The sequence below is a fragment of the Acomys russatus genome, chromosome 1, assembly GCF_903995435.1.
Source record: "Acomys russatus chromosome 1, mAcoRus1.1, whole genome shotgun sequence".
NCBI lineage: Eukaryota > Metazoa > Chordata > Mammalia > Rodentia > Muridae > Acomys > Acomys russatus.
Window position 1 is genome coordinate 17,539,821 of NC_067137.1, and position 72,089 is coordinate 17,611,909.

A 72,089-nucleotide genomic window follows, 5' to 3' on the forward strand; every position below is an offset into this window, starting at 1 on the left:
TCCCCCCAGTTCCTGCTCTCACACCATTCCCTCTATTCTCCCCGATCTTTCTCTTCAGAGAAGGAGAAGGGTCTCCATAGGTACTAACCTGCTCAAACCACCCTTTGCATGTTAAGTCTCTGCAGGACTAGGCACACAATTTAGAGGAATGGGATTCAGTGACAAGTATCAGGGCCAGAGAGTCCCCATTCCAGTTGTTGGGGGACCCACATGATGACCAAGCTGTGCATCTGTGACATATATGCAGGCCAGAGCTAGTCCATGTGTACTCTTTTATTGGTAATCCAGTCTCTATGATGCCCCATGGGCCTAGGTTAGTTGACTGTGTAGGCATTCTTATGGAGACCTTGACCCCTGTGGCTCCCCCAATTATTCCTCCCATTCTTCCATAAGACTCCCAGATCTCTATATAATGTTTTGCTTTGTGTCTCTGCATGTATTTCTATCAGCTGGTGGGTGGAGCCTCTCAGAGGAGTTATGCTAGGCTTTGCCTACAAGCAAATCAGAGTAACATTAATATAGTGTCATGGATTGGTTCTCTCCCATAGGTTGGGTTTCAAATAGGGCCAGTGTTTGGTTAGCCATTCCTTCTATCTTTGCTGCATCTTTGACCCTGCACCTCTTATAGGCACTGCCTGCTGATTTTCTTTAAATTTATTCTTGTTACATCTCAATGGTTATTCCTTCCCTTGTATCCTCCCTTTCTTCCCGCCCTCCCATTTTCTCCTTATTCCCCTCCCCTATGACTGTTCCTGAGGGGGATTACCTCCCCCTGTATCTGCTCATAGGGTATCAAGTCTCTTCTTGGCAACCTGCTGTCCTTCCTCTGAGTGCCACCAGGTCTCCCCCTCCAGGGGACATGGTCAAATGTGAGGCACCAGAGTATGTGAGAAAGTCATATCCCACTCTCCACTCAAGTGTGGAGAATGTTCTGACCATTGGCTAGATCTGGGTAGGGGTTTAAAGTTTCCCACCTGTATTATCCTTGGCTGGTGCCTTAGTTTGAGCGGGACCCCTGGGCCCAAATCTGCCTATCATAATGTTCTACTTGTAGGTTTCTAGGACCCTCTGGATCCTTCTACTTTGCTATTCCTACCCAACAAAAACAAAGACGGCAAGATGCCTGCTGATATTTAAGCCAATCCTTTCTAATACATACAAATAAGGAGCCTTCTCTACTCCTTCACCAGTGACATTATAAATGTATCATAGTATAAATATTTGCAATTAAATATAATTCTTAAGAATGTTCTATTGGTATAAACATAAAGCTCTTTACCTCCCTTATCCAGTAGAAATATTTTAGCTTTTGCTGTTCGATATTGCAATTGCATTTTAGTGACCATCGAATCAATTCTTTTAAAGCTTTAGCTTAATGGAAACTTTCAAACTATTCAATGCATTCTTGTTCATCATCAAACAGATAATTAAATAAGACGTGATTTGAAAGCATAAACTTTCTCCACCTGGAATGTCTACAAAATGTATTTAAGATTTCTTCAACATTATATCAATGAATTCCAATATTTTGTTAGCTTCATGCATTCATTTGTATATATCCCTCAGAGCATATTTATTTTAAAAACCTCTTTAGGTGATGGGGAGAAATGACTGATGAACATCAGTGAAAATGTATTCTTCTTATGGAGTTAATATCCTAATTTGGGACATGAAATTATACACAAGCAAACAAATAATACTCCGAGAAGCATGACTACAACGAAAATAAAGCAGAGTGATAGAGCAAAACATCTCTGTTGAGACCCAGGCAAAGCTTCTTCAAACATGATAGAAAAGCATAGCTCCACAACCTAAACAAAACCTGTGTATGTTCACCCAGATTTGCGAAGCGCTGCTAAAACAGGAATCCTGTCTCAACTCTCTACGTCTCTGTGTCAATGTCACTGCAATTTGGTGGCCTTTGGTCTAAACATTCCTATGGGCTCTCCTCTTTCAAAGTACATGGCTTCTTCCCTGTTGAAAATATTGGCTCTCTGCACAGAACTTGTCAAGCAAAGAACACTCCTTGGCAAATCCATCATACTAATATCTGAGAAAAGCAAATCTCCAGTCAGGCCAAGGTTCAGCAGCAAACTGCTTTTATCCCCACTTTAGAATGTCATTCACACTGTAACTTTGTCTTCTCTGAGCTTAGTTACCATCCTATATCATTGATCTCTGAAAAAGTCCCTGAAATCACTTATTCCACAACTTAATTATGCATCAATAAGCAGGTTACAAGTTCCTTTTCCTTCCATTTGACTTAATCAAAACTTACTCCCTCAATGCAGATCCCTAGTGCTACAATAAACAGGTTTATGAATCAGAGAAGAGCTAAGGTTGTGAATCTGAGCAATAGGATTTGATGAGAAAAGGACATTGTCAATAGTGCCAAGCTAATAGAATTGCTTTAAGTCTTGGATAAATTAAGGTAAGACCGTGTAATTTCAGATACACCTAGTAATCCCCTACTGGGATGAAAGCTTTTGTAGACAAGACCAGAGATCAATGGCAACCAGCTACTTTAAGCACACTGAGTCCCTCTCCAGTTAAAGGTTCCTACAAAGCCTTCTCAGTAATGGGATGAATTAGCTTTCACTAGAAACTCATTCTGCATGTAAGTGGATAGCACCTTGACAGCTAATTGTTGGAATATAGGACAGCTCTATATTCCTGAGAGGAAATGTAAGCTTTCGGGGTTTTAAGTAGCATGAGCAACAGCTGGGCTTAAAAAAATACTTTTTGAAACAGACTACAGCTTTTTGTGCAGTCAGTAAGAGGAAAGTGCCAATTTCACATGCAGGGGAAATATGTAATTATCACACATTATCAGCAGATTGAGCTGTAATTTGTCGCAAACATGACTTTTTCCCCATGTGATAGGACACTTTTGTTCCCATTAGCTCGATAGAAAGAAGACCGGGAACTGCACCTGAAACATTATTTTTTTTTTAAATCAATAAAGAAAATGTCTTCTATGTTTAGAAAAGAAAATAAACTTCAAAATGAAATTGAATAAGTGCAGTAGATAAATCAGTGGAGGAAACAAACTTCCGGTCCTACATGTGTAGTTTGAATAGATAGGGGCCTCATAGATTCATGCTTGAGCGGCGCAACCAGGAAGTGTGGCCTTATTGAAGAAGGAGTAGCCTTGTTGGAGGCAGTGTGTCACTGTGGAGGTGGGTGTTGAGGTCTTATATGCCCAGTGTGCAACAATCCAGTATCCTCCTTGCTGCCTGTAGATCAAGATGAGGAGCTCATAGCTCTCCCAGAACCATGCCTGGTTGCATGTTGCCATGCTTCCTGCCATGATAATAGTGGTAGACTGAACCTTTGAAATTGTAAGCCAGCCCCAGTTAAATGTTTGGCTTTTGTAAGAGATGCCTTGGTCATGATGTCTCTTCACAGCAATAGAACCCTAACTAAGACAATTTGAATGTCTTGTTTATCCAAGACAATATCCAATATTGTCTCAAGATTCTTCTCTTTTTTTTAAAGATTTATTTATTATGTATACAGTATTCTGCCCACACATGTACCTGCCCACCACAAGAAGGCACTGGATCTCATTACAAGTGGTTGTGAGCCACCATGTGGGTGCTAGGAATTGAACTCGGGACCTTCAGAAGAGCAGCCAGTGCTCTTAACCTCTGAGCCATTTCTCCAGCCCATGTCTCAAGATTCTTAACTTCATTTCACCAGCAATAATCACAGTTCCAAAGAAGGTAATATTCACAAGTTCTAGATTGTAACTAGAAATAATGGGGGATGACCATCACTCAACCCAGTGTAAGACCTAAAACACACACACTTAATGTTAAATATACAGTATTATTTTAATTACAGTTTTAAGTGTGTGTGGGATTGTGTGTGTAAGAATGTTAGTGCTTATGGAGGTCAAAGGTATTCAGTCTTACTGGAGCTGGAGACACAGGTAGTTGTGAGCTTCTTGATGTGCATGCTACGAATTGAACTCGAGTCCTCTAAAAAGGCCAGAAATAGTTTTAACTGTTGAGCTATCTCTTCATTCCAATTAATGATATTTCTAATAGGATATATGATATATAAATTTATAGAATGCTTAAGAAGGCAGAGGATGCACAGTGAAGAAAACACTTATAATAAAGTTTGTTCTAACATGACAAAACTAACTGTTTTACCCAAAATGAAGGGTTTTCATTACAAATATGATTTTGTTATAGTCACATAAATTCCCTAATTTATCAGAATAATTCTAGAAGACAGAGGCTGATATTTACAGAGTCTCTCACTGAGCCTATCACTCATGTATTTAGCTAAGTTGTTTGTGCAATGATCTTTAAGGACTTACCTATCACTGCCATAACCCCTGGGCTGAAGTTGATGGTATTAAATACATGGATGAATGGAACAAAACAAGGGCACATAAGAAGGTTTCCAGCTTGTCCTAGGCAGATATAGAGTATGACATATGCTATTCCTGTGACTGCAACTGTCACTGGGTAACTATTTTCTTCTTGTTAATTTATGTTTATTGCAAGCAAACAGTGCCACATATTAGTGCTTGCAGGAGGGTACCCAAAGGGCAACATCTCACTGTCTGAGTTGAAAACACCAAGTAGCCAACTGGTCATTCATATTCTAAGTGCTCAGAAAGCCACATGGTTCCAATTAGTGACAGTGAGTAGATCAAAGGAATTCTTTACAAGATAATGTTCATATTCAAAATGGATCACATCTCCACAGCCAGGATTATTGAAGAAAAAGGAGTCCATGTGATGAGACTTGGAGAGCACCAGGCAAAATTCCTGCCAGAATGTCTCATCATCTGCCTTCTAAAAATTTCACTGCAGATTAGTCCTTTAGATTGTAAAGAAAAAAAAATTTTACATCTCACACTAAAATAAAAATACTCTTTAGGAGGGCATCATATTTTTGAGTTCTCTATCAGGCAACTAAAATACATCTAATACATCTTGTGATTGACATTGAAACAGAAATTATAAAGTCTATGAAATGAATAGGATATTAGTTGGGGTCTTGGGACATTTGTGGTTCACTGGGCTTGATAACATATGTACAAATAAATCCAATTCAAATAAAATGTCTTAATGGCTATGGGTAATTCTCAGTTAGTAAAGTGTTTACTGTAAAAATATCTAAATCTCAGTCTAGATCCCAAACAACCATATACCCTTAACTCCAGTCCAAGGGGTGTGGCAGAGTAGGTAAATCCCTAAAGATTATTGTGCAAACAATCTAGCTAAATTAGTAAGCATCTGGTTCAGTGAGAGACTCTGTCTCAAAAAAGTAAGTTAAGTGTGTGTATGTGTCTATACATATACATATATGAATGCGATAACAGTTCATGGTAAAAAGAGGCCATGAATTGGAAGGAGAATGGGGAAATTTATAATAGGAAAGTTTGGGGAAAGAAAGGGAAGGATGAAATTATATCACTATATAATTTCGAAAAGAAAAACATTTGATGTAGAGAAATAAAGGACCAAAACCACTCAACTTTAAACTTTTTATTCCCTATGTATTAGGAAACACATGTGCAGTGGATATAAACTTTGTTTTTATTTTAATCCTAAATGTGGAATGTGAAACAGACTTGTGTGAGAGTTTGTGGTGTTTTTCTGCTGGAAACAGACTTATGAGAAAAGTGATATTTGTCTACTAGAGGAGAAACTGCCTCTTGCCAGGGCATGATCTTTGCCAACTGATAAACATCCTAGTACAGACTCTGAGAGGATATGTGTACATACATACATACATACATACATACATACATACATACATACACACACACACACGTGTGTGTGTGTGTGTGTGTGTGTGTGTGTGTGTGTGTATCCCAAACAAGAAGGTGGGTTTTTGGTCTTGGCATTATTTCCTATTGTTTGGCTGTTCATTACTCCCCTTTGAGATGCTCCTAGAAAGAATCATGCCAGAGAATGCATCGAGGTTCCAGCTGCTGTTCTGGGTTTTGGCTGCTGCTCTGGGTTCTGGCAGTGGCTGAAGTTGCAGTCACTTTTACTGAATTGCTGGTTTGCTATCTAATAGGTCTGCTGAAATCCTGCTGACTATGCCGGTGGAATTTCTCTAAGGAGCTGAGTCTAAAAAGTTCTATTTCTCCTGTTCCTACTGACCTCTTTTCTCACCTCTCTAAGGTTGGTAGGTTTGAAGGGAGGTATAAGCATAAAAACAAAACAAAACAGAAAAACAAATAAAGTAGGTTTGAAAAACATCAAAACCTACAACAGGAACACACTCATCTGAATATGAATATACACATACACCAAAAATACCATTCTCTCTCTCATACACACATACACAAAGTAGAAAAGTCTTATAAATAAATAGCCCAATCATTAGAGCAACACAGAGAAAGGAGTTACTGGTTCTAATTAAAAAGTGATACAGACATGTTCGATCTTGAAAAACAGGTTGATATCTGATAAAGAAAATAATGAAATGAGAATTAGAGGCAGGGAGGCTAGGCAAAAGAAAAGTGGATAATTCTTTCAATAACCAGGAAAAATAAATAGTCCAATAAAGGTGTAGGAAAGAACTTCCAACTGTTTTTGAGTCATTCCTACTAAAAGTATTTACCATGCATGTAGTGGAGGGACATACTAGCACTGAGATACTGAACTTGGAGGATGCAGGGTACTACGAGATGGTCAGAGCCTGACCAGAGGCCACTACTCCATAATATCACATTCAAAACTAAGGATGAAGACTGGAAAGAAATGTGAACTCATTACTATAATTTAGTACAGGGCTTATAGAATAAGCCAACCAGCCAATAATAGGCAACTGTATACTTCTTCAACAACACAATTGTCTACTTACTTCCTACCTACTGGCCTTTCTCAGTCACTCATCTAGACACCCAACAACTCTGACTTCTCATGGTTTCCTACCCTTGTCATAGCGATCTCTAAACTATATTTCAGTTCCAATCTCCTCTCTTGTAGGCTTAGATTTTTAAAAATAAAAATCTACCCACAGACCAGAGGTAAGAGAGAATGAAAGTTAATAGGGGCAGGGATGTGGACCTTTTTAGATGTAATTCCTTAGGACAATTTCACTCTCTGTTGTCAGGATTCCAGCAGACCAGCCAAATAGCAAACACCAAACAGCAACACAATCCAGTAGCATCAGCATGATCCAAATAGGCAGGAGTCACTGGAAGTAGCAAGACTCAGGGTGTCACAAGAAATTCTCTCAAGTGTTTCTGTCTGAGAAGTGAATTGCAGAAAAATGAAGACAATTGAAGTAGTGTGAACTGTTGCAAAGTGTAGTGAGGCGAAAGTGTTGTCTCACTATCTGTGGGCTTCTATATATCCCTTCTCAGAGTCCACACAAGGATGTTTTGCAGCTGGCAAAAACCACCCCCCTCATGAGACAGCTTCCAGCAAAAGATCAGGTGCCCTCTCACGTGTTTGTTTTCAGCTATGGAAAGAACACTACCACATCTCACATATGGGATCAAACAAAAAACACATTCACATGGCACAGCTGAGTCTCCAAAGAAACCAGAAACTTCCACTTCATCCCTATTTATTTTTCTTATTTCTCTTTATAGCCTGATCCCAGCTCCCTCCCTCTTCTCCTCCCAGTCCCACCCTCATTCTCTCCTCTTGCCATTACCTCCTCCTCCTCCTCTTGTTCTTCTCAGAGAAGGGAAGGCTCCCACGGGATATCAACCCACCCTGGCACCTCCCTTTGCAGCAGAACTAAGCACACCCTCTTCTACTGGTGCCTAACAGGCTGCCCAGCTAGGGGAAAGGGATCCAGTGGCAGACAACACAGTCAGAGACAGTCCCTACTCCCATTGTTAGGGAACTCACATGTGGACCATGCTGCACATCTGTTACATATGTGTAAGGGGTCTGGCCAAGTCCATGCATGTTCTTTGGTTGGTAGTTCAGTGTCTGTGAGGCCCCATGGGCCCAAGGTAGATGAGTCTGTAAGTCTTCTTGTGGTGTACTTCCTCTTACTCTTCCACAGAACTCCACAAATGGGGCCTACACTTTGCTTGTAGGTCTCTTAATCTGTTTCCGTCTGCTACTGGATTAAGCCTCTCAGAAGACAGTTATGCTAGGCTCCTGTCTGCAAGCCTAGTAAGAGTATCATTAGTAGTGACAAGGTGTGGCTCTCTCCCATGGAGTGGGTCTTAAGTCATTGGTTTGCCATTTCCTCAATTTTTTTCCTCATGCAATTGCTTCAATTTTTCCATCTTTATTTTTCTTAATATTTCTGTGCTAAATTAGTCTATTTTCAGGTAGTTCTAGAAGAAATAAGACAGTGTTACCATCTTTAATAAATGGCTAGCTTATAACCCCAAGAATTTATATAGGAACAACTGTCTATTTAATTGACTTGGAGAAAGGGGAAAAAACACATTTGTTTAACTGGGAAATTGCTTCTTTAGTGCAATGCTTTTCCATGGCCTCATAAAGGATTAACAGCTCACCTAGGGAGAAGCTCCTCTTTAAAAACCCTAGCTATGCCTGTGAGTTTGAAATTGCTGTTTTCAAGTGCCTACTTCCTGGTGAGCTGCTTTTGTTCACCTCAGAAGAGAAACTTTGCTGATTTATTATGGGTGGTGTGTGCTTCTAATTTTCTTAAACATGCAAGTCATTTCTATAGGGATGACCTGGTTTTTAAGGTTGTCTTTTCCATTGTCACACAAGCTAAAAATGGAAATTAGTGATTTGTTCCTTTTTCACTGGGAGAGTATTTAGAGGTAGGCAGACACTAGACTACTACAATAACAGATGTCAGTCGAGCCATCTGAACAATTAGTATAACCATGAGTTTCTTAACTTTTTCTTGTTCATGAAAATTTAAAATGGTAGTATGTGGAAGATGATAATTTTCTTAATTTTTTTTTTAAAGCTAATTTTTTTCTCTTCTTTTGGAAGAGGTTTTAGATGGGGGGAAAAAGCTGTCTCATCCTCCTTTAGAATCTTTGTTCCCTAAGAATTTTCTTTCATTAACAAAATGAAAATTATTTTAATCTTTACCATTGTTCTATATCAATAAAAATTGGAATGAATAGCTCTTATGCTATATTTTCTTTTGTTTCAAAGGTACAGTAGCTATTAACAGAAACAAAGACATGCCTAGTGCTACCACTAGAGTGTTCTTTGTTAAAAGAAGGAGGGGCAGTTAAGTTTTTCTTGAAAGAGATTTGCACTGTGACAATGTCATCTAATATAGACTTTGTGCGGGATTCAATGAAAAGATCATTTTTCTTTCCTCTATTTCACTAAATTTCATTCTTTAAAAAACAAAATCTCAAGATGATTCACAAATGAAAATTATTTCCCCCTGTAAAGTTTACTTTAAGCTTTTCCACATTAGTATCAGTTTAAGGCAGTATGAAGGGGAACAGCCCTCGCTGATCCCCATGATTACTATCACTTCACAAGTCCAGTGGCTTGCTCCCCTCATGAGTGAATGAGTCCTGCCTTGTCTACCGTTTTAACTGAAATAGGCCAAGAAGGATAAAAAGATTTATGCAGGACAACCATTTTGCACCAGTGAGAGGTTACAGCTGACTCTCTGAGATTTTTGAGGATTTCTAAGTTAATACATAGAGACAAAGATTCTGTACAATAATAAGAAAGTCACTGAAGCAGTCATCAATGGCCCAGGTCAAATATAGGGCAAATATTTATTCATTATTATTCTCACAGAAAATGTGTCCTGAAGCCTGAATTCTCTGATCCATGTTCTTCCACCAGATCCCAGTACTTAACCTGATTATACTTTCAGACTATTTTTTTTTTAATGTAGTTATGGAAAAGGCTTTTGGAGAACTTGGACCATTTTTTGGCCCCAGACTGCAGAAGAGGTGTATTGGCAAAGCTAGAAAGAGAATGCAATAGTTCTAAAATGTTTTTGCCACATGGTAAGCCTGTGAGTTAGAGAAACACAAGTTCAAAGTTCCTGTAATGTGGTCAGTTATTTGGTGATATCTATATATTCCTAAGATCCCCAGCTTTTGGTGCTGGAATGTGGTTCATTTGGTGTGTTTGCACAGGCCTTGAATGTAATCCCCAGAATCTCATATACTCACTATAGTAAGCCAAGATTGTAACCCTAGCACTCTGAGGCAGGAGAGTGATGAGTTCAGATCACTCTCAACTATACAGCATGTTTGAAGTTAACTTGGGCTGTTGAAGCTCTGTGTAAAACAAACAAATAAGACTCTCAATGGTTGGAATCCCACTTGAGTCGTTAACTTAGCCAGTGTACACAAAATAACAATACAAAGAATGACTGTGAGAACCCAATAGAAAATCATATATGAGAAAAAGACTGAAAAATGCACAACCGTTCCAACGGCTTGGTGCATGGCGTATAGAGACAATTAACAAGCAAAAAATTCACATGGAGAGCAGTTTCATCTATCTCAAATTTTTATTGTTTATAACTTAATGGAAATGAAATTTGGCTTTGGGAACCCGGTAGCAAACTGTTTTAAAAGGAAATCATTCTGTTACTGAATAAAATTGATCCCTATCACTTAGGCGATTAAACTGAACACACTTACTACATATGTATATACATATTCTACTCCTAACTATATGAACCTGTGACTGTGGAGTAAGATGATGTATAGCCCCTGGCCTAGGTGATTTGGGATTTAGCTATGATTATTGCTTTAGCCATGAAATGGGAGAGGGCACCAAGGAATGTGATACTTAAATATGCACTAATGTTTGGCCTGCCCTCCTAGCATTAGTCATATAAAGAAGTACCCTACGTCTCCAGAAACAGAAAGAATAAAAGGACACACACAACAGAAAAAGACCTGAAGCACAGCTTGAAATAGAAGGTCTACAGTTGTCCCAAGACCTGGGACGGAAACGATGTTTAATATAAGATTCAAATATTGTCTATTTATAATACAACAAACTGACAAGTAAAAGCAGCATACTAAAAATGAAAAATAGGGTGCCAGGCAGCAGATATGATATGAAGAAATTTTTTTGTAGAAGCATGGGGAGAGAAGGAAAGTGAGCAGAGGGACTGAAAGAAACAGACAAAGAAAGAGAGGAGAAGAGAAAGAAAGAGGAAGAGGAATAGAGAGAAATAGAGAGGAAGAGAGGGGGAGAGAGCAGAAGAGGAAGAGAGAGAAAGGTGGGTTTGCCATTTTTATATCCTGGACAGCCGACCCACCTAGTCATGGGCAGGTGATGGCATCACAGGTTACTAGGGAGACTGGGGGCAGCTATGCTAACACAGTGTTTCTTGCAGAGACTAGAGGTAGCTAGCTTTTAAGAATCGTCTTGATTTTGTATGCAAAGAAAAGGATTCATTAGTAAAGCCAAGAACACTGAGGTTTTGAAGAGGCTGAGTATACAGTCAAGACAAGGTTTTACTCCCCCTGCTGTGAAACACAGCAGACCATACCCATTTATATTTCCTCCCTCAGGGCTTGAGGGCACTTATCTCTTCACAGGCTTCCCAAATCTTGATATAATAAGTTCATTAATTTTAGTAAATCTGATAAGTGACAAATTATATGTATTTGACTTAGCTTTGCTTTTCACATGCTTAATGAATGAACATTTTATTTGTATTTCCATTAATTATATCACATTCTTTACAATTATTTTGTTGATACTTTCAAAATTGATCTTTTAAGACAATTTCATCCCAATAAGCCAGCTATCAGCAACTTATCCAAAATGAAATAATGTTCTCAAGACTTAAATTGTATGTGAATTCATTTGCAAAAAAAAAGCTAGATGGAAAAGGTAGCCCTAAATTTTCCTTGAAATGGAGTGGATTAAGGTATTATGCTGTCTTAAAGTAAAATTCTAAGTGGCTTTGATAAATCTGCCCCAAAAGTACTGGAATGGAGCAATACCCACTACTCACTGCAGAAGACATTAATATATATATATTTAAGACATTATATATATATATAAGCAATTGGTTGAAATATTGGGACAATTTAGTCATGGATACAGAGGGAGAAGTATCTCAGTTGAATATTTTTACTTTATACCATTCTTTAATTTTATAATACCTTCCTTTTATTTATTTATGAGTATCAAGAGATATTTTATAATTTAGAAAGTATTGTCTTATAATTAAGATTTTTGTTTAATTGGGTATGACAACTATTTCCCAACACCAGTAAGTATTCATCTACTACATCAGAGATTAATGTTAATATTATTAAATGTTAAACTTAATTAATTAAATTTAATTAATATTAAAATTAATATTGGTATTGATAGTAATATCTATGGCTATGTGCCTTATTCTGTACTCATTTTGCTACCCTTTTATATTTTGTATATATTCTTCAATTTATTATAATAAACTGTTTGAATAAGTACTTAGTTTATGTATTTGAATAGCTCCTTCAATTTTGATTTACATTTATTTCCTTTCAAGGTTTTAATCCTAGTTTTCAATATTTTATGACATTTATATTGTTAATTTTGAGTGCATAACCCATGGTTCAAATGTGGAGTTAAAAAGATAACTTGTAGTAGTTGATTCTTTCCTTAGACCAGGTAGGTACCAAGGATCTGCCTCAAGTTGTCAGCCTTGGCAGCCTTGTCTTACTGAGCTATCTCCTGCTCCAATCCTTACTGTTAAATATTCAATTTTTAACTAAGGTTTTACCACAATTGATTTCTTTCTTTCTTCTTTCTTTCTTTCTTTTTTTGTTTGTTTGGTTTTGGTTTTTCCAAGACATGGTTTCTCTGTGTGTAGCCCTATTGTCCTGAAACTCACTTTGTAGACCAAGCTAACTTTGAACTCACAGAGATCCACCTGCCTCCACCTCCCAAGTATTGGGATGAAGGGCCTGCATCATCACACCCAACAACAATTGACTTCTATGAGCCAATTTTGCAATGTTGTTATTTCTCTAATTTATTAAAAGGAAATTATGAAAACTGGAATCACTCAATAAAACTGTACAACATAAGAATTATGTCCAGTGCTTCAGAGATTGGCAACCTATGACATCTTCCTTACTCTTTGGTCACCTGCTGCCTCTGAGGACAGTTCCTCTAGAGAGCCTTTTCCTTCAAGAGAACCTTAAGAGGCACTTCAGTCTATACAACTAGAGTGTAAACACACCAGAAACCCTAAAAGGGAGTTCAAGGGCTTTCTCTGAATAAAAGTATGACAAAAAATGCATGAGGCACAGGTACTATGTTCAAAAGTATTTGGTACCATGCCAGTTCCACATCTAAGAAGAGAATATGATTTTACCTAAATCTAAACCCTCTACCTTTTATTCCCAAAAAAAACTTAAAAATTAAAAATATTTAAAAAATTAAAATCTTAATTAAATATATATATAATATATGTATAGATAGATATACGATAGATAGATAGATTATTTGTGTGTGTGTGTGTGCATGTGTGTGCGTTTGTGTGTGTGTGTGTGTGCGCGCCTGAGTGCATTCATGTGCACCATATGACTGCAGGAGCCTCTGGAGGCCAGAACAGGACTGGAGCTATAAAGGGTTGTGAGCTACCATATTTGTGCTGGGAGAGGAACCCAGGACCTCTATAGGAGCAAGTGCTCTTAACTGCTGAACCACCTATCCAGCCTCACAATGAACACTATTTTTTACAGAAAATCTTCAATAAATGTCATAATAGTCACTTTTTCATCTAGGTTCCGCTGTGAGAGGACATAAAAATGTACAGGCTCCTCTCTAAAATCTAGATGAGAGAGTTTGCTTAATACTGAGCATTAGCATTTTTCTCTGAGACTTCCTTTTCCTAACTACAAACCTGTACAAGAAAGCATCTGAGTGACCCTAAATAGCTATCTTTCCCAGCAAAAAAAGCAATTTCCTATACTTACTTTCTTTATTTTAAAATAACCCACACGAAATTGCTTCAGTTTTTTTGGGAACCAACTAGGTAATAACCTCCAAATAATGTTGATAAGTGAGAGAAATTCTCACTCAGAAGAGCTTTGAGTCCCATCTGACGTGCTAGTATTTGTCCTTCACTCTGGTAAGTGAAGCAGTAATTCCACCTTCTTTGGATGCCCCATGAACAATCTGAAAGCACAGTCCTTCAATTCCAGATCATTTTCTCAGTCTTGTGGAATTCCTTAAAGGAAATGATAAAGTGCTATTGAACACCGTGTTATAATCGTATGGGCTCCAGTTATGAGAGTTTTGGTTGTTCCAAAGATAGTAGAATCAATATGTCACATCTTTTGGATATTCATACGTTATTTGACAGCAAAGTATTTGCCAGTGAAGTCATATTTTAGGTGAGCTTTAAGAAAGTAACTTATGGGTCAAACCACTGCTTAGCCAAAATGATTCAACATGCTAATTTCACGTCAAAGAAACTCTCAGAGCATGCTCAAAAGTCAGAGGAAGGACAGCAAGTAGCCAAGAAGAGACTTGATGCCCTATGAGAATATATAGGGGGACGTAATCCCCCTCAGGAACAGTCATAGGGGAGGGGAATAATGGGAAAATGGGGGGGGGGACAAATGGGAGGATACAAGGGATGGGATAAACATTGAGATGTAACAAGAATAAATTAATAAAAAAAAAAAAAAGAATGTGGAGCTTCAAGGAGCTAATTTCTTTTAAAAGCAGAAAAAAAATGTAAGCATCTGGTAAACTGTAAAGTACTATTATAAATCTGAAAAAGATATATTTTCCTCATCCGTTTCCTCATTGTACAAGTAAGTAATAGTACAGAAAAATGAAGACGTTCAGATGATTTTTTCAGACATCTTTTCTCAGTGCTTTCCGAAACTCATCAGGACTATAAACACTCACCCCTAGGCAAACTGCAACTAACTTCAACACACAATTAAAGGTGGAAACTTTCCCCAGTCATTCTCCTGTACCATAACAGCTGCATGTTTCATTAAACTAGTCCAGAGAATGTAAAGACAAACATTAAACAAGCACTTCCCAGTTTCTCAACAACTGCCTTTTTTTTTTTTTCAAAATGAAAGAGAACATCTAAAGCACATTCTATTTTCCTTAATCTGGCTGACAAATTGCTTTTGGATCCTGATGTATCACTTCCTTTCACCTTTCATAGTATTTAGCTAAGTAAACAGGCAGGTACTGTGTTGACCCCTTCCTCTAAAATTTCACAAGAGAGGCTGGGCAGTGACAGAGGAAACAAGAAAATCTTGTCTATAGGCTGAACAAAAGATGATTTTTGGATACTAAATGTAATGATTATAGTGTTTCCTAGAGCTGACTTCCTCAATGTAGTTTGCTTGTGTACATTTCATTTTTTTTCATTTTTATTTTTTTAATTTTTTTATTTATTCTTGTTACATCTCAATGGTTATCCCATCCCTTGTATCCTCCCATCCTTCCCTCCCTCCCATTTTCCCCTTATTCCCCTCCCCTATGATTGTTCCTGAGGGGGATTACCTCCCCCTGTATATGCTCATAGGGTATCAAGTCTCTTCTTGGTAACCTGCTGTCCTTCCTCATTTTTTTAAACAATGTACTCCACAAATCGAAGAAAATGAATGAATGCAGAAGTTCACTGAAAATTATTGAGAAGTCCAAAGTTCTTGCCAGTGGATAGTCAATGCAGGTGCCATCAAGCACAACTTAGGAAGTATCCAAAAGAAAGTTCACATATTCTAGATTATATTTCCATCCTAGTCTTTGTAGTTAGGATTTGAAAGTAGAGACATCTGTCTTTATCCAAATTAGCAAATAAGAAATACGCAAATTCAGTTGGCATCAACGAAGATTGAGAGAAAAAGAATATCATGAATGGACAGAGATTCACTTCTATGCTGTTCTTAATGAATATAGCAAGTCTCAGTGTTTTTGGACTTCAGTGGTTCATTTATCAAACACTTATATGCTACTAAGCTATTATCAGAGAGGAAAACAAGAATGCTTCTTGATGTTTCTTCATAACCTAAGAGATATGATTCAATTCAAAAAGTATTTTTTGAGTGACTAAGTCTTCTTAACAAGAGAAAGTTCTTACCTTCAAAGACCATAAAGTCTAATGGTAGAGTTATAATTATTATTTTGTTCTGTTTCTAATAACTAATGCTTAGCAATTCATTTGTGTTTACATTGTCCTTTCTACTGACAGCTGGAAATCAGATGCCTGCATGTACTTGTCATTTTCTGGTAGAAGTATTTGATAGACTTGAGTTTCTATATAAAACACATTGGTTTTGGTCTCTGAAATGTAATGGCTGATATTTGATATTTAAGTCATCATAAAATTTACCCTGTGGTAAAAATAAGAAAGCATAGAGAACTGTAGTTAACTGTCAGACAGGAAATATGATTATTAAGCAGTCTGAATGCATGCTATCCATAAACATTCTCCATGAAGACTTGAAAGTATCCTTAGAGGAAGCAGAAACTTGTCATATAAGAAAAAGGTATGGAGTTTTCAATGGAAGAAATGAACAGTATGGAGAAGGGCATTTCAGAGAAGGCATGAGAATCAGCACTAACCAGAGCAAATGGCGAGAAAAGACAGAGCATCAACAGGAGTTGAGACTAAAGATGAAAGCAGGTCAAATTTCTTCAGGCTCAGAATACAGTGCTCTCAGCCAGGCACAGAAGCCAATTAGATTTACATATTTTGTGTATATTTACTGTGGAAAATAAGAAGGAAAAGGGTACTATGAGCAGTAAAACTTCAAATCGGAAATCTCCACAAGAACACATTACTATCACTGACTTTAAAGGAAATATGGCATTCAAGTGATGAGTGGAAGCCAAAATGCCTGGCATTTGGTTGCAGGATGGAGATAGTACAATCTGAGCCAAGGGTGGTCCCAAGTGTCTTGTTGAAGCCACAAGGTGTTTGGCACATTTACAAAGTCAAAGGACATCAAGGAAATAGCATCTTTAAAAAAAAAAACTGGTATCACACAGAATTTCCTATGAGAAGGGATATATATTCACTAATTTACCTCCAACAAACTGTTTGAGATAGAGGTTAATTCCATCTTGGTTTACAGATGAAACAGTGAGACAAAAATGTTAAGTAACAAAGCCAACATCAAGTTAAATGGAGAGAAATTTAAAACAATTCCATTAAAAGCAGGGACATGACAAGGCTGTGTACTCTCTCCATATCTATTCAATATGGTACTTGAAGTTTTAGCTAGAGCAATAAGACAACTAAAAGAGACCAAGGGGATACAAATTGGAAAGAAAGAAGTCAAAGTATAGCTGTTTGAAGATTTTAAAATAGTGACCCCCAAAATTGAACCAGGAATCTCCTACAACTGACAAACACCTTCAGAAAAATGTCTGGGTAAAAATACTAACTCAAAAAAGTGGCCCTGGGGAAACAACATCCTTCACAATAGCCACAAAAATATAAAATGTCTTGGTATAACTCTAACCAAGCAAGTGAAAGACCTGTAAGATAAGAACTTCAAGTCTTTGAAGAAAGAAATTGAAAAAGGTATCAGAAGATGGAAAGATCTCCCATGCTCATGGATAGGCAAGATAAAAATTGCTATTTTACCAAAAGCTATCTATAGAGTCAACATAATTTCCATCAAAATTCCAACACTATTCTTTAAAGAAATTGATTGAAAGAATAATAATCAACTTCGTATGGAAAACCAAAGCAAATAAACACACAAACAAACAAGATAGCTAAAGCAATCCTGTACAATAGAAGAACTTCTGGAGGTATGCAATCCCTGACTACAAGCTTTACTACAGAGCAATAGTAATAAAAACTACATGATATTATGAAAACAGACAAGTTGGTCAATGGAATCGAATAGAAGACCCAAAAGTAAACCTGTTTTGTTTTGTTTTGTTTTGTTTTGTTTTGTTTTGTTTTTGACAAAGAAGCCAAAACAATACAGTGGAAAAAAAGAAAGCATTTTCAACAAATATTGCTGGTCAAACTGGATGCCTGCATGTAGAAGAATGCAAATAGATTCATATTTACTACCCTGCACAAAACTTAAGTCCAAATGGACCAAAGACCACAACATAAAACAGGGTACACTAAATCAGATAGAAGAGAAAGTGGAGAAGAGCCTCTAATGCATAAGCACAGGATGTAATTTCCTGAACAGAATGACAGCAGCTCAGGCACTAAGATCAACAATAAATGGGACCTCATGAAACTGAAAAGCTTCTGTAAGGCAAGGGACATCATCAAAAAGACAAAACAGCAGCCAGCAGTTTGGGAAAAGCTCTTCACCAACCCTACATCTGAAAGAAGGCTGATATCCAAAAGAGCTCAGGGAATTAGACATCAGCTAACCAAATAATTCAAATAAAAATGGGGTGTGGATCTAAAGAGAGAATTCTCAACAGAAGAATCTATAATGGCCAAGAAATACTTAACGAAATATTAACATGCAGAACAAGGTGGCACACATCTTTAATTTGAATACTCAGAAGGCAGAAGCAGGTAGTTCTCTGTGAGTTTGAGGCCACCCTGGTCTACAAAGTGAGTTCAGAACAGACAAGGCTACACAGAGAAACCTAGTCTTAAAAAAAATAAGAAAAAAATATTCAATATCCTTAGTCATCAGGGAAATGCAAATCAAAACCATTCTGAGAATCCTTCTTATACCCAACAGAATAGCTAAGATCAAAAATACAGGTGACAGCACATGCTAACAAGGAAGGAGTGTAAGGAATATACTCTTCCATTGCTGTTGGGAGAACAAACTTGTGCAAATCAATCTGGAGGTTTCTCAGGAAATTGGGAATAGTTCTACCTCAAGACCCAGCTATACAATTCCTGGGCATATACTCAAAAGCTCGCCACAAGGACGCTTGCCCAACTATGTTCATAGCTGCTTTATTTGTAATGGCTAGAAATTGGGAACAAGCTAGTGGTCCCTCAACTGAAAAATGTATTTAAAAAATGTACAACATTTACACAATAGAATACTATTAAAAACAAGGACATTATGAAATTTACAGGCAGATGGATGTCAGGACTAGAAAAAAATCATCCTGATTGACATAACTCAAATCATGAAAGACAAACATGGCATGTACTCACTTATGTGGATATTAACTATAAAGTACAGAATAACCATGCTATAATCCACTGACCCAAAATAACAAGAAGTGCCCAAAGGAGTATACTTGAATCTCACAGTGTAAAGAAAATAGTATGGACTTGCAGGGCATGGCTGTAGGGAAGGAACTAGGTGGGGAGGAAGTGGTGGGGAGGGGAGCAGGAGGGATCTAGTAGGGAAAGGAAGGAGGGAGGATACTGGGAAAGAGGACTGGAATTGGTGTGGTGAGGGGCGTCTTTGGAAAGAGCTAGAAGTTTAGGACAGTGGAACTCCTGAGAAGGCCATCCCCAGTAACCAGTGGAAAGACCAGGATACCAATGCAACCATAGAACCTTCAATCTACAGTTTGTCCTTTCTACAAGAGAGGAAAGGGTAAAGACAGAAAGACTAACCAACAACAAGCCCAGCTTGAGACCCATACCACGAGAGAGAGCCCACCCCTGACACTGTTAATTATATTGTGCCATGCTTGCAGACAGGTCCCTGGCATAACTGTCATCTGGGAGGCTTCACTCAGCAAACGATGGAAAGAGATGCAGAGACTCACAGCCAAACAGTAGGCAGAGCTTGGAGAATTCTGCGGAAGAGGGATTGGAAGACTGAAGGGGCCAAAGAGGGCAAGGACACTACAAGAAATCATACAGAATCAACAAACATGGTTCCATAGGGACCCACAGAGACTGAACTGCCAAATGGAGAGCATACATGGCATGAGCCTAGGCTCTCTGCACATCTGTCACAGCTGTGCATCCGGACCCTCATGTGGGAATCCTTACAGCAGGAGCAGGGCCTGTCTCTGACTCTGGTGCCTGTCATTAGATTCCTTTCCTTGTCTAGCCACAAAAGGAGAAGGTAGCCCTAGACCTACTGCAACTTGATATACAGAGGGGGTTGATAGCCCGGGAGGGAGGTCTCCCTTTTTAGGAGGAGAAAGCAAAGACTGAATGATGGAGGTGATAAGACAAAGGGACTGGGAGGAGATGAGGGAGATGACACAGCAATAGGAATATAAAGTAAATAAATTACTTAATTTAAAATGTTAAGTGGTTTAGAAAGTTGCAAATCATTACGGGATGATATTTGGATTTTAGAGGTGGAGTGAGAAGAAAATATTCTTATTTTCAACATCTTGAATTTAATTGCCTGTAGACGTTTGAATGGGTAGCTTTTGAAGCTCTTGAGGGAGAATTTACACATAAGTAAGGCCATAGTAATTGACAATACAATGGGTAAGAAGAGCTTCTGTCAGTTAAATAAAACAGCAGTAGGCTTGTAATAGAGCTTTACCATGCAGTGCTGCCCAAAAGTCAAGCAACTAAACACAATGATTAAACAGAAAATAAAAGCAAGGACCTCGACTAAACAATAGCCTATCTTAACCACAAATGGCTTTGGCATAAAGCTTTGGATATTACCCCCAGAGGTCTGTTAAAGTAATCTGGCATCCCTGCTTTCTGGGATATCTTGAGAGGAAAGAAGGAGCTGTGAGTCCTCACCAAATGATAGACAGAGAAAAACAAAACAAAGCAAGGCAAGTTTGTGCCACAACCTAATATAGGACCAATGCTGAATATGAACGGCAGCTTGTATTCATTATACACTATTTCCATTTACTCGGAGATAGTACATTCAGTCACTCTCAACTACTCTTTTCACTGCCTTCCTAATGCTTTAAAGAACTTCTGCCACTTGTATAGGGGGACTGCTGCAGACATGAATTTTACCTTCACAACACAGTATCCACTTTAGTATTTCCCACTGTTTCTACAATGCTTATTTTTGTTGGTGTGTCCTACACACTAAATAGTATAGCATGTGCACTGTGTTCAATAATTGCTAAGTAGCAGCAGAAGAAAGACAGTAACTTCCACTGTAGCTCTATCCACTTAGAATCTTAATTTTCATCTCTTTTTAGAAAGATTGAAACCCTGTCGGTGCCCATCAAAATGATAAAATGAAAGCTAGCAGAGTCAAACTAATCAGCTGTGTGTAGCTTTCTTTTTCATAGATCTTGTACCTGCTGTACATTGATGAGAAAATGTCATTATACAACAAGGTTATTGTGAGAAATCGAAAAAGCATCACAGAAAGAGGTGGCATTAAAGGAATGAAAAGACAAAGTAGGCTATATTTGTTACTGCTCCCACTGAACCTGGTCTCCATAGGCACTCACCTATCCAAAGAAATGTTCTATAACATATTTGAGAACGGACACCACACACCTGGTGTATCTACAGGAGGTGATTGTTTCTAGAGCCTACACCCTGGCAGAAAAGAGGAAAGCAAGCCGTAGTCACTGAGTTTCTCTCCTGAGTTCTTTTACTTATATGTCCCAAGGGATCTTCCAATTAGTCATTTAATAAACACATCTTTGCAAAGAATCGTCTGCCAAATGCTTGCTCTTCATTAGGGATGCTGTGATAAACACAGGATATTCCTTCTTCTGATCCCCAGCCAAGCTTCTTCTAATTCTCCCATGTGAGATGAAGAGTCAACCTAGAAAGCTCCTAGTCCTTTGCTACACTCTCCCTCTTCTTTCTACTCATCCACTTGGTAATCCAGACCCCTAAAAATGTCTGTATCTCAAGATAACATAAGATAAAACAAGAATCAAAGATGGGAATAAGAATAATATTTTTTAAGTAGCTCTTGTTTATATTTGGGAGATCTTGTTCTACAAAAGTGGACCTATTCAACCAGGTCATTGTCAGTTTTCATAGTGCAAGGTGGTTGGTAATGAGTTTTCCCAATATGGCCCTAGAGTATCTACAAGATAAACATAAAACACTGCCTCTTCCAGACTCCTGTACTGGGGAAAGTGATTGGTAATCTCTGTCTTTAAATCTAAGTCTCTAGTTCCAAAAGACTCAAAATGAATTGGAAAAATTCTTAAGTCTTCAAAATATGGACATGTAAGGAGTACGCCAGCAATATGTTTTCATTCTGGTTCAGTCTACCCCTTTATAGAAATTATTGAAATATGACATAATCACAGCCCAAGGGACTGAAGTAAGATGATTACCATATATAATTGGTTTATAATTATATTGGTATATTATACTGTATGTAATTTGCTGAATCACTGTTTTAGAAATGCTAGGTGATTCTCCATGAGGATCAAATCACCAGTGATTTATCGTACTTGAAAAGACAAACTGGGACTCACCCCTCTGAAACTGAATTGCAATGTTTCACAATGGAGGAGCCTCCAGCCTCAGCCTCAATGGTGAAGTCTGAATCCTCATCTTGGCATATACGTCTTTATTTTCCAACTCCTTTCAGTCTGATAACAAGCCACATGAGAGGGTTCCATTTATGCTAACTGCTAATCCATGGATCAAGTTAATGCTGCAGAGAATTGCTCCCTTGACTACTTTGTGTTGTCTTTCACATATTGTATTACATGGGAAGTTAATTATTTACTAACTTGTCAACCAGTTTTTATCTTTGTTATAAAGTTCTGAAAGCACAGCCTCCCAAGAGAGGGAGAGGGAGAGAGAGATGGGGAGAGAGAGAGAGAGAGAGAGAGAGAGAGAGAGAGAGAGAGAGAGAGAGAGAGAGAGAGAGAGAGAGAGAGAGAGAGAAAGGAGGCCATTAAGGACTGTGGTCCAGCAAATACAACAATGGCTGCCTATGAATAGAAAGTCCAAGAATCTTGTAGTTGTTCAGTCCACGTATGGACATCTCATCTGGTCTTCAATATGAACTGGAAACCTGATAATTGGGCTCTAATGCCGGTGAAGGAATGGACTTGTTAGCAAGGTGAGAGCAGGTAGGCAAAGAGCAAAAGCCTCCACGTGCCATGTCCTTCTAAAGGCTTCTAGATGAAGCCATGGCCCACAGAGAGGGGGCTTCACCAGCTCAGAAGATCTGGAATAAAGGTGTGCATTCCAACTCAAGACCTGGACTTAGGGTCTTCCTACCTCAAAGATGCAGATTAGAATTAGATCTTCCTTCCACTTCAAATTAAACAAAAATCTCTCATGCTTGTGCCCTCCATTTCTGGGTTTTAGTTAATTCCACATGTAGTCAAGTTGCAAGAATAGCAATCACAGAGAGAGTATTGGTGACAAGGTGTCAGTATGACACCACCACATGCACAGAAGTTGACAGACGTCTTTCTCCAGTATACCAAATTCAAAATGTAGGGGAAAAGATTGTCACATCATCATTCTTGTGAGTGATCCCTTAAGTTTATGTTGATTGACAACTATCAAGGGGATTTCCTTCTCAGTGATTGCAGTTTTGATGAAGGAACAGATCCCAAACTAAGTGAAAAAAATTCCAATATACGCCTGCCACCAACAGGATCTAATCAAATATTCAGTCTAGTTTCCATTCTCTCTTTCTTGATTCAGAATAACTGGCAAGTGATGACTTATCCACAGGCCATTCAGCTCTTAGTTGATTAGGACCTCTCCTAGGAAGAGTTTGTGGATATGTCCCTAAGATCCCATCTAAACAAAGGCTATGGTTTATGCTGTATCCACTATAAAGTAATATACAACCAGAAATTTCTTCCATACCCATCTGATTTAAAGTGACAACAGAATATCATGAAAGTTACTTTAACACAAAACCTACTAAATGAAATAGTTAAGGATCCACGCCTACGTTGTCCTTTTTCAAAGCTTCATTATGTCCCATATTTATAGCTACCACAGTTACAGTGATGGCTGACAGCTCTGAAGTTTTAACAAACTACCTCTCAAGTCTAGAAGAAAATGAGCACCTCAGAGTCCTTTTCCCAGTCTCAGAGTGAATTATGAATTGGCTGACCTACACAAGAACAGCCTTCAATGTTAAAAAATATTAAAAAGGCAAGGGAACTTGGGAATAAATCAACCATTCCCTGAGGACAAGGAGACAGAGATGAAAACTGGCTGGCTTCTTTGAGCTCTCACAGTATGACAACCAGGACAGGAAGGCTGAAAAGAACAAAGGCTATGCAAGGTAATGAAATTGTCTGTTCTGAATTTTAGGCTGTCACACCACAAAGCACAACTCAGATTCAAGAGTAATCTGACGTGATTTTCGTCCTCACCAAGGCTCTGGACTGCCAGGCAAACCCTCAGAGCAAGCGTTTGTAACTAGTTATTCACATTTGAATCACTTTTATAAGCTAGTTTTGGCCCATATCTTGAAGATGGGTGAGTGGGTCAAAAGCAGAAGTTGGGTAATTTTCCAGAACTCTAGACAGGACTGGAGGCACCATATTGACTGAGGACCATTGAATGGGGTGGTCTTATCTCTTGAAGAAGAGAACCTCGTAACTTTCAGTGTATTTTTGTAAGTCATTTCACCATCACAAGACTCTGTCAAAATCTTATTCTGACTCTCAGAGTCTGAAGTAGAAGTTCCTTTGTGAGCTCCCTCAGTGTTGGGTTGGGAACCACACTGTGTGTATCAGGTGAACCCCCTGTGTGCCACGTGAAAAAAGAGCAGAGCAACAGGAAATAGGCTCTGCCCAGGAAATCAGACAACTGGCACCCTGGTCTCAGACACATCAGCCTCTAGAACCATGAGAAACACATGTGAATTCTCTATGCCATCCCATCTATGCTGCATGTGCCCTGCCTAGATTTTCATCTATGAACCTGTCCCCGAATGAGTTTACCCTGGGTAGAGAGCATTTACAACAATTAGTCTTTCTTACTGCTTTTTCTTTCACACTGTGCATATCTTCTTTCAGCATCCTCCATGCACCCTGTCACCATGCCCTGGACAGGGAGCACTTTAAATTTGTCCCACTAATTGTTTTGAGGCAAATGCTCTGAACTAGAGGTCTGAAGGTTAACTTTAATACTAAATCCAAATTCATAAATGTGAAAAACAGAATGCTGTTCTTCACAAATAAAGGCACAGAAGTAGCGTCCCTGCACATGAAGGAATAAAGGGAAGTCTTCAAATGTGATCATTTATATGTATATCTACACAAACTCTACATTTGTAAAATTTGAGTGGATAGAGAATTTTCAATTAAAGTCCTATGCTGTATAAAGCTCCAATTAGACAAAAACAATGTGTTAAACAGATCTTTGAATTCCTCATAAGTTAACAAATATGAAGGTACTTCTCAGTGTGAAGGAACTGAATGTGACCTGGGAGACAATTCTTCATGAATCTCTCATATTGCTCCAGGTCTGGCCATGAGCAAACATTCCAAGACAGTAAAGATAAAAAATCCCTTTCTCCACTGAACATTTCAAAGTACTAAGTACGTCATCGCTCTTCTCTGGAGACTGGTTTATGCCACAGGTCAGTACAGACAAGGTTTGTGTTGCCTTACCTGCCACTATAACCCAGAAGGGAGCTAGAACTGATTCTCTCAATGGCTTATTATGTGGCTGAGAGTTTTTATAGTTTAGTTTTCCTCACAGACCCACTGTGAGAGCAGCACTGATTTGTCTTGCATTTCCCCAGGGGATCTTGGGGATGGCGAGGAAACTCTGCTTTCATAATAGAAGCAAAGGCAAGACTGTTTTAGACAAAGAGCAAAAGAAAGGATTTGCCACCATCATCCTGAGTATTTGGAAGTCTATGGAGGATGATTGTAACCTAAAATACCCTGAAAGGAAATTAGCATTCCTTTTACAAGCTGCTTATCTCAGGCGCTTGTCACAGTGATGGAAAGATAACCAGAAAAAAAAAAATGGTGCATGTGTGTGGAAGATGGAGAAGCAAGGCAGCAAGAGCCATTCATCTAATTCAAGCATTAGGTAGACTATAGGAACAGAAAATGACTGCACAGGTCTTCAGGCTACAAGGATTAGGGAAATAGAAGTATCCAGAGGGTCCTAGAAACCTACAAGTAGAACATTAATACGGGCAGATCTGGGTCCAGGGGTCCTGCTAAAACTATGGCACCAGCCAAGGACAATACATGCAGTAAACTTTGAACCCCTGCCCAGATCTAGCCAATGGACAGGACATTCTTCACAGTTGAGTGGAGAGTGGGGAATGATTTTCACATGAACTCTGGTGCCCCATATTTGACCACGTCCCCTGGATGGCGAGGCCTGGTGGCACTCAGAGGAAGGATAGCAGGCTACCAAGAAGAGACTTGATACCCTATGAGCATATACAGGGGGAGTAGGTCCCCCTTAGTCACAGTCATAGGGGAAGGGAGTAAGGAGAAAATGGGAGGGAGGGAAGAATAGGAGGATACAATGGATGGGATAACAATTGAGATGTAATATGAATAAATTAATAAACTATATTAAAAAAAGAATTAACTTTGTGATAAAACAAATAGCCTCAAAATGAAGCATCATACACTTTTAAATATTACTGAATATTCTAGGCTTTTTACCTGTAAATGACTTGGGGACACTGCACTGTGTCTCCTTACATTGAGATCTAAGGGATTATTATATCAGTAGACTTGAATGTGAGGAATGGAGGACTTAGAGAGGAGCTTATTCTTCTGCCAAGTAAAGGCTGTGCATAGGTGGGGGGATCAAGGCTGATGTTTTGGTTTCGGTGTGCCTTCAAGGACCGTGACATTTAACCTTTTGTCTCATTAGAATTGACTGTTATTTTCAGCTACCATGTCTGACTACAAAGAAAAGAGCCAAAGAAGGAGGAGAATGCAGGCCTCTCTTGTATAATACTTTTTGAGAACGCATATGTCTTTGTGCATATTGTAGTGGCTACAACTTAAACAGCTGCCTATAATGTATCTACAAAGAATGTTAGAGCATTTTGACCAGGTACACAATCACTAACACACATCACATCCCATGTTCTACCAAGGAAAAGGTAAAGAATAGATGGCCTGGTCAAAAAAGCATGTCCTAGAGGCACTGTTTGTGTTGTGATACTTTACAGAAACATTGAAAACACCATTTGAGTGAGATACAGTGACATTAGTGCAGTGGTTTTTGACTGCGGGTCTCGACCTCTCTGGAGGTCACTAATTCTGCATGTCCGATGTTTACATTATGAGACATAACAGTAACAATAATTCAGTTATAAAGAAGCAACAAAATAATTTTATGAATGGGGGGAGGGTGTTTACCACATCATGAGAAACTGTATTAAAGGGCCGTAGCATTAGGAAGGTTGAGAACCACCTCTCTAGCCCAACCATTAGCTCAGCCATGTAGAACTCTCCCCTGAGGTGGCCCGATATTTTGTTAAAGGTTCTTTTTCATTTCATCAACTATTCAAAAGCCCCCAGTTAGCAGCTTAAGCATCCTCTTTAAAAAATACTAATAGCAATAAATGGTTATGAGCCATCATTCATGAACATGAATTGCTTTAATTACATTAATCTAATGGTTGACAGAGATCAGCTGCTCCGAGGGGAAAAAATGTTTGGGGCTGTGGGAGGTCAGAAAATCACTTTAGAGGACCGAACCTTTGCCATGCCCCTTACTGCGATGTTCCAATTCTAAAGCCTGTAATCATTAGAGGCCAGCAAGAGGAGCAGGAGCGTATTGGAGGAGGTTGCAGAACCAAAAGCAAAATCCATGCAAAGTTAATGCTTACTATTTCAAAATTTGCTTAAAAGCACTGAAGTACTCCTTTTCTCTTGAGTACCATGGCATCACTTACCATAAAGGCAGAGCACAAAGCACACTCAAAATAGTATTAAAATAATATGACTGGAGGTCATTATCTTTGGGGGGAGGGTAATTTAAGGGTGGGCTAGAATATAAAATGCCTCTCATTGCAAACAAAGGAAGGAAAAATAAAAATTTTCTCAGTCTCTATATAAATTAGTGATTTTCCATATCAGAGTATTTCTATACTAGTGTACTATTATTGCTGTTCTTATTGTTCATGAATAACTATTTTATACACAATCAACAGTATTAAACCAGAAAAAGGGGGGAGGCTTTTTAGATACTCAGAAACAGCAGGCTCATCTTTCCCATCTTAGCTCCAAAGTTATGGACAGGTGAAGAGACTGATCTTTCTGGGCCAAGGGTTGTCAGTGACTCAGTGTCAGGCACAAGGGCTGCTTTAGCAGTTATTCTCAGGCTTTCTAATGTTGTGACCCTTTAGTATAATTCCCCATGTTGTGGTGGCCCCAACCATAAAATTATTTTATTATTGCTTCATAACTGTAATTTTGTTACCATTATGAATAATAATGTAAATATCAGATATGCAGGATATCTGATATGCAACCCCTGTGGAAGAGTTATTTGACCCCTATAAGGTTTGTCGACCACTGGTTGAGAAAGGCTGCTCTAATCCAAGTATGAATATTTGACCCACAAAGGGGTCACAACTCACAAGGTGAGATCCATTGTTTAGTAAGAAACACAGATTCTCTCTCACCTCTGTGATAACATTGAATGTGGATCACATGTATTTTCTGATGCTCTCAGTGATCAATGGTTCTGTCTAAATCAGCCACCAGTATTATAGACTTTTAGGCTTTCAAAGCATGGTCCTATGCAAGAATCCTGTATAAGATATTAGCTCCCTGAGTCAGTGCAGGTACTGCTCTGCTCCTTTTCCTGATAAGGAGACTGAAGTTTGTGTTATTTAAGGGATTAGAACATGTGGCCTTGCCTGGGAGTGATAGATGTGGGACAAGACTCCAGATTTTTTGACATCTGACCTTTAGTTGTGTCTTATAATCACCAAAGAAATTTGGATAAAAAGAAATGCCAAGGATTTTGAACCATGGCAGCGGTGGCTTCCTGAATTGTAAATATCCATCACTACTTCTTCATGCCACTAAATCTGACAGAGTAACTGGACATGTGTCCATAAATATTGGGTACTTCAAAAGTAGCAGTGTGCAGGAGCTGCAAAACAAAAGCAAGAGTGTGGCAAAAATGTCAGTAAACTACTAGTAGTAAACAGACATATCATCTACATTGAGGTAGCACAAGAAAACAAAACATCCTCCTTGAAAGCCATTGAGACTTTGAAGTAATACTGTAAGTGATAAAAAAATTCTGCAAAAAGTGCAGTCCAGTCAAGAAATAGCGTTAGAACCTCATTGTTTTCTGTTGGATTCATATGACCATGGGCCGGGTACTGGGACCACTGTGACAAAGCAAGGGCCATCTGGGCAAGTGAACTTTCAAAAATGAGTGAAAAGAACTTCCCTCCCAGGTAAGCAAGTCCTCAATAGTTCCAGCCCTGTGAACAAATCTGGCAGAGATATTAGGCCAGAAAGCTGAAGATGAGGCTCCAATGTTATAAAGCGTATTTGATGACTGGTCAGGCAGTAAACTGTCTTAAGTCAATTTGTACATTTTGGAAGCTGCTAACCCACACTGCTGGTTCACTCAGGAATTTATGTTTATTCCTTCTCAAGTCTCCGAGGGGCATTGAAGACAAGATAGTATAGTTTTACAACCAAGCTTAGTTGATTAGGGGACAAGATCATCTTAGATTAAGTTAAAGAAGTTAAGCTATTAGAGTTGAGATAGGATAGATATCGAATCTCATTTGAAAATTTAGACCCAACAAGACAGGAAACACTTACTTCAAATGGGACGAATGCAGATGGCCAAGTCACTATGAACGTAACATGAATAGAACTCATTATTCTCATGATTGTCACAGGGTTCTCCCTGCTGTATGTGTGAAGAAACCAGCCCCCTTAAGGACCCCCATTAAAGCCAAAGTCTGGAAAAATGTAAAAGTCAGCCTACTCAGTCTTTTTTTAAAGACCCCCATTAAGGCCAAAGCATGTACATTTCTAGGGTGTCTAGCTTAAACCAAGGACAGACAGGTATCAGATCACTGTATGTGTGTGGCAAGGACAGAAAAAACCTTGAAGAATCCAACTTAACTCAAGGTCTCAGTCTGTGCTCAGAGTCCAGCTGGACTCAAGGACAACCAGCTGTGTTTAAAATTTGCACTACTCCTCCCCAACTAAAAAAGTTCCTAAACGCCCCCTGTGACTGCTTCAACCAATCTTTCCCATAGGTCAGCTTGCCCATCCACCCATTATCCAACCACCAAACGCCAAGACTTGTAACTCCCTGCTTGCAGCTTTTCTGCCCAAATACCAACCAATCACATACTGTAAAACTCATTTCTTTGTCTAAAACCTATAAAAGGCCCGTGCCTCTGTTTCTCGGGGTCTGCAGCTTAAAAGAGCTAAACGGACCCCATCACGATGGCTCAATAAATTCCTATTCCTATGCATTTACATCGACAATGGACTTCCTCTGTTGGTGGGGACTCTGGGGATAGACTAGAGATCTCTCTAGAGGTCTCAGTCTTACATGTGTAATAAAATAAAGTATTAAAAAAAAAACCTTCCCTCCCTGACAGCTGACCACATTAAAGAGAATGCCATGGGAATAATATTATAATAGATCAGAAAAGGAAGAGAATCAAGATGAAAGTGGTGAAAGACATCAAAGAGTAAAACTGCAAAGCTGCTGATGCTTTTGTTGCTAGTATTCATTCATGAAAACAACAGGACAGGCAGTGCCACCCTGAGCAGACAAGAGCCATCCCAGCTCACCTTTATCTTCTAGTGTGTAAGAGAAGTTTTCTTACTAACATAGGTAATTAAAGAGTACCATGACTAAATCTCATGAAAATATATAAATAACTGGAAAGGACAGCAGGTTGCCAAGAAGAGACTTGATACCCTATGAGCATATACAGGGGGAGGTAATCGCCCTCAGGAACAGTCATAGGGGAGGGAAATAATGGGAAAATGGGAGGGAGGGAAGAATGGGAGGATACAAGGAATGGGATAAACATTGAGATGTAACAAGAATAAATTAACTAAAAAAAAAAAAAAGAAAAAAAGAAAACTTAAGTAACCAAGGAATAAAATATAATAAATGGTTTCAGGAAATGCATGCTCACAAAATTTTAGCCTCATAGCATTCTTTTGCCTTAAAAAGGAGGTTCAGATATCAGGAAAAAAGCAACAGGGGGTAACAAAGTAAAACATAAAACAAACTAGGATGCTCACAAAAATAAAGTGCTTGGGCTGGGCGGTGGTGGTGCACACGTTTAATCCCAGCACTTGGGAGGCAGAAGTAGGTGGATTCCCGTGAGTTCGAGGCCAACATGGCCTACAATGCAAGTCCAGGACAGTCATGGCTACACAGAGAAACTCTGTCTCCAAAAACTAAAAAAAAAAAAGTGCTTCGAAAAATGAAAGCTATGGAAAGCCAGATAAGGAAAGAGCATCAACAAATTTAACTTTACAAAAGAAGGCTAAAGGCTACCAAGATGAGACTTGATACCCTAAAGCCATGTAGTTCAGGAGAAGGTCCCCTCGGTCATAGACCTAGGGGAGAAGAATAGGGTGAAAGCGGTAGGGAAGAATGGTAGGATACAAGTGATGGGATAACAATTGAGTTGCAATCTGAATAAATAAATAAAATAAATAAAGGCTAAAATTGGAAACACAAAAACAGGTGAAAATAATAGATAATACTAAAAAAAAAAAAAAGAAGAAGAAGAAGGAAACACAGAGAGAGAGAGAGAGAGAGAGAGAGAGAGAGAGAGAGAGAGAGGGAGAGAAAGTTTCAAAATCCTAAGAAATACACAAAAAATATGCAATCTGTTTTGGGGTGAAACATTTATAAGAGATAAACACAAACAGCTTGTCACACTATAACAGGTGTCTCAAGAGAGGGCAAAGAGGGTGATGCTTAAGGCGCCTAATAAAGAAAACTCACCTAAGTTAAGAAAAGTAACACAAAATTCTTGAAACTGCGTATTGAAAAGTACATGGCGTTCACTGGAAGAAATCAAAGAGATCCTTGGCATGTTCTAATAAAATAATTGGACTTCAAAGGAAAGAATAGCACATCTTCTGAGTATCTAGTCCTCTGGTGCAAAACCAATTTTGCAAAACAACAACAAAACAGTTTGACTTTAATGTTTCTGAACTCAAGTCAACAAATCAACATTTATTGCTTTGGAGAAAGTGTGCTATCCAGTCAAAGACATTTTCCGCAATCTGCAGAAGCAAGCATATGAAGAACAGAAAGCAACAATATCTACCTATTCTTTATCCCAAACTAGATAATAGGATTTCTCAAAGACAGCTGCAAAAGCCAAATGCTGGAGAAACTGTAACATGAGATCTGTTGGCCAGTGTGGAATGTATAAGTATCTGTAGGACTAAGATAAAAACGATGGTCATAGTATAAAATGTGCCGTGTTTGGTGGATAGAGTGTGACTCAAACCATAGTAAGCAGGGACAAAGAGTGACTGTCTAAAATGACAGTGACCTCATTAGTGGTTTTTGGGTACAGCCTCCAAGTAAAGAGGTGTTTTGCTTTTAATTATTTCTTTGGGTTTTTATTGTTATAATAAAATTAAACCTTCCCCCTTCCCTTTCTTCCCTCCGAACCCTCTCATACACTTCTCCTTTTTCTTTTTACCTCATGCTCATTTTACTTTTATACACATTCATGAACTTGGTGATTTCTAGTAGGAAAAAAATGGTAAGAAATGAGAAAGACATAAATCCAAAAGAGAACCAGTATGCGAAATATACTTTATATAAATAATATGAGAACAAAAATCTAGAGGCTAACCATATTGATCTTATCCATATGTCAATAAATATAATTGAGATACATTTACAAAAGAAAAACACTTCACACTGGCTAACAAAGAAACTATGTCTCTTAATAATATTATTTTGAGGGTGTCATGTTTGTAGCACATTGAGAGTAGGACTGAAAACCAAATTCAGGTTTAAAAGTGAAAATACTGACACAGAACTTACAAAATCTCAAAAGTCATTGATAAGAAAGGGAGTACCATATTTCCTTATACAGACAATTTAAACAGAAAAAAAGAAAATCTACTAATGTTTAACATTGTTAGATAGCATGGAAAAAAAGCAGGACATGAAAGTAAAAGACAACTTGAGATATGGCAGGAAAGAGGGCAAAGGCTTATAAATGGGCAAATATAGTCACAAAAGAAAAATATGCTTGTGTAGAAATGTCACAATGAACATCCTACATTCTAGGATCTTTGGTATGGAAAGATACTCTGCAGGCTACCCAAAGAGAATCCCAAACACTAACTCAGCCATAACATCGTCCGCCTACAATCTGTCCTGACTGCAAAATGTTCCGGGACAATAGTGGCACACAACTTTGGGAATGGACAACCAATATTTAGAATACAGAAAAGGGAGCTCATGTCCTACATTTCCTGGATATTGAGCAACTGTATACTGCCTAGCCCAGAGACCTAAAGAACCAAATACAACTGGTAAGGAGGAGGAGGAGGAGGAGGAGGTGGTGGTGGTGGTGGTGGTGGTGGTGGTGGAGGAGGAGGAGGAGGAGGAGGAGGAGGAGGAGGAGGAGGAGGAGGAGGAAAAGGAGGAGGAGGAAAAGGAGGAGGAGGAGGAGGACTGAAATGATTCCTACTGATATTCTGCTATACTCATAGATGAGTGCCTTATTCAGTTCTCATCAACCAGGCTTCCTTGAGCAGAGGAGACAGAGAGAGAGGGCGGGGGGAATCTAAACTGGAGGTTTCCATCAGGTCCCTCATCTTGGAGCTTAGAAAACCCTTCCAAGACAGGAAGCTCCTGTCACCAGGTCCTTTCCTCCTTCTCCTTTTTTTTTCCACAAGACTCCTACGTATGGCCCAATGTTTGGCTATGAATCTCAACATCGGTTTTGAGGTGCTTTTTGGTGGAGCCTCTCAGAGGTTCCTGTCTGCAAGCAAGGCAGAGTATCATTAATAGTGTCAGGGGTTGGTTGTCTCCCATGAGCTGGGTTTGGGTTGAGCCAAGCATTGGCTGGGCGTTCCCTCTATCTCTGTTCTATTTGCTCTATCTTTATCCCTGCACAAGTAGGTAGGGTAAATTTTGAGTCAATGTTTTTGTGGGTGGGTTGGTGTTTCCCTCCCTCTACTAGAAGATTTGTCTAATTAGAGGGTGTCTTCTTCAGTCTCTATGGCTGATACTATTAGGAGTCTCTGCTAAAGTCCCTCTAACATCCTCCTGGAAGCCTTCCTTGAATTAGGTCTCCGGCTTGCCACAGATATGCCCCCACCTGCTGTTTCTCTCATCTCTACAGGACTTTTGTTCTCCTACCCTTATTCTTCGCAGGTCTGAGCTCCCCTCTCATATCTCTCTGTGTTTCCTCCCCTCCCTTGTTTCCTCTCTTCAGCCACTACCTCTGTGTATTCTACTTCCCCTTCTGAGTGAGATTTAAGCATCTACCCTTGGATCCTCCTTGTTACTTATCTTCTTTGGATCTGTGCATTGTAGTATGCATAGCCTATACTTATATGGCTAAAGTCCACTTCTAAGTGAGTCCATACCATATGTGTCTTTCTAGGTCTGTGTCACCTCATTCAGGATGATCTTTTCTGGTGCCATTCATTTGCCTGCAAATTGCTTGATTTCTTAGTTTTTAATAGGCAAGCAGTATTCCACTGTGTAGATGTTCAACATCTTCACGGGCTGTGGAACAGTGTAAGTCCATGCATACCTGATCATAATTATAAAATAGATTATTTAAAGACGCTAACATCATATCATTCATCAAAAATTGTTAAAAAAAAATAAGGAAAATTAAGTAGTTTTTTCTTTGCTATATAAACTACATTTTGGTGCTAATCAAGGAGTTGATAATGGAGAATTTTTCATTACAGAAATACACAAGCTACAAAGGGAGGAAGTAATAGCTGCAGTAGATTATCCTCATATTGTAGACTTTAACAAAACATGAGAATAGATCTTCGTCACGAGAAGCAGTTACATCTTAGGATCAGTGAGCAATGTTTGGTCTGATGATGAATGTGCCTGACATCTATGAAATAGTCTTTCCAAAGTGATCCAATCTAAATTCTATCAAGCCTCCAGTTATAACAACCAATTTAATGGAAATTCTGGGATCAGAGAAATGTGTTAAATGATGTCACTGAAATTCAGTCATTTCTAAATATTACAATAGTTGACAATACAAATGACCCAGAATCTTTTTAACATTGCAAGAAAAAGAGGTAATGTATAGACAGGGAAACAAATAAAAAATACACTGGCCAATCTCAACAAGCATATTTTAGCTTAATTCTGACTTGGGTCAACAGACTAAGAAAACACAGGAAAATTAGAAAACACATAAAAACAACAGGATACATCATTAAACAAAGAAAATAAACTTTTAGTTCTACTGAACTTATCATTTCTTGTCATTCCCTTCCTTAACTATAAAGCTCCCACTAAGGTAGTTTGAATAAGAAGAATAGAACATCTAGAATTTATGTCTACATAATGCATAGGTGAGAGGTGAGAGGTGGGAGGCAGAGAATGGACAATTAGGTTAACCATGGAACAAGTACTGGCATGAACTGGTCACTGATAATGAAAAAAAATAATAGAATGTTTAACTTGGTAAGTAATTATACCCCAACCTCAGTACCAGGCATTTTAAGTTTTCCTATGCCATTCTAATGAATAGCCATTGATATATATACAGAGATACCTTTTCATAGAGAGAGTGCCATTCCTCCTATCACCAAGGTGACTGATTTTAGAAGCCACAAATCTTAGCATATGTGTACATAGCTTGCATGTATATGAGCATCTATATAAAAATAATATGACACATATCTGTACAAGACTTCTGAACATAATATAGCAAACTGTGTTCTGTGTGTTTTCTCTGTGTGCAAGACTGTTCAAAGAAGCAGCATGCATAAGAGTGCCTGAATGGGGGAAAACTATAGGTTAAAGTCATTAATGATTAGGAATCTGAGACATTTGCCTGCAGTAATTATTCAACCAGGCTATATCAGAAATATGAACAATACAATTGATATACTCTTAATTTTTCTTCATAGTAATAATTTTTTTATTATATCACAGTGGGCTATTTTCAAGCCCATTTGATTAAATATTGTTCATGATGATTGAGAGTGAACAACACTTGAGCTTTGGAGCTTGACCCATGACATCAATTTTGCTCATGGGGAAAAAAACAGTATTTTTCTGACTGTGCAATTTTAATGCATATTATTATTCCCTCTACTAAAAGAAATAGATAAACATGAAATCTTGACAAAATACAAATTATTAACATAATTATTTAAAATCACCCCTGCACAAGACTGGTTGCCCCACAACAGTATAAAATACAATACTGAGAAAGGTGTACTCAGGGAATAGAAAACCATTACATATGGAATACTCAATAAAGACACTAAAAACATTTACCCTGAAGAAATTATTTCTATATTGTTCTACATACGATACCTCTCAGGGCAATAAAATCATTTTAGTGCTAAGAACTATCATTGATTTGTCTTTCAAAGAGTAGTTTAGAACTTGCTTTTTCTTTTAAAAAATCAAGAAGAAGCAATTTTAATAATAAAATCTCATGAGGAAGCACATACCCAGCCAGTGTCTAAATGGTGGAGTCATGACACTGACAAAGCTGGAGGCCACATCACTTTAGGATAGTGGTTCGCAGCCTGCGGGTCAAGGTCCCCTTGGAATGGAAGGACCCTTTCACAGATGTCATCTAAGACCATCAGAAAGCATAGATATGTACATTATAGTTCATTACTATAGCAAATTATAGTTACAAATAGGCAACAAAGCTAACTTTCTGGTAGGAGGTCACCACAACGTGGAGAAGTATATTAAAGTGCCGCAGCATTAGGAAGGTTAAGGACCACTGCTTGAGGGGCTAGTGGTGCTCATGTCTTCCATGGGCCTTCCATCTGATTCGTCAAGAGTTCTTATCTCCCTTATCCAACTTCCTCACACAGTACAAGTTTTGATGCTTACTCGATACTCTACGCTGTTCAAATCTTCATCAGGAAACATAAACAACTTTTAATGTTTTTCTAAAGGTTTATCCTGAAAAACTTCAAAAATATATGTTTTCTGAGTAATAGGCATAAATGTATGATGTGGTGACTGTTCTTCTTTTGGACATTTTTCTAATTTATTCTTTTAATTAATTTATTCAGATTACATCTCAATTGTTATCCCATCACTTGTATCTTCCCATTCCTCCCTTCCTTCCTCTTTCACACTATTTCTCTCCCCTAGGTGTGTGACAGACAATCAGTTTTCATCCTGGTAGCCTGCTTATCCTTTCTCTGAGTGCCATTAGGTCTCCCCACCAAGGGGAAATGGTCAAATATGGGGATCCAGAGTTCATGTCAGAGTCAGTCCCCACTCTCTACACAACTGTGGAGAATGTCCTGTCTGTTGACTAGATCTGAATGGTGGTTCAATGTTTATTGCATGTATTGTCCTTGGTTGGTACAGTAGTTTGAGCAGACCCCTCTGGGTCCAGATCTGACCATTCATTCTTCTTGTAGGTTTCTAGGACCCTCTGGATCCTGGCATTTCCATATTCTCTCATATTTCTCTCACCTAGAGTCCCAATAAGAAGTCCCTACATCTATCCCACTTTCCTGGTAAGTGAAAACTTTCATGAGACATCCATTTTGGGCTAGTGTCCAATTATAAGTGAGTATATACCATGTGAGTCTTTCTGGGTCTGAGTTAACTGACTCAGGATGATCATTTCTTGTCCCATCATCCATTTGCCCACAAATTTCACGGTTTCCTTGTTTTTAATAGCTGTTTTTCAAATACTGTGCTCAATAGTGCATTTTAGTAACCCAAAGGGCTCATATTTTGTGTTTGACATGCTAGTTCTGCCTTGAACTTGATTATCTGCATCAATGAATGGCAGTTGGATTATCTCTTAAAGGGATAGCAAAAGATTAAAAAGAGATATTATATGCTATCTCAAACCTTAAGGATGCCACATCAATATTTATTTTCCCAATTTACCCACTCCAAATGACTGCATGTTTGGTGACTCAGTAACTTGGTGACCTGAGTGGCATTCCTCATGGGGTACTTCAGAACCTTTATTTTCTTAGAGTACTTGCAGATCCACTGCATTGGGGAAAGAGATTGGTGTTTGTGATTAAATCAGCTCAGCAAATGGTGGGATAGACACCTCTCTCCGTAAGTGCTTAGAGCTTTTCATCTGCTAGACATCTTGTGAATTTTTGAAGAGAATGAATTTCCCTTTCTGTCAGGAAGATCAGTCAATGCTCAGAGGAACTAAGAGTGTATGAAAGAAGCTCTGGTAAATATTGGTCTTGGGAACTAGGCTGGCAAGAGCAGTTGGAAGCATTGTTGCCTTGAAAAGTGACAACTTTTAGAATATCTTTTGTTCATGGGATTACTTATATGTACTAAGGGAATAAAAAAATCCGCAATGCACTGTAGAGTTCATATTAAGTAATTTCAAGTTATTTTTATCTGGATAGTTAAAGGTGAATTATTTCCTTTTGTTAACACTAGAGTGAATAATTGCAGTGCCTCCTGTTTAACAAATAGTATGATATCTACAGCTACAGAGGTCATTTTAGGCAGAAATATAATTCTCCGGACAAAAAGATTTATACATTTAGTGGACTGCATAAAAGCAGGTTTGTAAAAAAAACCAGGTTGGCAGACATTTAAATTCTGTGTGTTAGGTTTTGGATACATATTAGTGACCATTCTTGAAAGCATTTTAATTAACAAGTATGTGCTGCATATCTGATTTAGATAAGATACAAGTTAGTAAGCCAAGTATAGTAGGAGAAGCCTGCCTCATTTTGGACAGCTATAAGGAATGTATATATTGTGAGTTTAAGCACAGCACAAAACTTAGGTTGGCTCTTCAGGTAATCACTAGTTTTGAACTTCTGTCATGCCTGACATTTCAACCTTCTGCCATAATGCAGATGTAACTCTGCCTAGCAATATATAAGACAGAGTAGGTGGCAGTTGCCGAAACAACTGCTCTGTATGGGGGTCTTTCAGATCAGTTCTAGAGTTAAAGTGACTGCCTAGCTGTATATGCAAATGAGACTCAGATAAATTAGCCACACCCAGTTGATGTCAAGTATGTTCAAGATTCAGGAGCCTTAAGCCATCCAGGGTGGTTGGTAACTATGTTCTCCCTAGGAAGCAGAATTCTAATGTAGTCCTCAGGATTGTCATTCCTTGTCATACACCCCTCCTAAGACTTACTCTTGAATAGGAATTATCTGTGAATATGAGAAATTACATTATCATGATTATGTTACTTCACATAACAAATGTGAGAGATCTTGCATATGTAAATAATGACTCAAATAAGTCAACATTGAATTAATGAAAAGAGATATCAATCTAAATGGGCCTGTGCTAACCAGGTAAGCCCATAACAAAGAACTCTTCATGGAAGACTAGAATAGAATCCAAAGAGATTCTTTGGCAGCATTAAACACATGAATTTCCATTTTTCAAAGAGGACCAAGTGTCAGGGAAATTCCATCTAATTATTCTCCCCTCTGTTAACTTCTTTCTTTTTCCTGAGGCTGACAACTAAACCTCAGGTTGCACATGATCTATATAAGCAACTCTACCACTGAGCTGTATTTTTAGGCCCAAAGCCATATATCTGACTGCATCCTTCCCATCCAAGTCTTTAAGGCACCATCAAGAGGGGAATGTAATGCAATCATGTTAATTAGATAAATAATGACTGGCTATGAATTAAGGTATAATAGGGGGAACATCTACAATAGCCAGCGGTTGCTACAACAGTCAGGAAGCATGAGGAAGAAATTGGAAGTATAAAAATTTACATGGACTCTGTGACGCTAAAGCTGAGGCATCTGTGAAAGGATTGCTGGCTGCAGGGTTTCACTAAGCTTGAAGGAAGATGTCCAAGGAACGGAGACCAGAGTCTGTGCATTGTGGCATTGGAGTATTTAAGTGCTGGGAATGTTTAAGCTGCTGCTATTACAAGACTGTGTTGCTGTTGCTGCTCTAAGAAACTGTGACTGAAAATATACCCTCAGGACCACCAGGGAAAGGCAGGCATGAATGGGGTAAGTCCCTTCCCCTGCAGGCTTGTAGACTCCCTCAGTGGGACATGCCTGTGGTTTCATCACTATCCAGCACCTCAGTGTGGTCATAGGAGAGTGAATTTGGAGCTAGGAAAAATAATTTAATAACTTGTATGCATGTTTGTAATATGTATATACATATATACACATATATATGTATATATATATATATATATATATATATATATATATTCTTTTGCCTTGTTTTGTTTTTAGAACACCTTCTAAACATTTTGATGGCTACAAATCCTTAAAGAAGTTTTCCTCACAGAATAATAAGTTCATGTACTGGTATGAGGCTGCCCCAAACCTACCTTGTGATGACCAACTAAACCCAAAACTTTCAAGAGCTGAAGCCCTAAATCTCTGCCCTGACCAGAATGCCCAAGCCTTCTCCCCTGATCTGGAAAAAAACCAATAGACTTGACTGAAATAAGGATCCAGGTGCCCCCCCCCCCCACATTACCCTTAACTGATGGGTTGCTTTGTATGCGATATATCAGCCAGGGCAGAGAGCTGTGTCTGTTTTCGCAGCAACACCCTCTTCATCACCAGGACTATAACTGAGGTACCTGTCAGAAAGGATCAAAGAACTACTTCCTCAAGTTTGTTTATAGGGCCACTAATTGTATTTACAAGTGCCCTCTCCACAATGACCTACTGAAGATCCACCCTCCTGGCATCACTACCTTGGCATGTAGGATTTAAATACATGAATTGGAGAAGCAGAAACATCCCCATCACAGCAGTTACCTTCCCTGGGAGTCAGGCTCTTGGGTCAATTACAGGAGAATTGCCACTTAAAATCTTTGTAGGACTAAGTAGGTTGATATAGGTAAAGCTCTTGAGAAGCTGCCTCTTTTGGGGCTATGCTTTATGAACTGGAAATTATTTTGCATTTCTACCTGCCACTATGAAAATGCAACCAGGTATCTTGTCATTATACCATAGTGCTGCCAGTTCAGCACCAAGGCTGACTTCTCCTCTGTCTGAAATCTGAATGTTGGGAGTTGTTCACAGCTCTGTAATGTGTGCATTTTTTCCTGGTAATGGACTTCCCTGAATGATCTCATCATTTACTATAGCTATACATCATTTATATGTCATTAACTCTGAAATTCATTTCTGATGCCCACAGACCATTGCCTTTACCTCTAAGCACACCCATACCCATCACCTATCTGAAATATCTACTTTGATGGCTCATAGTTGTCTGAAATGTAGCATGCCTGCAATTGAACTCTTGGCGGCAGTAGCCTGAGCCTCCTCCAGTCTTCCTCCTAAGCCTTTTCTCTTCTTAAATGGCTGCATTAGCACATCCATGTGTTCCATGTAGGAATATGGGATCATCCAGTATTAACTTTTCTCTGTTAACAACTTTACACAATTCATTACTATTTTCTGTTACTTTGTTTCTCCATACTCTAATGTAACCCATGACTTTCTGGTCTGATCATATCACTACCATTTACATAAACTGTTGCTTCCTGCACAAACATAGTTATTGTGCGCAGGTCTGTCTGATTGATAAGTATAAAGTGTGGATTGAGCAACCATGCTTGCTAAGAACTGTAGCTGTGTCGTCTGGGACAGAAACGAACGTCATATTTCTACCATATGGCTACCAGTGTCATATGCTTTCCTCTGCTCATTTCCAGCCTCCTTGAACCTAGGAGCCTTTTCCTGTGATAGGATCCCAATGCCTCTGTGCTCTATGTATGGCCTGGTGTATCTACCTTGTTGGCTTTCTTTCACCTGAGATCTTAGCATAATGTCACCTGGTCAAAACGACCTCTCCTGGTCCCTCCATCTTAATCACCTTTCATCTCACTTCCACTCTATCATTCTTCACTTCTCTAAGTTCTGTCATTAAGTTGTTACTTTTATGTGTGATTGTTTTTATTTACAACTGAGATTGTTCTGTACCCAATTATCAGTCTCTGCTCTGTCAGGAGCTCAGTGCTAATCACAAAGTAGAAATTTCTCTCTCTCTCTCTCTCTCTCTCTCTCTCTCTCTCTCTCTCTCTCTCTCTCTCTCTCTCTCTCTCTCCTCTCTCTCTCGTCTCTCTCTGTCTCTCTCTCTGTCTGTCTCTCTGTCTCTGTCTGTGTCTCTCTCTCTCTCTCTCTCTCTCTCTCTCTATATATATATATATATATATATATATATATATATATATATATATGGTAGATGGATAGATATACAGGTACAGGTAGATGATACATAGATAGATACATACATACATACATACATGATAGATAGATAGATAGATAGATAGATAGATAGATAGATAGATGGATAGATAGATAGAAAATATTTCCAAACATACAAATAAAACTGTTCATTGTAACCAGGAGTAATATTCTTCCCACAAAGAGCCTCCTTTCCACAATCCCCCTCAAAGTGGTTAGCCAATACCAAGTAATCATCACAGAAATCATATTTCACACAAGTAACAGTAAAAAGTTCTATGTCTAAGTAAATAAATAATGCATGTTTGTTATGTTCTGATGAAAATATATTATTAAATACACAAATACAAAGTGAGGATAGTAACAACATTTTTGTAAGATGTAGTACATCAATATTTAGAATATTACTATAAAAACCATATTTTCTAAATTTTAATTTCCAGTATATCCAGATTATTGACATATAGAACCCCACTACTTCATGTATGTTGGTATCTCTTCTTGTCATTTTAGTGGTTTTTTGTGTCTATAGCCCTTTCGTTCTTAGGCGCAGCCATGCTTACTAGTTACTGTTATACCAAATAAATCAATACATATATCAAAATCAGAAAAGTCTATGTCTGGAATAATCAATTATCATAAGGAATTCTTCCAGGTTCTTAATCTCGCCCTCTATGATATCCTATGCCAAATTCATCCCTCTGTCTTATCTCACATTCAGACTCTGGCTCAGGGTCTGGGTTTAACCTTTTGCTTCCTACTTTGATGAGGCATATGTCTTAGTAAAATATTGCACAGTTTATGTAACAAATATAAACTTTTCAAGGTATTAACCTTTACTCTATATATACCTGCCTATTTATTGTCAATCAAGGAGCAAGGTATGACTTATCCAATGATTGTGAGGGGTTAAGACCTTGGTGCCTCTGCTTAATTCTTTTCTCCAAAAGCATCTCCCTCAGAATATTATTGTTGGTTATAAAGCTTCTCACCAGGGCCATGCTTCACCTTCCCTTAAAAACGAAAATTTTACTATGGCCTTCATTGCTTTCTTCCTACCACTGTATGCTTTTAAAAATATCTAAGTCCAAATTTTAGGGGAATTGTACCCATTTGCATGAACTATACTCTGTCCAAAAAAATGCTAACTTTGTGAAGCACCACAGATATAGTGACCAAATATCATAGACTCTCAAGATCTGGCCCCTCTTTCCACGCCAAGTCAACACTGAAGGATTGTGTTAGATGCAAGGCTCTCTGTAGGCCAGCTATAGCCATCCCTGGGCCAAATTCACTACAAATTCACCATCTGCCTAATCTCGTCTCCTTCCTTGGGTTCTCCACTAGTATTTCTCTCTCAGTAGTATTTCCTAGTAAGCATCATATACACTAATTTTCATCTTAGAAATCTGTGTTGTGGGGGATCCAACCTGTGACATACAGCTTCTTCATTCTTCCATGTCAACTCTCAAAACTGGACCATGGCTTTGATATCTGTAGATGTCCCAGTCATGTTCCAATGTAATAGGTGATTAATAAGCATCTAGTTGTTTAATTGATGTCTTATGTTTACTATTGAGAATTCAGTTGTTTGGATTAAATTATTGCATTATTTAAAATGAGTTTAATGTGTGTATTCATTGGGTATGATATAACAATATCCTATGCCAAACATAGTACTTTTCTGAGTAGGAAAGCTTTAAGTACAGGATTAAATAGAAGATCCAGTGGATAAAATAACTGAATACTAACAGAAGACCAATAGTCAAAAAAGCATTATGTATGGACTCATTCAAACACGAGCTTGGAACTGAGAAATCACTTGCTATCCACATGACATGCAATACAAATTTTAAAGTTCCAATTGAAGAACACGAGGTCGAAACCAATTCGGGCTAAAGGTAAACTCCTGACAAATATTTGTTTATTTCCCTATCGAAATATTTGTTAATTTCTCTATATCCTCATCAACCTAATTTGCATCTTTGGTTTGTAAAGATGTTACCCATAAAGTTGCTTCACCTGTGCATTTATCGAAGAAGAAAGCTAGCATGATGGTATAGACACTCTCCCTTTTTATGTATGTATTTCCAGAATTTTCTCTACGAGCTAGTCATCGTACCATCCTTGGGGTGGTTGCTGTTGGATCTGGTCACAAGTAATGAACTGAAACAAAGTATCATGGTAGAACTATGCAAATCCACCCCTTACCTAAATCAAACTAATAGGCAGACTTCTCGCCCACTGCCAGCTAATTTACTTCATGCTACTGGATATTGATTCTACGTGGAGTGGTAGAAAATCTGTCATACTTAAGATGCCATCTGCTCCAACTGCCAATGGAAGTCACTTTTCCCAGATCTGTTGGCAAATTGCTTCTCCCTTATTTCCTGCAGGTTTTCAAAAGCTTCGTTAGGTTTCCACTTGTATTGGACAAGAAATTCGTTTTCATTACTTCTAACAAATGGCTAATTTTATACTTCTAGTCAGGAGTTCTTCCTCCAGCACAAACACAAAACATCGATGGGGGAAAAGAGCTGGTGGCAGAATGACATGAAAGTTTATGGTGAGGGGATCTGAATTTATAGACAACTCAACAAGAGTTACAGATGCCAGACTCAGTGAAAGTGTGGAGAGAGAACAGCAGAGAACAGTTTGTTAGGAAAAAAAATGGCCAAAAAACTTGGGAAGAAAAGTGTTTATTGGGGAAAATTATATCCAGAAACTATATCAGGAAAAACCATGAAAGTTCTAATTAATGCAGTGTAAGACTGGTGCCAAAATTTTGTGGCTGGAGCTCTGCACAGAAAGACGTACTAATCCTGGCATGACCTGGTGATACATTTTCCTTTTAGAACCCAAAGTACTAAATGAGTTTGAGGTCTAAATGAGACCATTGAAATACAATGAACTTTTTTTTTTTATGTTTATAGTATTTTGCGTGCGTGTGTGTGTGTGTGTGTGTGTGTGTGTGTGTTTTACAGGAGACTCTAGAGGCCAGAAGAGGATGACAAATGCACTGGAGCTGTAGTTAAAGATGATTGTGGGCCCTCACATAAACACTGGGAGCAGAATCCATGGTCTCTGTAAGAAAGTAAGTGCTCTTAGCCAATGAGCCATCTTCCCAGCCCCTAAGATGAACTCAAAACAATGAAGCCTAATGAATTTTTTGGGTGGTTACAGGTTTATAAAAGTGTAAAAAAAAAAAAAACCTATTTATTTCTTCTCAAAGGTACATTTCTTTGAAGCAATCTCACTTTGCCTTAAAAAAAGTCATCATTCTATTCAAGACACTTATTTTGTTCTGATTCTGAATGACTCTTACAACAATGTTCGCTGATTCTTCAGAGAAGAACAAGAAAATAATCTCAGCCATGGTTGTTAAATGTTCCCATTTTCCCCTACTGTTGTTCAGCCAAAATTGACAAGATAATTAGCCAATAATAGTTAGTTTAACTGTGTTTGTGAGTCTTTACATAGATATATTCATAACTGAAAAACATGAAGTCTATGTTAAGAATTTTGATTTGTCCGGGTCCACAATATAAACAGGAGGAATACAATTGAGAAATAAGTAATACTTTCAAAGTTAATGTATAAGGAAAGCTTAGCGGTGTGCTTAAGCGGTTAATTGTTAATTCATTCAAAGTGGTCATCAAGTTAATGGCAATGTTAATTGCCAGATTTGAATGACCTTCAATTATTAAAATTACACATCTCTGAAAGATAGTTAGAATAATTAGACACCTACTAATGGCTTGAAAACGTGGAGATAATTGAGCACAATGGAGTGTTCCACCAGGCATGCCGTTCCTTTACTGTGCGCTCATGCTCAGCAGTGTACATTACAAAACAGCCTCTCTGGATACATGCCTATCATCTATAAAATCTCCATATTTTGAATGCATCAGAGAAATTTGTGATGAAGACTGCTCTCAAATAATCACATTTTCCCTCCAATAGTCAATTCACTTGTGCTTTAACAATATTCTTGTCTATTGATAAAAAAACAAACGCTGTATATAGGAAGCAGAAAAAGAAAACCACTTTTGTGTTCCACACCCAAACTAGTGAGTACATAAAACCATTTCCAAAAGTATAAACACATACTTAATACTTATCTACAGAACTGAAACATCTATAATTTTCTTGATATGCCTTAACAGTTTTTTTCTGATGTTGAATATGTTTCTTCAGCAAGACGCTTATATATTAATGTCTTCATCATGAAATATTACCCAGAAGATGATCCGTATTAAAATAAGTGCATGGCATGATAAGGGTGGGGGCATAAGACAGCTGGCCCCATGTTATCAGGATAACTTGAGGAAAACATCTCTGACCATGTGACTTTGGAGGACAATCTAACCTCAGTGATAAAACCTTGGCTTTATCTGCTCAAGAAGTGTTGGAAGGCCAACAGATCCATGGAGCGTCCCTAGATTCAGCTGGATAGGAAGAATCAGGAGATAAGTTGAAGTGAAAAAAGAAAGAAAGAAAGAAAGAAAATGTGAGCTGTAGGATACATACACACAAAGCAGAAAGATAGATTACATTAAGGTTTTATATGTTTTTTTCTATTGTGAAGACTTTGGTTGAGAAGACACAGGAAGGTGATGGGCCACAAGGTAATACAATCATATTTCTGTTTTAAACATATTTCTATTTCTTCCCTGTGGCTATTAAAAATATAGAAGGCAGAAGAGAAAGCAGATTAACCTATATAAAATGTGAAAAATGATAACAATCATCTATCAAAATGAAGGCCTACGGAGGTCATGAGACAGTTGAGGTGTGGGGATTGTGAGGAGTATGTTCTAGAAATATTATGAATATATAGCAAATGTATTTTTCTCTATAGATGGAGGCAGACTGTCAGAGAAAAAGGTAAGTCAAAGATAATGTCAGAATGTTTGGCCTCAGTGTTGATGCTAACAAAAAGAGGGACCATGAGCCTTTACCACAGATACTCAGATGTGATGTTGTATTAAGGTGGCTGTAGGTGTCAAACAAATTAGTAAGTGTGGCTGCTTCCTAACAAAACATTAATTGCAAAAGTAGAGTAGACCTGTCCTTCAGCCTATCAAATCTACAGGCAGAATTATTTACTATCCATTGTCCACAAGAATCTAACTTTTAGCTCCATTTGTTAGCAACTATGTAAGTCTGTTAACTCCCTCTTATGATTTCCTACTAACTTTCTTTTATGAGAGACAGAGACAGAGAGATGAGAGAGCGAGAGAGAGAGAGACAGACAGACAGACAGACAGACAGACAGACAGAGACAAACATAGACAGAGAGAGGGGGAGAGAGACAGAAAGACAAAGACAGAGACTCTGAGTGGCTCAAATTGATTGGTTTGGAAGCAGTAGTATATAGAATGGTCTGGAATATACCAGTTTTACTCAGCTAGAGCCACAATTGATCTTTTACTATTAATGCTATTTTACATCCTTTGGCTAAACTTCACTTAGTTCTGGTACATCACCATTTGGTTGATTTCATATCCAGTCAAATTGACAATCAACATGAACCATCACAGCAGTTGGCAGACATGTTCCCATTCTGTTGGCTGCATATCTCTGTAAGACTGTGGAAGATTTTAAGTGCCATTTGTTAGGTCTTCGAATCATTTCTCATACTATTACAGTATTTTAGAGTAAACCTTTGCTTAGCCTATATCTTGAAGTGTTTTGTCCATGTTTCCTCCTAAGAATTTCAAATGTTCAGCCAATATCCAGGTATCTAATATATTTTGAATTGATTTTTGTGCACTGTGGGGATGAGAGTTGAGGACAATTTCATTCCTCTACATATGTAAATCAAAGCTTTCCCATGCTTTGTTAAACAGGCTTTGTCAGAGGCCTTTTGGCATTAATTGAGCTAATTATCTGATTTCTCTCTTTAGGTGCTAAATGACACTCTGTGACAGCACTATTTAAACCAACTTTGAATCCCTGTTATGAAACCAATTTGGTCATGGTCTATTTCTTGCTCAAGTTAGAAGGGCTTTCTTTCATCTTGACAACAAATGATGACAAATGCTGATGAAGAAGACCATGGCGTGCTCCCTTGGAAGAAAAGTAAACTTAGGCAGTCACTGTCTTATAAATTTTCTTTGTTAAATAAAAAATAGAAATAACACATGGAGCAGCAAGTTGACTATTTCCCTAGTCACAACAGCCAAGAAGTGGAACTAGCCTAGACATCCATCAACAAGTGAGTGAATGAAGAAAAATGTGGTGCTCATGATGGAATTTGATGCAGCTATAAGGAATTAAATTATGACATCTGGATTAATATATACACAACTGGAAATCACGATATTAAGTTAGATAAGCCAGACTAAATTGTCCTGAGAGTGGAGCAGGCACCATTACAATGAGCAAATATGTGGTGAAGAGATGGGAGACAAAGAGAAGCAGAGCTGGAGATGGTGAGGAACAGGCTGATGTGTGTGGCCTTCCCTGCCTCCTTAGACCACATGATGTTCTGGCTTCTTGCTGCGGAGAATCATGTTCGGTCTGTGACCCTACTGTGGCTGGTGTCTGTGTTAATGTCCAGTGGCATGTGGATGCCTGTGGTGCCGGATGCCACTTGAAGCCTGGTTGATGTCTGAAGGTCATGCTGAGCTGGCCCTGCTGGCATGAGAGAGTTGGTCCTGAGACTCACTGGTTGACAGAAGGGTGCCTGCCATAGAGGGGGTTAACAAGAGCTGGTCCCAATGGCATAGACACAGGAGAGCCAGTAGAACCATGACCCCAGTATTCCATGTGGCAACACAGGATAGCAGAGAGGAGTCTCAGTGGAGTCCCGTATTGATGTTGTAACAGAAGCCAGAGACCTTGAACCAGACCAATGACTCATTCAATGAACATTTGCAAGCAGACCTGTTTCATCAAAAGGGTATACTTTGTGACACATTGCAGCTCCCAGTGCCTCTATTAAGAATAAATATGTGATGGAAAAGCAAAAAAAGGAGAGAAATGGCACAGACACAGGAAACTGCAGACAAGACAGCTGTGACAGGTGTAAGGGAGCCCTGTGGTTAACAGAGGAGCAGAGAGCTTTGCAAGATTTTTTTTGGTTTCATTTTAAATTTTAAGTTTACTTTTGAGTGGAGAGGTTATAGTGGTGGAGCACACAATGGAAGGACAGGGAATTGATTGGGATTGGGGTTTGGTGTACATGACGTGAAATTTCCAAAAAAATAAATCTATTACTCTGAGATTCCATCTTACACCCATCAGAACGGCTAAGATCAAAAATTCAAGCGACACCACATGCTGGCGAGGATGTGGGGAGAGAGGAACACTCCTTCATTGCTGGTGGGAATGCAAACTAGTACAGCCACTTTGGAAATCTATCTGGTGCTATCTCAGAAAAATGGGAATAGGGCTTCCTCAAGACCCAGCTATTCCACTCCTTGGAATATACCCAGAAGATGCTCCAGCACACAACAAGAAAATTTGCTCAACCATGTTCATAGCAGCCTTATTCATAATAGCCAGAACATGGAAACAGCCTAAGTGTCCCTCAGTAGAAGAGTGGATAAAGAAACTGTGGTACATATACACTATGGAATACTACTCAGCTATTAAAAACAAGGAATTCCCGAAATTTGTGGATAAATGGATTGAGCTAGAAATGATCATAATGAGTGAGTTAACCCAGAAGCAGAAAGAATCAAATGGTATATACTCACTTATATCTGCATACTAGCCCAAGGGGCATGTCCCACCAAAGCCTTCACTTACCAGGAAACTGGGACAGAGGGGAAGGCATCCTATTGGGACTCTAAATGAGAGACGCATGGGAGAACAGCAAAATAAAAGGATCCAGAGGGTCCTAGAAACCTACAAGTAGAACAATATGATAGGCAGATTTGGGCCCAGGGGTCCCACTCAAACTAAGGCACCAGCCAAGGACAATACAGGAGGTACACTTTAAACCCCTTCCCAGATCTAGCCAATGGTCAGAATATTCTCCACAGTTGAGTAAAGAGTGTGATACGACTTTCTCACGTACTCTGGTGCCTCACATTTGACCATGTCCCCTGGAGGGGGAGACCTGGTGGCACTCAGAGGAAGGACAGCAAGTAGCCAAAAAGAGACTTGATACCCTATGAGAATATATAGGGGGACGTAATCCCCCTCAGGAACAGTCATAGGGGAGGGGAATAATGGGAAAATGGGGGGGGGGGAGGAATGGGAGGATACAAGGGATGGGATAAACATTGAGATGTAACAAGAATAAATTAATAAAAAAAATGTAAAAAAAAATTAAAAATTAAAAAAATAAAAATGTTTTTTTAAAATTATGAATGTGTGCATGTATATTTGTACACTTGCATAGACTATTAGAGAGGGTCATGAGCAGAAAAAGGGAATTCTTAAAGGAGGTAGAAATAACGAATACAACATCAAATGTGTGAAAATGATCCCGAGGTGTCACTAACTAGGAGAAGGGTTGGAATTGAATGGGGGTGAGCAACGGAGTATGCAGTTGGAAAAGGAAGTAACAGTGGGAAAGTTATAACTTCGTTTTAACCTAATAGGTTAATTAAAGTAATTAATTTTAAATGCTGAAACAGTGAAAGACAAATTACACCATGGCTATAGATTTGCATCTCCACTACCTGCAATAGGCAACTGTCATTCTTGGAAATACTTTTTAAAACAGCTTACTTTATGAAAAGCAGATTATTAATACAATGCATTTTATATACAGTAATTGTCAAAATATACATACTATGATTTGGGAATCTGGAGCCTGGGATGTCATTTTTCTTTAATTCCCAGAGGACCCTTGGGCAGGTCCTCTGTGAAAGCTAAATCTATTGTTTGGTAAGCGGTGAAGTTGGATCCAGCCATGCTCTCTTCTGGTGCTGAATTTGTGCACCTGCCAATATGGAGGATAACCTGAGTGGAGTTTAAAAGTTAAGATTGGAGTTCTCATCCTGCCACAGCAATAACGAATCGACAAAGAACATAAAGGAAATATTTTCAATAGAATGGCTAAAAACCAGTAGTTAAAGTCACTATAAATGACAGAGGTTCACAACGGACCACAGGACAAGAACAGAAGTGGGCAGTGTCCATGGAAGGTAAGGGAAATTTTGATTTATTTTAGATAAATTCTTTCCAGTTGATATAATTTATAATGTTAAAGTGGATGATATAATATAGTATTATACACCATTATTTATTCATCTTCATTTTCTGACATCTTTTCTTTGTCATAGAAATTGAAACAATACATCACAATGAAGACATATTTTTAATTCGAGTACCTGGGAGGTTGAGGCAGGAGGACCGTCTGAGTTTTGGCACTTGACCAGCCTGAGAAATATAATAACATATAAGACATGCTATTTGAGAAAACCAAAAGGAAAAATATCTTATAAGAAAAGAAAACAGGGGTGATATAGATAGGCAATTTAATAAAGAATACAAACAAACCTGACATGAGATTTGCTTAGCATTATTAGTTATCAGAGAAATATAAGCATATACCCAGTGAGATGCTACTACTTACTCCTCTAGGATGGATGTCATGAAAATGAGATTATAATAAATGTTGGCAATGAAATGGAAAATTAACTTCTTATCCTCTGCTTATGGGAATGTAAAATGATACAGCCACTTCTGAAATATCTAAGCAACTCCTAACTGCCAAATGTCACTTAACCCAACAATTCTCTTAAGAAGAGAGAAAAACATGTCTAAATATATTTATAACATTTACATAATATCCAAAGGATGGAAATAATGCAAATACTTACCAAAGGACAAAAGAGTCAAAAGTGTGATCCACTCATACATAAAATATTACTTGTTCACCGTGGCAAAGAGGTACTAATGACCAGAGCATCTTAAAAATACTGTGCATACCAAAAGAAAATAATTTTTAGAAGACCTCAAGTTATAGGATACCATTCATATGAAATTTCTCAAATAGGAAATTCTACTTAGGAAAAAATGCATTAGTGATAGCCTAAGGCTGGAGTTGTTGGAAGAATTAGAAGTTTGTAGCTGAGAAGGAGGTGGCAGTCGTGGGGTGGTGCATAAGACGTATCCTTTGAGTATTGTGACAATTGTCTCATAGTTTTATGAATATCTAAAAACTATTAAATTTTACATGTGAAATGTGTGTGTGTGTGTATATATATATATATACAGTCATCTGCATTTCCAGAAAGGTTGAAGAAAAAAACAAAGGACACTCACGGGGCTAAAATGCTGTGATCTCTCAAAGACAAAACCAGTATTGTCATGGGACATTGCAACTCTCTCCCCATCTTCTAGTGGGTTACAGTAAACAAGAGACTGTTCATATAACCACACAAAAGTCAGGCATTATCCAGAGGCCCCGGCATTAACAGGGTAACTAGGTTGCAACATTGGCTAGTTAGAGAACAGTGAAGCTATTTAAAAACCTCCACGTATGTAACTTCCATACATTTGCTGGGAAAATCACACACATCTGACCCATCAAATTAATGGTCCTACATAGGAAATAGCAAAGCAAACTTAAATTACTTGAATCTACATCTCAAACAAATAAATGATGGGGGAAAAAGGCGTGCACTGTGTTTCCTTGGTCTGTAAAATGTTTGCTTTCTTGACTTTGGAGATTTCTTCCTAACACAGGAGTGAGATGCAAAGGCCTCCCAAACATTCGCTATGAATCACTGAGCCATCCAACAGAACAAAAGGCACTGGGTTGTTTGCTATCATTTCATCTGCTGTAGGACCAATTAGGCTATGCACAGAGAAGGTGTTTAATTAGCATTTGCTCAACTGGAAAAGAAAAATACTGTAGAGCCAATTAAAAGCAAATCTACATACTTGTTTATAAAAAGCACTAGTTTCTGACAAAACTGGACCAAACATTATGCAACGAGCTTTGCAAATACCCTGTGATGATCAGGCCTCTGAACACCATTTGTTCTTCCTGATCCATGCATGAGTTCCTTTCAAAAGCCTCTCCCCCTTTGAAGACAAGTAAAAGAACTCTGCTATTTTCCCCCAAAAGTTGTGCCTGAGTTGTTTTCAGTAGCAGCCACATTCCAGTTTCTCAATCCTTTGTAGGGACTATCAGGGCATCCTGTGCAAACTAAATGATTACTCAAGTTTTTTCTAATATGTGCTTAGGAAAAATAATCAACTGGATAAAATTGGAATATAGTAAGGATTGGAGGGGATAAGGTCGATGTTTAAAAACTGAGGGAAATGCATACAAATTTGTTTTGTTCTCTGTTTGTTCCTTCTTGACATGTCCCATGTCTCTCAAGCATGACTCCAGGACTGCTTGTGGAGCCAATGCTGACCTTGAAGTCCCCATTCTCCTACATGCTAAGTGCGGAGATTGCAAGTATTTACACCCATCTTGGTTTAGTGGCGTGCGTGTGTGTGTGTGTGTGTGTGTGTGTGTGTGTGTGTGTGTGTGTGTGTGTGTGTGTGTGTTATCGTCTCTTTTATTTTTGAGATTATAATACAATTACATCATTTCTTCTATCCTTTCCTCCCTCCAAACCACTGAGGGCCTCCCCTCACTGAGAGCCAGCCTCTGTCGCTATTAATGAGACTCTGCTATTCTTGCAGATGAGAGCCTCGTTTTTTTTCATTGTAAATAATTTAATGGATATCACCAACAGGTACAGATTTCAAAACAGATTTCTGTTGTTGGTGGTTTTGTTTTTGTTTTTGTTTTGTTTTGTTGTTTTTAAATTTTAGTTTTATTAATTTATTCAGATTACAGCTCAATTGTTATCACATTACTTGTATCCTACCATTCCTCCCTTCCACTTTCACCCTATTCCCCTCCCCTAGGTCTAAGACCAAGAAGGACTTCCTTTCCCACTGTTTGGTCATAGGCTACCAAGTCTCATCTTGGTAGCCTGCTTATTCTTTCTTTGAGTGCCATCAGGCCTCCCCACCAAGGGGAGGTAGTAAAATATGGGGCACCAGAGTTCATGTCAGAGTCAGAGTCTGCTCTCCACATAACTGTGGAGAATGTCCTGTCCATTGCCTAGATCAGAGTAGGGGTTCAATGTTTACTACTTGTATTGTCCTTGGTTAGTGCAAGAGCTTTAGCAGACGCCCCAGACCCCAATCCACCCATCATGACGTTTTTCTTATGGGTTTCTAGGATGTTTTAGGTCCTTCTATTTCCCCATCTCCTATATTTCTCTTACCTAGAATCTCAGTAGGATGTTCTCACATCTGTCCCAATCTGCTGGTAAGTGAAGACTTTTGTGCAATATGCCTTTTGGGCCAGTGAGTATATACCATGTGAGTCTTTCTGCTTCTGGGTTATGATTATCTCTAGTCCCATCCATTTGTCCACAAATTTTGAGATTTCCTTTCTTTTAAATAGCATAGTATTATTCCATAGTGTAAATGTACCACAGTTTCTTTATCCTTCTTCAACTGAGGGACATTTAGGCCGTTTCCAGGTTCTGGCTATTATGATAAGGCTGCTATGAACATGGTTAAGCATATGTCTTTGGAGCTCAGAACTAAACAGAGAATTCTCAACAGAGGAATATCGAATGGCTGAGAACTTAAAGAAATGCTCAACATCTTTAGTCATCAGAGGAATGCAAATCAAAATGACTCTGAGATTCCATCTTACACCCATCAGAATGGCTAAGATCAAAAATTCAAGTGACACCACATGCTGGCGAGGATGTGGAGAAAGAGGAACATCCCTTCATTGTTAGTGGGAATGCAAACTTGTACAACCAGTTTGGAAATCTATCTGACACTTTCTCAGAAAACTGGGAATAGGGCTTCCTTAAGACCCATCTATTCCACTCCTTGGAATATACCCAGAAAATGCTCCACCACACAATGACAGCCTAGTTTAATTGTCTTTGAGAAGCTTCATTCAGCCACCAATAGAAACAGATGCAGAGACCCAGAGCCAAACAATAAGCTGAGCTCAGGGAGTTCTGTGGAAGAGTGAGAGGAAAGATAGAGAGAGCCAGAGGGATCAAGGACACCACAAGAAGACCTACAAAGTCAATTAATCTGGGCCCATGGGGGCTCACAGAGAATGAACCAACCAAAGAACATGCATGAACTAGGACTAGACTCCCTACAAATATGCAGTAGATGTGCAGTTTGGTCAATATGTGGTTGCCCTAACATGGGAGTAGGGCCTGTTTCTGATTCTGCTGCCTGCCACTGGATCCTTTCCTTTAGCTCCACTGCCTTGTTAAGCCCCAGAGAGAGAATGTGATTATCCTGCTGCTAGTTGAGATTCCAGGGTGAGTTGATACTCTTTATGGGCCTCCCCTTCTCTGAGAAGAAGTAGGTGGGGTGTAGGGGGGGGGGGGGAGAAAGGGACATGAGTGTGGGACTGTGAGGAGAAGAGAAAGGGGGCTGGGATCAGGCTTTAAAGTGGTTAAATTAATACATTTCAAAAATAAAATCCATGGTTTCTTTTTTCATTAATTATTGTTTCATGCATATATTCATATTACTGTATAATGTTCCTTGCATGTATATTTCCACAGCTAAGGATTTGGTATTAGACAACCAATATCTGTGTTTGAGGGGGACAATTTATCCCATTTTCAGCAATTCCTTGGCTGCCTTTAGTTCTTTGTATAGGGTTGAGGCCTTACAGTCTTTCCCAGCTTATTATCAATTTAAACACTAGTCTTTACTGGCATGTCTTCCATTCCAGCCTCATGCTCCTCTGATTCAGGATGCCCACATTGGTCTCATCCTCTGTGTTGTTGGAAGTTTCATTCTCCTAGTCACTTCACAGTCAGAAATACTGCTTTTGTTTCATTCACTGTACACCCCAAAACGCTATGTACATATTAAGGGTAAAAGAAACATGTGTTGCCTTGAAATAATTAAATTTGAAGATATATATGCATATATATATATGTGTGTGTGTGTGTGTGTGTGTGTGTGTGTGTGTGTGTGTGTGTGCCCAGGAGATGACTCAGTGGGCTTTAAAAGTGCTTGCTGTACAAACCTGAGGATTTGAGCTAGAATCCCAGGACCTACATAAACATGGACATGATTATGCATGCCTGTAACACCAGCATTACAGGTCAGAGACAAGTGGGTTCCAGGAGTGAACCCACAGAAATGGCAGAAATGGCAAGTTTCAGCTTCAGTTAAAAACCTCAGCTCAAAAAAGCATGGAGAATAGTATGAAAAGATATGTTATGTCTTCCTCTGGCCTCTGCATCATGCATGCTGCCTATACACACACTATACAAGCAAATAATCCATTGGATGATTCCTAAGATCTCTGCACAGCTCCACATTTTGACATATATTTCCAGATATTTAGTGTGCCTGAGGTACATTGAGCTTCTGAGTATATCAGATAATTGATTAATTAAAGGAGAACCAGAAATGTGTGCAGTAGGCCAGTCATTATTTTAGTACCAAGCAATTAAAAAATGTCATCTGGAAAATGAGTCACATGGAAATTTTAATCTTCATCGATCCAAATTGTCTGCACCCCAAGCATTCAGGCCATTAAATATTAAACACTCTTGCTTCACCCAATTAATAACTAGAGTAAATATTAATCACATTAATGGCAGACCACAGACTTCAAGAGCTAACTGAAGCTGGTGTAAGAAATTGAATAGGTATTTATTTATTAAAATTGCTTAAGTGATGTTTAGTCATGCACCTACTCCCAGGGCTTTAGGCAAAATTTTTAGAATCAAATGCTTCGTCTATCTTTCAGTAATTGAAAAATCTTGAGCAAATATTCATCCACAATTTTGAAGAAATCTTGGTTCTATTTCATTTCAAGCCCAGTGGTAAAATTATCCATGGCTATGGTAAGAGTAAAATGAGCTATAAAGACATAGCATAGTGATTGAAAATAAGAAGACCTGGAATCCTAATAAAAATAAAAATCTGTTTTTATTTGTTCAAGCAATCTATTTGCCTTCCACTCTCACCTCTTCTTTGGCTACCATGTAAACTCTTCTCAAATTTCATTTTAGAAATAATATACTATGTGCACTGTCACCATACATACAAACAACTAAGTTTTCTGTACTGCAGAAATTCACTGCTTCACACAGAAGCGGTCACATTAATATAAAATTAATTCATGGGAAGACTAATCTATAGGTCTAGATTATTCTTCAAATTTAATAGAAGGTAAGGAAATTAACTTGGAGGATAAAAACATTCCAGGAAACACAAATCAGAATAAAGTTTCTTCACAGAGTAACAGTGAGAAAATGGAAAAAAAAAAACCAGAAAGCAATAAGGGAAGGTCAAAAGAGAAACAAATTCTGATGTGGGATGGAGAAAATGGTTTACAGAGCAAGGTCACAAGAAAACAAAAAATGGACTCAAGAACTCAGGTGAAAGATCCAGGACCAGTGGCACAGGCCTGCACTTCCAACTGTTTGGGAAACTGAGGCAGGATAATGACAAGTTCACATCTTCTTGGTGTACTGTATAACTTCAAAGCCAGCATGGCAAACTATGGAGGTCTTATATGAAAGAGGAAGAGCCAGGGTTATGGCTCAGTCATAGATAATTTACCTAAGATGTACAAGACTCTAGACTGTAGGTTTAATCTCCCAAAACACACACACACACACACACACACACACACACACACACACACACACACACACACACACACTACAAGTGAAAGTATTCATTTCAGAAAGAATTCCTAATCTTTCTAATGGATGACAATATAATATGAAGTAAATTTAGGTCAGGAAAAACCATTAACGAGCTATGCTGTAAAGTATGTGACTCCTAGTTAGATCTGGATTTTAGATCAACAGTCAATACATCTTATAAGGTTTTTAATACAGCAGGTATAGGAAACTTCTATAGAAAAAAACTATTTTTATCTGAAATTCAAATCTGACAAGTCCATGGTCAAAATCCATTTTAAAACTTCATTGTATCCAGTGAAGGCAATTTACTGAAAGTCACTGAAAACAGAGAATGGGGCAGGTATGGAGAACAATGCTGAGATTGAATCCAAGAGTGAGAGCCAAGTTAAGATAAGAGATAATCTTCAAACAGGTTAGAGTTTTGTAATCATCAAATAGACAGAGTTTCTGTTTTCTTTAGTTTAAAAAATGAGTTGAAATATTTAATAACAAAAATTTAAAAAGAAACAGTAAAATACAAACCAATGACTAGTAAAATTTTCTAAAGCCCAAAAGAGCAATATGAGAGAATAAAATAAATAAATGATCTGCAAATAAATAAATAAATAAATAAATAAAATTAGTTGGAAATCTACAACTATAGTTTCCTTTCGTTTTTCCAGCACATTTACATTTATCTCTACTCTTCATCCTCACTCTTCATTGTTAACTCTCCCCACTTTGCCTAAAATAATAAATTTCACAGATCCTTTGTCCTTAGGATCATGAAATTCTTTGGGTCTAAACTAACACTAGACCTACACAGCACTACTTACCTTCCACACCACCCAATTTTTTAATCACATGTGGTCTTAGAATCTTTCTTAATATCTCCATTTGCACTGTTTTGAGGCTGGTGGTTTATTTTATTTGTTTGTTTGTTTGCTTTGAGACAATATTTCAATACGTAGTCCAAACTGACCTGGAATTCACATTCCTCCTGCTTCAACCTTGCAAATTCTGGGGTTATCACTGTGTGAGCCCCAAATTGATGGTTCCTTTAAACATGTTATTTATTTTTCTTCTACCTGAAAAAAGTTCCATATTAGCTGCTGGCATTTGCAAATCTTTCTGAGCCACCTCATTGATTCTGGTAGTTAGTCATCTCTTCCATGGTTACTCTCGTGCCTCACTATGATCAGGACTCTAGCCTGCTGCACCCTCATCTAGAGCACAACATATTCCAAAGGTGCAGAGCCAAAAATTGTATATTTTTGCATGTCTACTAACAGGGTTGTCACTGGGCTATCTGGAACACAGAATGAACATCTTCAATACTAATGATGACTGAGCTCAGAGTCATCATACTTTAAGATGTCAAGACATCTTCTTCAATCGGTGGCAGGTTTTCCACATTTTAAAACGGTATTAATCTCAAAAGAGAAATAGTTAACACATAAATTTCAGATGGCAAAGACACGTTGAACTGATCAAGTCAGCATATGAGCTATCTCCCTACTGGGTGTACTTGTCATGTACCAAGCTAACTGTGAGTGAAATAGCTGGTAGAATGGCCCTTAAGAGGTTACGTAATGGGAGGATTTTTAAGTTACTCCAATTTGGTCTAAGAGGCTCTGGTTCAACCTATCTAAAGGCTCATTTTCATCTTGATACCTCTGGTAACTCTCTATTAATGTTTATGGCACTCAAGCCCATAACATATAATTGAACATTTATATTGCATTAATCTTCCTTTCAGATGAGCAGGAAGTACTGATTCACCACAGAGAAAATGTGACTTGGACTAGAGGAGGATTTAAAAAACTCATACAATTTTCTGGGTCTTCACACTTTTCACCCAGAGACTAATGAGTTTAAATAGGAATAAAATAGTGGAGATGGGGGAAGTGATGGGGGAGTAGGGCTTCATCTAAATTAAAGATATATGGAAAAGCCATATGGAAACCTATGACTTTATAAGCTGAGAAGTACCCTAAGCCAGAAAGAGGTAGGATATCTTCTTTATGTGCTTCTCAGCACAGTGGCTACCAGAGAAACCCCAAAACGATGCCTGTACTTACCATTCTTATTTGTTGCCCACCAGAACTAGATGAGACTCTGTTGCTGAGGATACAAAACAACTTGATTGCAAGATAAAGAAAAACCAAGCTGGAACTGAGCTGGAAACTTCTTTCCTGCCCCCTAGTGTGGGAAGTTGCAATACAGAAAACTGAGGGAGAAAAGCCATCAAGAGTCTGACCTAGCTGTGAACCCTACCTAATAACCTATCAGGAAAGGTGCTCCCTTGCCTCTGATGCAAGTTTGGCACAACTGTTTTAGGGGTAACCACCCAGTCTGTGATTGGATATGAAGTCTGTACCACAGGAAGGAAACTATGTCTGGCAAATATTAATCAGCATAAATGAGAGATATTTCCCTTTGTAGTAAAGACAGTGAGTACAGAAATGCATGGCTGTTCCAGGTGCTGAGAAAAAGTAATAGTTAAATGTTCAGTCCTAAACAGGATATTCATTACTTCCCCCTCAAGGATCAGAGGACATCCCAAAATATTATTGGAAAAAAATCTGTTGGATGCTGCCTTCTGAATATGCCACATACAACACTATTATGCTCTCATAGAAGCTGTGGTTGCCTATAGTGGATCTGCACAATAATGCTTCTATCAATAATACCCTCAGGTTACAAAGGAGCTCATGCTATGATGCCTGGCTCCTGTCATTGAGTTACTGGCTATTGAAGGATTCTATGCGAACCAACTGATGAGCACACGAGGCTCGAAGGTTTTACTTAAACCCTATATTTGTGTAGATAGTGAAACTCAACAATTCATCAGGGGAGGAGGAGAAGAGGGAGGAGGAAGGAGAAAGAGAGAGAGAGAGAGAGAGAGAGAGAGAGAGAGAGAGAGAGAAATGGGAGGAGGGACTTGTAAGGAGAGGGATAGGATAAGAGGATCAGGGTAGGGATTTAGAGAAAGTAAGTAAGGAGTTAAATGCACCGTGTACATCAATGCAACTGTCAAAAAACAAACAAACAAACAAACAAACAAAAAACAAAGTTAATAGAAGAAAAATAGGAACAACAAAAAAACAGAATAGGTATGTTAAAGAAAACATTCCTAGAAAACAGTTTAAAACCCTGACCAGTCACCAAATTCCTTAGGCTTGCTGAGAATTAATGTAGCAATTAGTTTTTAATTGTATAAAGTAAATGCCAATTTTAAATGCATTAAACATTAGCTATTACTTTATTTAATCAAGCTTTTATAAATGCGGAGGACAAAAGCCTGAAGAGGCTCAATGTCCTCAAATTCCACAGATAAATGGGGCTCTGTCTCCAGTATGTATGACTTAGGTATCCTGCCACTAAAGTCAAATTTCCTAACTCAAGTGACAATTATGCATTGAAAGTTTAATGTTTTTAATTTTCAAGCTATGGGAGGGTTGGGGGGGTAGAAGGGGGTGGGTGTAGGGGGGTGTGGGTATCATCAGCTCCCACTCCTATATTATAAAATATAACATATACTATTTATTTAACATGAAATTATATTTGTAATTTATACATAATGATGTCATGTGCCATGTGCTTCTCTAGGGAGCTCTCGGGGGACCTGCATGTCTGTCATCCAAGCACTCATTCATGAACTGAGGACACATAACCAGTGATGAGGAACCTGGACATAATTCCCAAATCCAACATCATTTCACTCGGCGACTTCAAACAAGGTTGTTATTCTCTGGGCCTCAATGTTCTCCAATATAAAACAGGAGCTTAGGCTATACTCAGTATCTTAAACAGTTTAAAAACTTTAAACCCATACCCAGATCTAGCCAATGGTCAGAACATTCTCCACACTTGAGTGGAGAGTGTGATATGACTTTCTCACGTACTCTGGTGCCTCACATTTGACCATGTCCCCTGGAGGGGGAGACCTGGTGGCACTCAGAGGAAGGATAGCAGGTTACCAAGAAGAGACTTGATACCCTATGAGCATATACAGGGGGAGGTAATCCCCCTCAGGAACAGTCATAGGGGAGGGGAATAATGGGAAAATGGGATGGAGGGAAGAATGGGAGGACACAAGGGATGGGATAAACATTGAGATGTAACAAGAATAAATTAATAATAAAAAAAAAAAAGAATAAGCATTAGTAATTTAAAGGTACTGCCAACATTTCTATAATTAATTAAATGATACTTTTCTCTCAACAACTTATATGGAAAGTAAATTGTCATGGAATCCTGAAAATGTTTTAAACAATCATTAAAAACACTTGCTAGGCTATGAACAAACAAAACTTTTATGCATACCTATTCAAAGGATTTAAGCATTTAAAACTACTGAAATAAGTGTCTCTTTAATAAATTCTTAATTTTAGCAAAAAAAAAAAATAGGATAGCTACTGTAAAACAAAAATCTTACCACAAAATAATTAAATAAGAGTTAAATGTCTTTTGCTTTATGCACACAAGATCGTCTATTCAGCTCATATAAACTGTAGCAGGACATGTATTAGGACTCCAAATCAGGAAAGAATAAATCCCAAATATCATAAATAAACTTGAAGGCTGCCTGGCATCATGCTGATGGAGAAGCAGGAGCTAATTAAGAATGAGTACGAGATTCATCACAGATTAATCCACAGTTGATCAAAAGGAAGCCTGTGAAAGAAAATCACAAACTAATACCTTGAGATAAAGCAGGCTTGGTCCCGAGATGTGTGTTTCTCAGGTAAGAGGACATGAACAGACCCACACATCATGTGCCTGATCACTGAAAGTATACTAATCATCATCTCCACAAATTCCTAAAACCATTAGCTTTTCTTTGCAGATGTGGATCTCTACCCATGTAATCGGTGCCACTATTTTAATTTCACCTATATCAGTGTCACTCAATTACTATGGCCTTCCTGCTATGTCTTCCCCAGTCATTTTCACACATCTTTTTACATTAATCCCTGGCTTATATACGATCCCTATATTCACCATATTACTTTGATAGGTTTTGTTTACTAACTGAACTTAAATTTATGGAGCTGAACTTCCGAGGAATGTAAGAGTCCAAAATTTACAATGTACTATGTCTCTTCTACCACAGAGCTACAGCAAATATATGTAACTAATTAAACTGGGTATGATGCATAAATCCACATGACTCCCCCCACCAAAAGATTAAAAGATGGCCTTGGTCATTGCCAAGGGATCTTTGAACTTTTAACATCCCATTAAATATCAGTAGCCTGTATATTATACCCTTATCTTGACTGGGTCAATATAAGACACACATATTTCCCATAGATAAGCACAGAGATGCCTTAGTCTAACTGTAAGAAATTTCAAACTGGCAGAGGCCCCATTGGGCATATGAAATAAGTCACTTTTAATCCATACCATGGGAGAGAAAATTAAAGCTTCATTCCTAGAAAGGCAGTAGAGATGAAGACGAGAATATCACTTCAAGGAGACTGTACTCCTACCACACACCCATTAGACTTGCCAGATGAGTCTTGAATTACAGTAGATTATTACAACCTAATTAAGATGTATTGAATTATAGTAGATTATTATGACCTAACTTCAATGGTAGCAGCCACTCCAACAAATCAACCCAAACCCCCAGTGCCTAATAGCCTGGTATTCACTAGCTGATCTGCAATATAGAATCTAGATAGATGGATATATGATAGATAGATGATAGAGAGATAGAGAGATCTATTTTTATTCATACTCTTGTCTCCCTCCCTCCTTCTTCCCTCCTTCCTTCCCTTCCTCTCTTCTTTCCTCTGTTTTATTTTTAAAAATGAAGGAACAGCAATGCAGCATTTTATATTCTTTCAAAATGCATTCACTTTCCAAACCAGCTATAACCTCAGTTATCAGGAACTTAATAATCTGATCATCTCACTGATCATGATACTAACTCCCGGCATTAAATGTCCACGGACATGCTATGCAGTAAGAAGGAAATGCACTCTATCCATGCGTGCCAATGGAAAATTTTTCTATTGCCAATTTTCAGTGCTCTCAGAACCAGAATTTTGGATCAAGATCAGCAATTTTATAGCAATTTGACAATATAATCTTATGCCTACTGAGCGTGATATTTTAAACTGCATTATCATTTGGTATATGTTTATAATTTTATTTTTTACCAATTCATTTTATTATACTTTATAAAAGCTCTGTCCTATGTAACTATGTGTAGCAGTCTAAACACAGCAGAGCAGGATCTCAACAAAGAGAGAAAAAAAATCCTGGCCAATTCCATGAAAGCTAACCATGGACATTGCAACAATTATGCACAAAGTCAACAATGTGTGTTTTCATTGTCAGATACTGATGTGTCTACACTCATGCTGAGGAAACAACTTCTCAAAAATAGACAATGCTTCTTATCCCAAACAGGCAAAATACTTTGAACTACCATATTCACTCTGTACAAAGGGAATTTTATATAGGGTAGACTACGGAATAGAACTAAGACTATAGAGGAAAGATGGCTCATAATCAGTTGCAGACATGGGCAATACTGGTATGTTTTCTTTATTCTTTCCACTTGTGTCTCTTGCAATCATTTGAAGGCAGAGTGGAGAGAGATCACTGTTCCTGGGACTTTATGGTGTCTCTACTTAGAGTCAGATCATAATTTCCCACTTGTTTTCCTAACCATCCTAACGTACCCAATATTTTATGCTGGCCTGGGTGTTGATATGAACTTTTCCAGCTATTTCAACATTATGTCTGTTCATAGGCTAAGACCTCTTACCATGGTGCCTAAGGTAACTATTGGCTGCTGTTTCCCTGGAACCCAGGTGGAGAATGTGTAATGTCTACTCTTTTGGCTCTTCCTGCAGTTGGGTAACCCCTACCATCTTTGTAAACATCTTTATTATACAACATTGTCTAATAAAATTCAACTATTCTAACATAATACACACTGGTACAAGTACTTTACCTTTTATCAGCATGGTTCTGCCACTGAGGTTATTTCTTATTTCAAAGCACCACTCACCTATGATGCTGGCTACAGTGGGGTATGGCCTTTGGGTATGATGCCATCATGTTTTGAAATATAGAACAGGGTGTGGAGAAGAACCTTAGGCCAAGAAGGTGGAAATAAGAATTCAGATTCATTCTTTTGGGCAATATAACACCAGTGCCCAGTCTTGGCTGTGAGAGGTGGAAATCAACAAATTTTAGTTTTCAATTGAAAACTAAAACTTGTGTATTTTTATCATCTACACATGTACTTTGGAATTATGTTTATGTTGCAGCCAAATTAGGACAATTAATATGAACTTGTATGTGTGTATGAGTGTGTGTGTGTGTGTGTGTATGAGTGTGTGTGTGTGTGTGTGTATGAGTGTGTGTGTGTATGAGTGTCTGTGTGTGTATGAGTGTGTGTGTGTGTATGAGTGTGTGTGTGTATGAGTGTCTGTGTGTGTATGAGTGTGTGTGTGTGTGTGTATGAGTGTGTGTGTGTATGAGTGTCTGTGTGTGTATGAGTGTGTGTGTGTGTGTGTATGAGTGTGTGTGTGTATGAGTGTCTGTGTGTGCATGAGTGTGTGTGTGTATGAGTGTGTGTGTATGAGTGTCTGTGTGTGTATGAGTGTGTGTGTGTGTGTATGAGTGTGTGTGTGTGTGTTCCCACATATAGTTACTTTTGTGGTGAGGACACTTACAAGTTATTGTTAGATTTTTTAAAAATGTAGTACATTGTTACTAACTACAGCCATCATGTTGTACAGTAGATCTCTTGAACTTTATTTTTCTATCAGATAGATGGTATATATTCATTCCTGCAGAGCTCCTATCCCCAGACCACTCTCTAGAACTTGTTCTACTTTGTTATCAGTCACATGTGAGAACAAATAGGATGGTGTTTCTATGCCTGTCTTATTTTGCTTAATAAAATATCTCTCAGCTTCATACATGTTCTCAAAAAAAATCAAGATTTCTTTCTTTGTAAAGTCTGAGTAAAGTTGCCTTTATCTATTCATGAGCCAAAGTTCATATGTGTTCTGCCCATTGCCCAGCTACAGTAAGACAGAGAAGTATGGTATAAAGAGACCACAGAAATACTCAAGTAGTCTACTTTATTTTTTTAAATATTTTATTAATTTATTCATATTACATCTCAATTGTTATCCCATCCCTGTATCCTCCCATTACTCCCTCCCTCCCACTTTCCCCCTACCCCTTCCCCCTCTGACTATGACTGAGGGGGGACCTCCTCCCCCTGTATATGCGCATAGGATATCAAGTCTCCTACTTTAAATAAGACTTATTGGAACTTACTGACTGGGAGTGCCACATGGAATCCAGGGAAGCAAATAGTCAACCCACCATTCTCTGGACCTATTCATCATGGAGAGGGGTGGGTTTTATAGTCTCAGGTATGTTAACCATTCATATCATTGCAATGTACGGCCATCATCCCAAGGAGCGTGCACAAAAGCAGATCCTCTTATCTCCTTATTCATAAAACACTATTCTCTTTTATTCCCACTGTACATGTGTAGAGTCAGTATTCCTTCAGACAACTCCTGTGCCAGTCCCCTTCCATAATGCTTGTGACCCAAATACAACTCTGGACATAGAAAAGGAAGTTGCAGAAACTCTGATCCAACATCCTCCATTTCCCAAGGAGTGTGCACAGATTCCATACCTTGGCAGTTGTGAGTAGCACAGCTTGAGCAGGAAAGTGAAGATAGAGCCTCAAGACATTTACTCCACTAGTTTCCATATACAACAAGTAGTGGGATTGCTAGATCACATGACGGTTCCTTTTCTAATTTTTAAGGAACTTCCAGCTTTCCATAGCTGCTATGCTATTTTACACTTCTAACAACAGCACAGAAAATTTCTTTTTTTCTTTTTCCACAACTTCTCCAGTGCTCGTTATTTTATTTTATTTTACTTTTTGTCTTCTTGATAGCAACCATTCCGTAAGGTATGAGGACATTAGATTATCATTAAAGGTTTATAAGTAGATGAATCTGCTGTACTTTCATGATCCATGGGCCCTGATAAAGTTTCATACTAATGGAAGGGACCACCTTGGCCTCATCTGGAGATATTTGGCTTGGAAGGCCAAGAAAGGAATTTAGGGTGACACCAAATTTTCTCTTTATATTACCATCATTGTAAAAGCTGCAATGCTAAGAAACAAGGAGTTATTATTTGTCTATTTACATAAAGCCTTTGCAATATCTGAAGTGGTTCATATGCATCATTCTGTAAATAATTAGAACCATCTTGAAATTAAGCACAACACTCTAAGTCACACTTTACCATTGTGACTCACACCAAAGGACTGAGTAACAGGATGGAATGCCATCAGCAAGATTCACTGGAAGCAAAAAGGCCCACAAAATATTTTAAGTTTTCTTTTAAGAAATTTACATTAGCAATATTCACTGTAAATATACTTAAAATAGTCAACTGAAAGGCAGCCAAGCTTTTCACACTTGTTCCTGACTCAGTGCTATGTAAACCCATTCAGAGGACATCAATTGCCTCTCCAGGCACTAATGATTTCAGGTTCTTTTTAATCCCAAGATTAAAGGGATAGGAAAAATGCTGAGAGATCTTCAAGTTCATCAAGATTAGACCTAAACTGCTCTAAAAAGAACAGAGTCCAATCTCTTTAAAATCCATAGAGGGAACAGTCAGTCATTGTCCTCTCTGACCATTCTCACTGCTGAGTCTCCTTTGAATTTCGTCAATGTGACTCTAACTTAAATCACTTCTGCTGATATTTTCTGTCCAGTATTCTGCAGACGACAAGCACAGCCTGCATTGTTTTGTCAATGAATCCCTTAAGATTGGTACATAGAGAAGCTAGGTGACCCCAAGCCATTATTCATTTACTCAGCACTTTATGAGCATTTCTTGTGCCACCTTTGCTGTAGATATTGTACAAAATGAAAGAACTAAAAGACTTTAAGTGTAAATTGTAATCTTAAACAATGACATCTTTTACCTTTGGAGTCTTTTATGACTTAGAAACGGCTTTCATCCTTGTAATAACATTCAGACTTTATAAAAACCTGCAAACGATTTTCTGAGATTAGTCTATTAGTAAGATTATCTAATACACAACAAAGAGGAAGGACGCCTTGTACATTAGACTGTATCTTTCAACATCTTGCCTCAGGCTCTCTCCGTTGTACCAGTTGTAGAAGGAGAAAGCAATAAAATTATTCTTTGATGCAAACTGAAGCAATGACCTATCTGAATTCCACTGGCTTATATCATTCCAACAGTCACCCATCTGACCAGCCAAACTATTCACCCTGCACACCAAAAGTAAAAATAAACCCAAAGTTTAGAGATTAGAGTTCTGTAAGTATTTCGAACACTTCATGAAGAACTGAAGAAGAGGACACAGATCATAAATTGTGTCTTACTAAAATTATTAGACACTTTTCCTGTGTGTTTTCTCAGCCGTGCAGCCAGCCAGGAGCCCTTCCTCTCATCTAACTGTTTTTTTGTTTTTTGGTTTTTTTTTTTTTTTGCAACTCATTTTCCTTCTGTTTCCTTTCACTTTTCTGAAGGGCCATGCATTCAGCCTGCTCCAAAATTCACACTGCTTACAGGAGACTCTCCATACTGTATATACCGCCCCTGGCAGGTGCTTCCCAATTCTTGTTTCGACCCAGTTTCTTTAATTAGAAAGCACTTGATCATACACATCAATAGCTCCAAATGATAGCAGCAGCAACAACAACAATAACAATAACCATAAATAGGAGCTATAATTACTGCATTCTTGTAAGAGTCCCAACCAGGAAGGGAAAAACAGGACGCAAGGTTACTTTACTATTTCTCAAAGCTCAGACTCAGTGGCTGCCCCACTAATTGCACCCTGAGTAGTAAAATGTGCCTCTGTAGTGCCCAGTAGTGTATATAAGGCTCATAGGAACAAGACAGTAACTTGCAGGTGAAGAAACCACCAGAGACTGACAATTCCCATACCTGAGAAGATATGTCTGTTTGTCCCAACATGTCCTACCCAGACAAGTCACCTATGCAGCAAATGAAGCTCACAAAGAAGAAGAAAATGTGTGAACACACCCTAGTGGAGTAGTCTTAGATGCCAGGAGGAGTTGGGTAGACATAAAAAAAACAACATCACTTGAAATATACAGTTCCAACTTAAAGAAGAGGTCAATATTTGCTTATTTGGTTTGTTCATTAGCTCTTTACTGGAAAATGTACCTTTACTCTCTGCAGGAAATTCCAAGGATAGAAATAGATGAACTCCAAAAGAGTGTCTATAAAAAGGCATCCTGTCTAGAAAAGAGTAAGGAATATGCAAAATGTGAGGTAGAACGCAATCATCCTGTGGGAGGCATATATATGCCTAGGGATCCATGAAGTCCTTTGCTATCTGACTAACCACACTTCTCTATGTTGTTATGACAAGTAAAATGATAATTATGTTCCTAATGATCTATATAAATATCTATTTTCACATACTATAAAGTTGTATTTCTTATGTCTGATTATGGTTATGGCGCCAAGGTCTGAAATGATTGCTCCAAACAGTCAATGTTATTTTGAACTACAAAATAAATTTATTCTTCAAATTTAAATTTTAGATTTTTCACAAAACCTAAAACCTGTACACATTAATAATGTACTAACTGGTGCTTTGATAGTATGTACACAAACACATACCAATCCCTCTCTCTCTCTCTCTCTCTCTCTCTCTCTCTCTCTCTCTCTCTCTCTCTCTCTCTCTCTCTCTGTCACAGACACATACACACACACATGTAATTTTAAAATAAGATTTAACATATTTTCTCAAACACTCATTATTTCTTTATTGTAAAAGAATCCCATATCTAGATTTTAAAACATGTAATATGCAATTACTACTTATGCTTTACCCTATTAGGTTAATAGTACATGCAACTTATTTTACCTAACTTTAACTTGGTCCAACCTTTCTCCACTCATCCCACACACACACCTTTATAATCCCCAGTCTGATGACCCCAGTAAGATTAAACACTACCATCTTTCGCTCAACTTCTATGAGGCTGACTTTTGTTTCATACTCCGCAGAAGTATAAGCACACACTGCATGGGAATGGCAGGCTCCTTTCAAGGCTCTATAAGTTCTCAAGCATGAGAGAGAGCACTATAAGGAGAAAGAGCTTGCCCACCTGCAAAACAATTTTATGACATATATGTTGTTAGAAAGTGCTGATAAAGTTCAAAACTTAATCTTCCGGTAATCACACAAAGTTGGTGCTATTACCTTCCTCATGGAGGTAAGGACAGGGAAGACCACAAGAGTAAGCCAGATCATAGAACTGGGACACCAATACCACACTGGTGGTACCCGCTGCCTCAGACATCACATCTGTGGTTTTTTTTTTTTTTTTTTTTTTTTTTTTTCTGTAAGATGGTAGCTCAGGAAAGGGGTGGGATCATAAGGGCTGAACTCCATGGCATTTAAAGGACTAGGAAGAAATACTGGCAAAGTCACAGATGCTGAAAAGCACGATGTGAAAATAGGGACAAAACTTATTTGCATTTTGTTAAACATAGTGTTAAAGTTTAGTTGATGAATTTACCAAATAATGACACAAGGTACCCAGTCAAATATGCATTCCACATAAGTCATGAGAGTTTTAGCATGATAACTTCCCATACAATATTGGAATATATCCACACTAAAAAGTTATTCATTAATTATCTTAAATTCAATTAACTGGTGCCCTGAATCCGAGTTGGCGAATATCCATGTAAGAAATAGGTAAATTTGGCAGAGATAGAGGGATGTGGATATAAACGGAGCCTGCACTGAGGCACCTGGCTGAGATTAAACATACTCTAAAGGCCAAGGGGAATTGTTTGGGGTTTCTGAGAAAAATATTGACATGATTAGGTCTGTACACCCGGAAGATTAATCTGGCTGAGAAAAGAATACCAATTAGAATCATGAAAAATGGGAGGTAGCCATTCTGAGAGGGATGGATTACATCAGGAGGGTAGGGCCCAAGGTGTAGGGGCAGATCTGAGTGACATAATGGCATGAGCATCCTGACACTGAGTGCCTGGGAGTTCATTAATAGTTCACTAATGACAGGTGCCTAAATGGATTTAAAAAGGTAACAGAGACCTTAATAAAATCAGGTACCTCTGATAATATTTCCATGTCAAAATAAATGTTTGATGTGCCTCCTGAATTGTATCCCCCTCACTGGATATTTTCTCCTGGACCTATGTAAATAGTTCAGAATTGGTCCTGACTCCTCCGCTAAGTTCATGAGGTAGTTTTTCATGATGACAGTGGACCCAGAGCACACACTCAAGAGGCACATGATGGATGAGGGACAGCTCTGAGCCACTAGTGAAAATGAAAAACAGAAGACCAGATACTGCTGCACCTCCAAAGGTACCCTCACCTTTGGGTAGCTTTTAATCAAGCATGAAGTTTATCCTGAGCCCCAGGACTTCAGGGTCCATCCTTGTGGGCAAGGTGGCATATATATACAACATAATTACCCTACAGAGACTGCTAAGTCATCCGTTATGCCTGGTCTTCTATTTGTCATACAATTATCTCTTGAAATCATGTATCATGAAAAAAGAGAAACAATGCAAAAATAATCCTTTTTATTGTAAGTTAATTTTTATCACAGGCCTAGTGAGCTCTAAAACAAAAGTGATCAAACAGAAGCCATAAGCCATGGTAAATGTAGCTTCCTTTATACATAAGTATTAGGGGCACATAGCTATGCTTGTTTGGTTGGTTAGCCGCCTTTGACCATCAGTGTCACATAAGTCAATGTCTATAACACTATAATTTTCTCAAAGAATCTGAAAGTTTGACAGTTGGGAGCTGTCCTAATTGTTCCATCATGTTTGTTATACAATACAACCATAGACAGAATGTAAACATCTTCTACAGTTGAGGTACAGAATAGGAGGCTAACATGCAAACATGGTTTCCCACCCACTGATCTAGATTAAAAACTGTGTCCCGACTAGGACTCCAGACAAAAGCAGCAATTTCTCTAAGAACTCACAGTCATTTTCCAGGGTTTTTATTACTCTCTATTGATGTAGACATTTTATGTGCTTGTTTAGGTTTCCACATTTGATGAATTATCTATCTTGGATAATATGGTTTGAACAGATTGCACTTATATATCGTTTATTTTCTTCTATTTGCTCTCATTCAAATATTTGTTTCATTAGCATGTCTGTAGCAAGAGAGCAAAGAAAGCGTCACTGTCACATGCTACACAAATTGATTAGAGCAGCAGTTCTCGGCCTGCATATCACATATTCACATCATAATTCATAACAGTAGTGAAATTACGGTTAGGAAGTAACAACAAAAATGGTTTTATGGTTGGGGTCACCA